The sequence below is a fragment of the Miniopterus natalensis genome, chromosome 4 (genome assembly GCF_054644295.1).
Source record: "Miniopterus natalensis isolate mMinNat1 chromosome 4, mMinNat1.hap1, whole genome shotgun sequence".
Lineage (NCBI taxonomy): Eukaryota > Metazoa > Chordata > Mammalia > Chiroptera > Miniopteridae > Miniopterus > Miniopterus natalensis.
Window position 1 is genome coordinate 21,309,654 of NC_142084.1, and position 62,609 is coordinate 21,372,262.

A 62,609-nucleotide genomic window follows, 5' to 3' on the forward strand; every position below is an offset into this window, starting at 1 on the left:
ATGTTCCCTCTAACATCTTAGGGAACAAATGCTCCAGTGACGGGAAAGTTCGTTTCTTTCCATCAGACAGGAGAGCAGTATGGCCCCATCTTTCTATCTTTGCAAACAAATTTCAAAGCACTGTTCAGATGCTTCTGTGCTTGTAAATTCACCTGCTTCAGGGGACCTGATTTCTAAATCTTGCCTGGAATCAAGCTACAGCATTGGCGAACTGGATAATCTGGAAAGCAAAGAATAAAATGTAAACAGGTTTTTCCCTCTGGCTCCCTGCAAAATGCCCCCCTCCTCCACAGTGTTTCTGGGAGTTTTTACGGTTCACCAATAAGTCTTCCATTCACACCCCTCAGCTCGGACAAGTGCCTGGTGTCTGTTCTGTTCCACCAGATCCTGGGGGTTTCCTGCCTGCCTTCTAGGCACTTCCAATCCCGAGAGTCCTGGAGGCAGGAAAGAAGACTCTTCAAAGCGTGTGGGGCTTGAACTGCTCTTGAATGACAAGCAGGGTTCACGTAGCTACATGGGACTGTCTCCAGAGCAGGGACAGCCTGAGCAAAGAGGTGAAAGAAGAAATGAAATGGGTGAGTACCAATTGGCCTGGAAGAGTAAGGGGCTGATTGAACTGAGGGGAAGAGCTTTTAGTGAGAGGGACGGCAGGGAAAAAGGTCATATTGAAATGCTTTGTGAGGAACCACGTGAGAAGGCCACAGGAGAGGTGAGACTTCTTTCTGCAAGAAAGTGGGAGCCCTTGAGTAACATTCCAGGAAATAGTGGAATATTTAACAGAACTGTTGCTACATGTTCTTTGGGCCTGTAATTGCCCTAAGAGGTATCTTGTCAAGTTTACTCAGATATTAGAAAGATTTTCTTTGCACAATTATAAAAGCAGTATGTCTTCATTACAGATGAATCAAGTAACTAAAAAGAAAATAGAAAACGCCACTCACCAGAAGCAACTGATGTTAGTATCTCACTGTGTATCTTTCTAAAGTCTCCTATAAACATGTATTTATAATACATATTTAATAAAATTAGGGTTATATCACACATGCTGTTTTATAAGGGACTTTTTCACTTAATAGTATAATGTTCTATGTCAGTAAACATACTCCTATGATAAGAATTTTTAATAGGTACAAAGTTGGTGACAGAATTCTTAATGTTTACTCAATCTTCTGGAGTGAACTTTGCCTTCCATTCCAGAGACTTTTTTTTTTTTCTGTAGCACAGAAAAATATTTCCTCTGTAACTGAGAATGGTATCTGGACATCAGGGACATTACCAGGGAACATGGTCATTTCTCTTTTTTTAAAAATCTTTCTTTAGCCAAACTGTAGTAGCTGGGGGAAAGGGCTGTATTATTTCTATGGCAAAGTTCCTGGCCACAAAATTTTGGCCACATTTATAAAATTCTAATTCCAGGTGAAGGGGCAATAAAGTTTAATTTTTCTGAAAACCACAAAGGAGAGGAACAAAGATACATAACAATTAGTTGCAAGCATCATTACAGGTCCCGGGTCCAGAAATCTTTTTGCTGTTGGGCAGTTCTAATTGGCCAGATCACAGCAGATTTCTCATGGGCAGAGCCACTAAGATGTTGACTGCTCAGGTCTTTATTTTGAGGCTTCTGGGGCATAAAAGTCCTTGGTACAAAGAACATGTTATCAGATATTGCACCCTTTTCACATATAAGATTCTGAGCCAACAGGAGCATAAAACTGACCAGCTGTGTTAATTCTTGGATTTAATCCTAAGTGACTTTCTCTCTACACAACAAGCCTTCTGAATGTTTGCTTGATAGCAAGAGAGGGGTGTTCTTTTTGTTCCATCTCTACCTCTTTGCTTGGATTTCCTCCCTCATCCCCACTTCATCCAATGGCCTTGTGTCTATATGATGTTCCTGATACCATCATTTGGTTTCCAAAGACCACTATATATTTCATGGCAGGCACTGAGCGACTCCGACTGGCATTAGAGGATATTTAGAATCAGAGACCACTTAGAAATAATATCTAATACTTACTGGACACTTATTATATACTGTTTGGTGTTTTAAATTTATAATTTCACTTAATTCTCGGAAAAACCCTGTTATTTGGCTATTACAAGTATCCTCAATTTATAGGAGAGAAAACTGAGACTCAGAAAAGTTAGGTATCTTGCCAAACTTCACAAACCTAGGCAGCTGCAGAACCAGAATTCAAACAAGATCTGATTCCAAAGCCACTTCTTACCTACAAAGCTCTACTTTTTGTCTCAGTAACTTTAGAAGTCAGGGAACTGGATGGAACAACAAAATAAACCTAACTTAGGCCAAGAGAATGGCTGACAAGATACATCTCATTCCTTCCCTATGCTTAATGTCAATTTTTATACCTTGGCTAAGAGTGCCTATTATGAAGCTATTTACTCAAGGTTATCTTCCTCCTGCCCCACCCCCATCATCAGATGATTTTTATTTATAGCTATGTTTAAACATCATCTGCACACTGGGACTCACAGCACGCTGAATTTGTTGTCCGAGCAAAGATTCTTTCTCAGAGCATACTTGCTTTATTCACTCTGTTTTTTGCCAAGAAATTAAAAAAATTTTTTTTGGTTTGCTTTTAAATTTATTCAAAGTATTCCTCAGCTCTAGAATTGAGAAGCTCAGGCCTATTAGTCAAGGCCAGATTAATCACGCTGAATTTTAAGATCCATTGGCTACTTTGAGTTCTACAGAGTAAGAAAACATTCCAGATTTCTTCTAAACATATTCTGATTTAGTTCTACATTGTTTATTACCATGTATGCTTTACTTCACTGCTTGAATGCTAGTAAGAGCTTCCTAGAATTCATTGCTTAAGAAGTTAAGTCATGGCATCTAATTACTTGGTAGGATGGTTTAAGTACATATAATTATATCTTCCCTCCATTTTGTGGTGGTAGTGAGCCAAGTGATCTGCATCAAGAGAAAATAAGTAATACCTTACATTAATTGCTAGCTAGCAACAAGGAGCTCACAGCGCCTTCGAAAAACCCACTCATTATAATCTTAGCACATAGAGGGTGCCCAATACTTTTTCATCTTCCAAACTAACATCACCCCTACCTTTCCGGATAAGAACTCAGCCAAAGGAAAATTATTATTGACCCTGTTTCCTACTTCAGTCCTTGGAGGTCAGTTGTGTGAGTGAAAATAAGACCTTGCACTTGGGAGTATGAAATTCTAAACCCGGATCACTGCCTTGGGCAAGTCCCTTCTCTTTTCTGAGTACCTGTCTGCTTCTTGCCCTGTGAGACAGGTAGGAGGCAGCGGGAAGAGTAAGACAGCAGCACACTGGACGTGTCTTTAAAGCCATGGGCACAAAGTCATGAGTTTTTTCCTTCATTCATTCTAAATGGTCTTCACTCTTACTCCTCTATTGTTTTGGGGATGCTAATTGCAAAACATGGCCGGTCAGACTTGGGCTACAAGAACTTGTTTCCCAGACTAGTAAATTATGAAGAAGCCTTTGGGGGAGTAGATCTAAGGTACTTTCTTCTGGGCACACTACTGGAAGGTAAGAAGGGAAAGTAGAGTTGCAATTTCCAGTCCTGCAAGGGCAAGCCGGTTGGCCTGGCCAAGCAGGTTGTCTGGGATGAAGAATTTTCAGTTCCCCCAATAGCTGATCTGGGCCTCCAGGGCCTTCCTCAGCTTGTTGGCGGGGATGACGCCGTCAGCTGCCCTGAGCGCACCCCTCTGGGGGAGCCGAGAAGACGGGGGACCAGGCTCAGCTCTCGCCTTGTGCTTTAAGGTTAAATGCCCTTTGGAAAGCTTCTCTCAGATCCTGTGAACATCACACTCTCTCTTCTGCTTATCTATCCCCAGACCATTTTAAGGGTACTGTTGGAAGAACACAAGCTCCACAAGGGCAGGGTACTTTGTGTACCTGGATGACCCCTCTCTCCCCCCAGGCATGGGATCTAGCACTGAGTTGGAGTCAAATATTTTTTTGTGAATGCAGGGACGGTGGAATGTGAAAACGTATCCCAAACTCCAAAGAGATTCACAGCCAGGCTGAGGTTTGATCCTAAGGTATCCCAGCTTTCTTGAGGCGCGGATCGTAGCTGTCCCCCTCCCCCCTCCCCTTTACAAAGGAGCCCGGGGCGCGCGGGCGGCGCTGGGGAGGGGGCGAGGTCTCCCGCTCCCAGGAGGAGCTGGAGTCCGAGGAGAGCGCACACTGGCGGCGGGAGGCGAACACGGGCGCGGCTGCGGTGCGGGTGTGGAAGCCAGGCGAGGACGGAGGCCCCGAGACGAGCCCAAGCCTCGGCCCAGCCACGGCGCGCGACGAGACACCGGGCGCGGGGAAAGGTGCGCGCCAGGGGGGCGGGAAGCACTGCGCGCTCTCCCCCGGCAGGTTCGCCCTCCTCCGCCTACGAACGACCTAATTACAAGGTGCCAACCGGCGGCGGAGGTGCCTCCACCCAGGCTACGACTCAGCGCCGGCTCCTCCCCACAAACACGCAGGAATCCCTAGCAATTCCTGCGCTGCTGCACGGTGGAGGAGCGCGGTGCGGCGGAGTCGCAATTCTCGTTTCGGATCGGGCTGCAGTCGCCCGGGGAAGAGCCGAAGCGTAGGCCCGCTTAGAAAATGTCTCTGGGAACTAAGAGGCCCCTCCCGCCGGGCCTGCGCCTGCGCCAGGTCCCCGCGCCCGCCCCGTAGGATTTACGGCTCCGGGATTAGCCCCGTTCCCCGCTGCGATCTGCTGGGTTGCAGGACTGAGCCCGCCCTTCCCCCTGGACCCCACCCTTTTGGAGGACCACGCCCGAAATCCAAGGTGCCTGTTACAGCCGGCTAGGTTGCGCCTGCGCCTTGGCCCCGGTTCCCGCCCCCACTCCGGTCTGGCGGCCGACCTGGGTTGGCTCCGCAGTTGCGCAGGTCGTGCCGCGGCCCTACTACCCCGCCTCGCTCCACCGCCTCCTGACGCCGGGCGTGACGTCACCACGCCGGCGGCCGCCATTACAGAGAGCCAAGCTCCGGAGCTTTAGCGGGCTGAGGACAGCGGCCAGTGGCCGAGCACTGCGGGGAGAGCCAGCGGGCCAGAGCTAGCGCCGAGCAGCCGCCAGTAACCACACAAATACCTCGGGAACCGGCGGCGGCGTGTGCGTGTGGCCCGTGTGCGGGCGGCGGCGCGGGAGTAGCGCGGAGCGGCAGCCGGTTCGGGCGGGTGGCATCATGGACGAGAAGGTGTTCACCAAGGAACTGGACCAGTGGATCGAGCAGCTGAATGAGTGCAAGCAGCTCTCAGAGCCCCAGGTCAAGAGCCTCTGCGAGAAGGTGAGCTACATTCCGGCTGCGGGAGCCGCCGTGGGCTGAGCCCGCCGAGAAAGAGACGGCCGTGGGGAGGGTGCAACATGGCGGAGGCCGCCGGCCCGGGCCCCCGGAGCCTCCCAGACCGGTGTCCGGCGCGGGGCGGCGCGGCCCGGCGGTGATTCCCGGGCGACCCGGCGCCCCCTGTCTCTCGCGCAGAGATTGGTTGTCGCTGCCGCCGCCGCCTAAAATGGCGCCGTTCACCCAACTCTGAGGCTTCGGAGCCTCCCGGCCTTGCCGTCGGACGGGGTGCTTTGGGAGCGGAGACCCTGGGTTGGGGACGGTTTTGAGATCCAGGCTAGAGGACTTGGGTTCTACGGCCTGGAAAGAGAGCCTGGAACTCTACTGTGAGGTGGGTAAGGGGCTTTTTACTTGGACTCGAGACTAATTCTTAGCTCCAAAGCTGTCCAGAGGATCCCCCCCAAAGGCAAGCTTGTGTGCCAGATCCCAGGACCTATTGAAAGGTCACACAGCTTTTGTACTGTCCTGGGTGGTTTGTGCTAAATTCACTGAGCAATCTTTTCCAGAGACTTTTTGAAAGCGTGTGTTTTAAGAATTCAAAAGTAAGTAACCTAATTTCTACGAAGGTCGTGGTGGTAGATATAGGGAGGGATATAACTTAATTTTCATAGTTGGAAGAAATGGAGAATTTGGTGAGTCATACTATATAAGGAGTTTTGGGATTGGAAATCAAGTGTCAGTTGAATTTATGGTTTATATGCTGACTCAAGTTGGGTAGTGTGAAACCTTTCTCTACGCCTAATGTCCAATAAATAGCATTTTGCCGTTTATTTTTTAAATGAGCAACATACCCACTGTTAAAAGCAGCAGATTTTGATCCTGTCTTTTTGTTGGAAAAGTTACTCTTTTGTATTTTTGTGGCTTTAGTAGTAGTAATAATTATAGCTGTCGATTGAGCCTTTACTGTGTTCCAGACATTGTGCTTAGTGTTTATCTCACAGACGCACAGAATAGAATCTTGTAGTCTGTTTAATTAGCCCATCTTAATGTGAACTTTGCAGCATTTTATTTTAGTACAGAATTGTAGAATGTTACGTTAGTATTTTGCATTAGTGAAGAGAGTTATTAGAGACAAGTTATGCTGACTCGTTTGTGGTTTGATGTGAAAATTAGGTTCATGAGTTTAGTCTGAATGCTCCTAAAACAGGCTTTGAAAGAAACTGTGCTGTAAATTTTTGCAGTTTAAGTGAGTCAAATTCAGATTTATCCCACCTCACCTAGTTGATGAGGTGGCACATCATGTATTGGAGCTGCATTTTAATGGTAGTTTCTTGACCCTTAATTCCCTTGCTTCAAATGAGGATGGTGTTTCTTTTAAAGGTTTAGAAATAGGCTTTTAAAGATTATTTAATGTATATTATCAGGTCTTAATTTCTGGGCACCATAAGTGATGATTTTAATGACCTTTGGAGTTTAGTACTTTACTTAAAGACTTTGAGTCAGCAGTTGGCTAAATGACTAGTCATTTGTGTAGAAAATATTGGAAGAGAAGTAATGATGTAATTGGAAGATCATGGGACTGCAAGTGAGATGTGGACAGTAGTGAATAATTGTGACTGACCTTGGGGCAACCACTTCACTTGGACCATTTTTATTTTTGAAACATTGATTTGTTGTTCCACTTATTTATGCATTCACTGGTTGATTCTTGTGTGTGCCCTGAGCGGGGATTGAACCCACAACCTTGGCATATTGGGATGACACTCTAACCAACTGAGCTACCCAGCCAGGGCCCATTTTCTTGCCTCTAAACTAGAGTTAAAACAGATGTTCTGGGGATTCTTCTAATTTGAGATTATATAATTCCATTTTAAATGAGTACTTTGTGTTTAAATATTGAAAACCCACTGAATATCCAAGATTGCTTACTCTTATGAGGGGAATGGAAAGCAATGCAGAATAATCATGTTTATTCTCAAGGAGTCTGAATCTAGTTGGAAATCAGTAGTAAATGACCATGGAAGTAGAGGGTTTGTGTTGGAGACTACAGAAGAAATATTGGATGATGCTAAGGTGGGGTTTCTGAAGCTTGGTGCATCTAGTAAATCTTTGTTGTTTTCCACTTCTTTGTAAAACTGACATCTAGTGAGATTAATCAATTTATGCTTAGATCTCCGTGCTCATAAAATGTTTCCAGATTTTAGTTCTTAGAGCCAAAAAAGATGGAAATAATATTTGGAGTTAGGTTTCCAAGAAATGGATCCTTTTGGGGGGATATCATCACACGCAGCCTTCCTACTGTTTTTAGCTCGTAAGTATTTCAACTTTTGGTATTATATTAACCTTCCAAACTAAATTAATTTGAAGTGGCTTTTTAGGTATGTGGGATGAGTTAGGATAAATGACTTGAAATGGTCTTTTGTACAAGTCTTCCTAGTAAAACAAAAGTTTAATTTTCACTGTTGATATTTGTATGACCAATAACACATCTGGTGAAAGCTACATATTTTAAAAATATTGAGGGAATTTTTTTCCCCATTAGTATAATAGTTTTTTTATTAAGAAAAGATAGTTGTTGGAAATAACTGTTTGGTAATAGTTGATCATTTCTTTGATTATAAGAAGGCATGATAATTTTAAAGCCTTCTGTATACCTGAAAATGTCTGACCTGAATGAAATACATAAAATTAAATAATAAAGATTATCATAAGAGATTATTGTAATTTTTAAAATGCAGAGGTCCTTATTATGGTATTTCATCAACAATGAACAGTGGTAGGTGTTCCAATGCAGAGAATCCAAGTGTGTATTTATAGACAAGGGTGAACATGGTTTTTATGTTATTAACTAGTCAAGCTCCCCCCCATGTGATTAAGGGTTCTATCAAAGCCAAGGTGGTTGTGTGTGTGCAGTATACCTTGTCTTTTGGGGATCATAATTTGTTGATTAAAAATTTGTGGTGAGTGCAGTTTTGTCTCAGGCACAGCTCTATAGTCAATAACATTACTACATCTGTATAGCTGGACTGGTATGTTCCCATCTACAGATGGGAAGAAAATAATTAGTGTTAACTTGGCTTTTGAATTAACTACAGTAAACAGTCTTTTATTATATGACTTTAGCAGTGGTTTAATTTAGGTATTATTTTTGGCTTTGTGCTTTGAGTTCTTACTACTAAACTTGCAGAGAATGTTGTTTGATAGCCAGATTTTTTTTTTTCCAAAGCAGTTCTTTAGCTAGGTATGCTATTTTCCATTGCACTACAAGCATTATAAATAAAATGCAGTAATTAAGGCTTCACTGACTTTTAACATTTCTTCCATGAGTATAAAGAAAGCAAACCCCTTCCTTGTAATTGGATGAGCTACAAAATATTTCACCAAGGATAAATTCCTTTATGAAGTAATATGTTTTTGCTAGTCTGTATATGTGTTTGGTTTACAACATTGTTTGATTCCATTTACGTAAAAGTAATTTGAATATTGAGAACACACAGTTGGCAGGGAAGCATAATACAGAATATTATGTTCATAGTTTCTCATGCATAGTTCTCTTAAGTTTATGAGACAGTTATTGTCCTCAGTTATAAATAGAAACCAGAGGCTCAGGAAGGTAAAGTTATTGACTGCAGGGGCTAAATTGAGATTGCCTAGGCTTATGGATTCTAAGACCAATTTCTAACCTTCACAGCCCCCCCTTTTCATTTCTTAGGTAGTGTTAATAATGAAAGATACAGGTGAATTGGGGCCAAACTGAATTGTAGACTCAACAGCTCTGTAAAATAAAGCATTAATTTTATTTCAGTTGCTTGAAAGCTCCCTATTCCTGTCACATACTGTTGTTTTACTTTGTCCTGGAGAAGTAAACAATAATTATTTTTCAGTTTTGGATGTGGCTAACTGCATTTGCCCCTCATATAAGATTAATGAGGTGAAAACCCCAGGTTTTTTTCCTATGTGTTCTCAGCATAAATTGTGATCCATAGACTGAGCTCTGAAATATTCTAATAAATCATAATTGACATTTATATTGTTCATTACAGCTTGTAAAATGCCTTTCTTTTTATCCTCATAGCTTCCACAGTCAAAGCTGTTTGTGCCTCTGTGTTTCGTGGTCTCCCAGGCATGAAGCAGTAATACAGTTAGTTTTGAATTAACTTAATGAGGAAACACTGAAAACGTGAACAGTCCTCCTATTCAGATACACAGGTTCCCCAACTCTCGCTTTGTTTTCTCAGAGTCAAGAGTTCTGTGTCTGCAAATATTGGCAGTAGGGCTAAGGTGAAACTCATGCTGTAGAAAGAATGATGAGCACTGCAAGAGTGTATGGGATAATATCTGCATTACCAGTCTGGTGTTCCCCCTTTTTATGACAGCACATATTTCTCTATCTCGGTGTAAGTCATGTAGAATATTTTAGTTTAGAGGAGATAAGCTAGGAAAACCAGGAGACATTGGGTTTGGGTTGAAGAAATGGTGGGCAGGGGCCTTTTTTGAGGGTGCTTAGGAGAGAGAGGAAAAGTTTTGTGTAGCAGGAACCTCCCCTCCCCATTTTTTTTTTACTCTTCTACTTTGATCCAGTTCTCTTATTTTCACTTTTTTATTCATTTCTCATTACCATCCTTGTCTGAAAAACCTTCAACCTGTACTCTCTTACGCAAGTGAGATCTGAATTGTACTAGAACTAGGAAGAGGAAAGATTTTCTTCTGTTGTTTTAAACAGCTTTTCTCTGCATTTGGAGCAGTAGTAGTAGAAGAGGCTGAGTAGAGACTTATGGCTTGCCAGTAAATGGCTAGGGTCTAAAAGAATTATAAAGTGGCCGGCTGGGTGTGGCTCAGCGGTTGAGCATCGACCCTAGGACCCAGGAGATCGCTGTTCGATTCCCGATCAGGGCAAATGCCTGGGTTGCAAGCTTAATCCCCAGTCAGGGATGTGCAGGAGGCAGCCAGTTAATGACACTCTCATCATTGATGTTTCTCTCTCTCTCCCTCTCTTCCTTTCTCTGAAATCAATAAAGATATATTTCAAAAATAAAGTAACAATCTGGGGTTAAGGGCTTAATTTCACAATACAAAGTTACTATTGCCTAGTTATATATTGGTATTGTGGTTTGGAATGTATGAACAAGTGTGTCTGAACTGTTCATTACTAGCTCGCCAGTCGCTTTGGCACTCCCTGTCCCCACCTCTGCCTTACTCATTTAGTTACTACTACAGATTGGAATTTTTACACTTCTGTTGTTGGATCTGAAAGAAGGTTGAGAACCTTTGTTCTATAGTGCCCCTGGGAAACTGTTTACCTAGCTAGAGTCATATACAGAGTGTAGTTGACAAAGGTTATGGAGTGTCATTAATGCTATTAACAATGTGACACTGTACGTTTGTTTTTGGAATTTATTCAACCAAAATTTATTAAGCCCCCCATTACATGCATTACTAGTTTTCAGTATTTAGCTTTGTCTAAATAGCATCATAGGGATTTGTTAGTTTATTTTTTCTTAATAGCAGGGTTTCCAATTAGACAGGAGGTTGAACTTTTGTAAACTATATATAGGAAAGGTTTTAGAACATTTGTGCTAGTGGTGATTGAGGGAATTTTATTTCTCTGACACCCATCATTTGTAAACTAATAGTAATACCCACCATCTATTTTGTTGTGTGGCTCTTTTATAGAAAAGGCTTAAGAAGTACTTTAGGATAGAGTAGAATTTTAGTATTGGAAGGAACTTTAAATACTTTCTAGGCCAAGTAATTTTTTACAGATGAGGGAGGAAACAGACGTAGAGTGGTTGAATCTGGTTCATGATGGATTGCTGTGAGAATTTTTAAACAACTATGTGTGTAGCAACATTTCTCAGTAGGTTAAGGAATGACTGGGAATATTTAATTCATGCACATGTGTAGGTTGGTTAGTAAAGACTGAGGCCAGGCATATGGTTTTAAAGAAAACGATCATTTATTTTGGTCAGAAATGAAGATGATTATTTGAAGCATAATCATACAGATTTTAATCAAAGAAGACAGAATTGTTTCATAAAATATTAGAGCCATCTGTTTGGTATAATGAATGAAAGACAAGTAGTATGAAGAAAGGTTTGATAATTGAAGATAATTAACTCAAATTAATTTGCTTCCAGGACTAGTAATATGCTCTACTTTATGTGTCATGCCAAAATAAAAATCTAGCCATATATATTCTTATCATAAACCATAATTTTTTGCAGTAATGAAAACAAAGTGAAATTCTCTTAACATTGAAAAATGTATTCTTGCTTGCAAATTTAAATTGCTCTAAATTAAAAACTTCAAATTAAAAGTTTTAAAGTGTCTTCAATTCTGTTTAAACTGAAAGTAAAATTCAAAGGTTGCATTTTTTTCAGCTTTTCATGTCTTTATGGCTATATTGGTGAAGATTTACTCAACTATTATTAGAGTGTGACATGTTAAATTTACCTGAGCTAGAGTTCCAGTGAATATTAAAATTAATCAGATTTTTAATAGAAAAATACATAAGAACATCATCCAATTCTCTGTGACTATTCAAAGAGTACGTGTGGGCAATTTGTATAAGAGGAGAAATAACGTAGTAAATGGACATGGAATAAATAGTTTGAACTTTGAAAGGAAAAGTGCCAGTTAAATCAGGAGATAGCATTTTATCTCTGAAATACCTGAGAATGTTGAATGACAAGATGGGCATAATCTGGTTTGTGTGTGTGTGTGCTCGAGCTAGAACCATTTAAATACAGTTATACATATCTGCTAAATACAGGAAGAAAAGATTTATGCATATATAGATAACTTTTCCAGTTAACATCTGCAAACATAAACAACAGTGATCTCAGTTTATAAATTTATCAGGGCCAGAGCAATTGACCAATGTCTTTTTACTGTTAGACTTACCAGCCATAAATTGCAGATGAATTAGTGTTTTTTGTTTCTCTTCTCTTCTTGTCCAGAGACATTTTTCCCCCATTACTTTTTTGAGGGGGGGGGGGGGAGAGACACATGGATTGATTGCCTCCTGCATGCTCCCCAACCCGGGCTGGGAATAGAGCTTGCAACTGAGTTACGTGTCCTTGACTGGAGTCGAACCCAGGACCTTTCAGTTCGAAGGCTGATGCTCTAACCACTGAGCCAAACCGGCTTGGATGTCCAGAGACATTTTGATGTAAAGTTGCAGTGCAGTACCAAAGGTACTCTTTTGTCCAGCCAAAGGTAATCTTTTTAGATAAGTACTCGGTTGGTCTGAATTTTACTTCTAATTATAACCTATTTAATCACAGAAGAACCCCTGCACTGGTGGAGTTCAAGGTTGCATACGATAACAAGAGATTTATTTGTCCATTTCTGTTTGCTGATTGGTGGGCGCCTCTAAGGACTTTCATTTTTCCTTCTCTGCCTCCCATAACGTTGATCAGAAGATGAGTCTGAGCATCATCCCATCTTTCTCTCTTTTTTTTTTTTTTTTTAGTTGAATTTATTGGGGTGACATTGATTCGCAAAACCATACTAAAACTGGGATGTCCAGCCCAGTATATTTAAAAATCACCCATATAAAAAAGCTTCTACAGGTCTTCACAAAACCTGGAATTTCCACAAAGAAGTCTGATCTTTATAATCCAAGCAGTCAGCATTGAAGTTAAGCTTTCGGGAGGTAGTTTGGTCTTTATAATCTAAGCATTCAGTGGTTGAGTTAAAACCAGGCTTGAAGCTACATGTTTCTGGGTGGAAAGAGAAGCTGGGTACTGATTGAGATGGCTGGTGACTGTATTGGTACCAGTTGCCAGTGTGTGACTTCTGGTCCAGGAAATTGGTGATGCAGAGGAGTCAAGTAAGATCCACAGTCCATGCCCCTGAAGTAGGAAGTTGAGCCAGTATATTCTTGACTATAACCTGAAACCTGAGTATAGGTTATGGGGTATAGGTCATGCATGCAGTAAGAGGAGGTGGACAAGGGATCTGACAGTGGGGAGATGGAAGCTGGACTCCAGATAGACACAGGAGCACTGCTGCTGGAAATGGCTGGAGCTGGAGTGCTAGAGGGGTGAATGAATTGGCTATTTGCCGCACTCTCTGAAACTCACTTCCCAGGCTGGAGATGTCTTTTTGGCAGGTCTCACTTTTTCTGACCGCCATTCTGTTGCTCCTCCTGCTGCTGTTGGTGGCACTTAGCTCTTTGATTCCTAAACTGTACTCTGGTAGCCCACCAAGGGGGTGCGGCAAGTCCATGTCAGAAGTGGTCAGACTCAGCTCATTGACTGCATAAGGTGGTTGCTTAAGATAAGACATCATGCTAAGGTTGTTTAGGACACTCAGAGTCAGCCCAAATGGGGTGTGGGTTGCCCAGGGTGGACAGATTCAGAGTCCTTGCTGGGTGAGTTTGGAGTGGTGGATCAAAGTGAAAAGCAAATAAACAGGTGGTGGTTTACTGCTTTAGAGGCGGCAGCAGCTCTTCCACATTCCACCACTAACAAAAAGCATAATTCTGTTGTATAGTACATATAAAACTAAAAAATACTATTTTGCTCTGTGATCCCACATTGAAAATTTTCTGAAAGGAAATAATTCAAATAATAAGAACCCATGCCTAGATCTGCTCAGGAGGATATTATACAGCTAGTTTAAAATGATCACTATAATGCTGTAGGAAATTGGTTTTTAGTGAATGTTAAACAACACAAAATGAGATGTTGACCAATTGTAGACATGAGGTCTGTGTGTAGGTAAAAATTGGAATAAATAAGAGTAGTTTTGTTGGTGGTGTAGGATTAAGACAGCCATATTGTTCTTAAAGTTTTACCACTGAAATTCAGTCTCTTAACATTTTTATGTTTTTTGGTCTTTTTATACAAAGAATTTTTCCTTAGTTGTAATCATATTGTATTTTTGAATGTTTGCTTGATTACAAGTGGCTGGTGAATCTGTTGGTTCATTTTTTTTCTCTTCTTTCCTTCACAAATCTTGGCTTGGATGAACTGTGAGGTCTAATTTAAGCCTGCTTTGTTTGTAATTTCATGTTACGGTGGTTAGGGATGACCTGTATTTAAGAATGTCAAACAAACCTATAATAGGTCATTCACCTTATACCTGATTGTTTTATAGTAGGTTGAAAAATAAAGTGTGATTTCTGAATCTGAACTCAGAATGCTGAGAGGATGTTGAAAATAAATATCCCTAAAGGTTATTTTCCTTCAAGTAACTTTCCAAATTGTTTGGGTATTAGGATGGTATGAAATTTTAACTTCACACAGTTACTTGTGATAATCTCTTATTAATGAAATAGCTTATTCCCATTTTAACCGTGTTCTAGGAAGTTTTATATCAAATCGTTTTCCCTTGAAATTGATTTTCATTCATTTTAGCTTTTACCATTTGACTGAATTTCGGTAGGGTTCCAATAAATAAGAAATCAATATGGTGCTGATTACACTATTTTTAAAAAACTTGATCTTCATCCCCCCCCCCCCCCCCCCAGTTAATTAGCTGAGACATTTGTATGCATGGGAAAAATATTTTAGGGGAAGCAAAAAAAAAGTTTGGGAGTGTGTGTGTTTTGCTTTTGTTTCTGTGCATAATTCAGTTGACATGAGGCTTTCAATTATAGCAGTCAGAATACCAGAGAGTGAAAAGGTAGTTATAAAAATAAAAATCTTGAAACTTGTTACTTTGAAAGTCTGATTCTACCATTTATTTTGAGTATTAAACTAGAGAGTTGAAGTTGTATGGCTACCTTTGAAACAGATGGTTGATGAAGGAAGACCTGGAGGCTCTAAAGATGACTCATTAGAGGTTTCATCAGGTGACCTGTTGTGCAGGGTTCCATTAGGTGGTTCTGGGACTTAGAAGGCCTGACTTTTTGTGATAGCACAGCTTCTCTTGGATCTCTCTTTTTCTAGGATAAGTTTTCCTGACTGTAAAATAACATTTAGTAAGGACATCTGCAGCCTTTATTCTCGTGTTCTGTGATAATGTATTTTGTTATAGTAATCATCTGACACCTGTTAAGTTGAGACCAAAACACCCCCAAAAAAGTATACTTAAAAGTGGTTATTCTTAAGCATGAACTTTTGTTGTTAAAATATACTTTTTTGCATCTGATAACATACTACTGTTTTCTCCAGGATTTAATTATAATTGTTCTGGCCTGAAATTTGGTAGAAAGGGAAGAAAGCTTTGACTTTCCCAGGTTTAGAAGTTAAAATATTCACTTTATAGATACAGTGTCCTTTCCCTTTTGGGGGACAATTTGGTAGTGTCAGCATAAAAAAGTGCAAACTACTAGATACACTAATAGGTCCACTTCATAGTATCTTTCAGGAAATGTGCCTGCGTATGTATACAAGGGGGCAAATACTAGGATATACGTTGCAGCCCCCCCCCCCCAAAAGTATTAATCCTCAGGTAATACTCTACATCCACTATGAGCAATTAACCAGGTCTGTGTGCATTTTGAACTGCGAGATATATTAAGAAGAAAAGCAGACTGCTGCACAATATTGTTTCTAGTTTAAATATGCAATTATGTTTCTTTAGGCATATAATATATATTAAAATGTGTAAATAAGGTGAAAGGATATACATGAGAATGCTATTTGGTGGTTACTCTGCGGGGGGGGGGGATTGTGGAGAGTGGTCAGTAACTTTTGCATATTTCTTTGAAGTAGGACCTATCATGTCGTTCACAGCTATTTTCATTAGTATATAATAGGTGCTAAAAACACTAGATGTGTATTAATGCCAAACAGAGTTGGTAATAGAATATGTGTAGTGAACTTCTGCTTTTTAGTAATAATAAATCAGGGAAGATTGTTTACACTTGAGATATGGATTATATGTATTTCTTAAGAAATATCTCTTTTGAGACTGTGGATATTCTATATTTAAATGTGTTAGGTCAAATTAACAATTAATTTTGGGTGTCAGTAGTTGGTGAGTGTACTGAAATAGGTCCCCAAAATGTTTGGAGACTTGAAAATAGTGGTTTTTAAATTTGGTTGCACATGACAGCACCAGTATGGGGTGGGAAGGGGATACTTGAGAAAATTATTGATGCTTAGATCTACCTCCAGGTACTCTGACTTAATTGAGAGAGGAGTAGCCTGGGCTTCTTTATTTCTTCTTTCCTTCCTTTAAAAAAGAGCAAGTGATTTTGAATGTGTCACTAAGGTTGCATACTACTGTCTTAAAACCAGTCCTTGCCATGCTTGTCACTCAAAATGTAATGAGCAGAGACTCATTAGCAACAATTCTCTGTGGTAATTTCACCCGCGTGCTGCAGTGTTCTGCCTTTCCCTGACCAGCCTCCCACCGTATATTCTGGAACACCATTTCGTAATGCTGGTCACACATAGAAAGGGTATCCAATAATATTGATTGAATATATGAAGTAAACACCTTTAATCCAGTCTCAGAACAGATTTCTTTTGCCTTAATGGCTTAACTGAAATCTGGCTCTCTCTCTCTCTCTCCAAGGAAGTCATGTATTGTCTCTGGTAGCTCTTCCTGATGGATGAATGCCTCCTCCTTCTACTCAAGGATAAAATTCCCTGTTTTTCAGGCCTCTGTCCTCTACCTAGATACCTGGCCACCTTTCCTTACTGCTATTACTTGTTTCTTCATTCTCCAAAGAACTTGGTACCAGTTTCCAGGCCTGTACTTCTGCTGATGTCCTGGGAGATAACCATGGCTTTCCCTGAAGATGACCTTGGTTAAAGTTCTTGATTCACTTAACAAAGAAATGTATATGAAGTGCCTTCTACATTTTAGGCGTTGTTCTAACAAGGTGCTGTGTATGCAGTTGTGAATAAAATGAATCTCGTTAACATCTTAAAAATTGTCAGTTTGTTGCATTTAACATAGATTAGAGGCAGGAAAATGGAACAGGGAGTTCAGTGTGGGCGGCCAGCACAGTAATCCAGGTGAGAAAAGGGTGGTTTGGGCCAGGGTAGTAGCAAAAAAGATAGAAGCAGATGGATTTGAGATATTTTTCGGAAGGATACTGGGTAATACCTGTCTGTAGATTGTTCCCTGATTGGCCTTTAAGCTCTACTCCATTTCAGGTATCCACTTCCAGAACCCTACCCCCAAAATACTAAATTCACTTATCAAATTTGCTGTCAGTGGATCTTTATTCTAATACCAGTTTGATTAGACTTGTTCTTCAGTCTGTGTCCATGCTTCATTCTACCCCTACATTTCCTACTTGGGGTGACCAACTATCATGGTTTGCCTGGGGGCCCAGCTGAGGCATTTCCAGGATGCAGGACTTTCAGTGTTAAAACCAGGGTAGTTGGTTACCCTACCTCCACCCCAGTCCATTTTCTTCTGTACTCTTGCATGCTGTGCTTCAGCCATGTTAATTTTTCTCCTCTTAACTCCTGGGACATTCTACACATGATTGCATCTGCCTGTATTGGACCTCCTCCCATTTTCTACTTTCATCCCCTTTCTGTAACTCACTCATTCTTTGGACCTACGGTAGTTTTCTTAGCTGTCCCAAGAATTGTGATCTTGAAACGCCACTGTTTACTCTAGCATGTCTTAGCACTTGGCCCTTTCTTTTGTAGTGGTCATTTTTATTGTCTGCTTCTCCTGCTCTACTGTGTGCTTTTTGGGCTATCTTATTTGTTGTGATATCTTATTTAAAGTAGCCTCCACCAGTAACTCTCCCTTTCTTTCATGGCATTTAACACAATCTCTACTCTGTTACTTAGTTATTTGTTTGTGGGCCCCCATCCCTTACCCCACCATGGGGATGACCTACCTTGTTCATATACCTCCAGTGGCTAGCACAGGGCCTGGCACATAGTACCACTCAGATAATTCAGCAAATGAATGATATCTCCCAGTGCTATTTACAGTTTCTGGCATATAATAATGATCAATAAGTGTGTGTTGTATGAATGAAATGGTACTGAGAGGTATATTGTTACCCTTAAGAGTAATGTTTGAATTTGTGGTTATGTGGAAGAATACTGTCGAACAATTTTTTAAAAGCAGCATAAAACCATGTATTTTGAATAGGCACAATTGTAAAACAAGAAGCTTGTATTTTGGTATAAAGTATAAAAAATATATTAACATACAGATAAAATTTTAATGCCTTTCGAAAATTAAAGTCAAGCAGGAGTAAGAAACCTTTCCTCTTATGCCTGGATTCCTAGAATATGCCAGCATTATAGTTAGAACTCTAAAGCTAAGAAACTAGGTACCTGAATGTCTTGCTCCTATATAGCTACTAATAAAATAATCTCTTTAGTGTTTGCTTAGATGGCAACTAATAGGCCTAAAAACTCTGATACTGATGAGAGGAATGGGGCTATGCATCTTGATACACATTTTCTTTTTCTAGGAGTTGGGAGAGATAACCAGTGGAATACAGTCTTGCCCTCTTATTTTAATGGGATCATAATTGCCTGCAATTTCATTTTATACTGAGTTTGCCCCTTAAGCTACATTGTATGAATAAACAAATCTTTGTTAATGTTGTTTAATGTCAGATGTATTGTTTTTTCCCCCTCCATCTGTAGGCTAAAGAAATCCTGACAAAAGAATCCAACGTGCAAGAGGTTCGATGTCCAGTCACTGTCTGTGGAGATGTTCATGGGCAATTTCATGATCTCATGGAACTGTTTAGAATTGGTGGCAAGTCACCAGATACAAATTACTTGTTTATGGGAGATTATGTTGACAGAGGATACTATTCAGTTGAAACAGTTACTCTGCTTGTAGCTCTTAAGGTAATTTTAATTTTATGTTTGGGCATTTTAAATTGATAAAACAGTCGTTTTGGGTGTTCTTTTTACCAGGGATTTCTGATTTTCTCCATCTGAATGTTAAGCAGTAGAGGAAAACTTCAAATTTAGGCATGCAAGTATTCAAGTTTGGGACTTATAAATCATAAGTCTGTCTTTCTGAGTAGGGGGATGGTACAGAATAAAAGCAAAAAGGTATTTTTTGGTTAATCCTCACCCGAGGATATTTTTCCATTGATTTTTAAGATGGGAGGGAGAGAAATACCAATGTGAGAGAGAGACATTGCATGGTTGCCTTCCCTTACACACCTTGACCAGGGCCAGGGATCAAACCTGCACCCAGCTACATGCCCTTGACCGGAAATCGAACTCACAATCCCCTGGTGTGCGGGACAACGCTCCGACCATAAGCCACACCAGCCAGGGCAAAAAAAACAACAACAACGGTTATTCTTTAAGGAAGAGAATACCTTTGAGTATTTGAAAAAATATTAGAGGGCTGGTCATATGGATTTTAGATCAATAAATTGGGATGTGGAGAGAATATAATTATCTTTCTAGGTACTTTTGAAATATTTTAAAGGAACAAAACAATTGTTGGAATGTTTATATCCTTTGACATAGTAATCCTATAATTAAAATTTTATTGAGGTAGAAATTCAAGAGGAAAAGAGCTGTATTTTTTTGAAAATATAAATTGGAGCGTTGTTTTTAGTATCAGAAAGAACTGATCTAAATATCCAACAGTAAGTGAATATCTAAATTATGATTTATCTCAGTGGACTAATTTTCAGTCATTAAACATGACGTGATCATCTAGAACAACAGAAATGGTAGTTGAAGAAGAAGCAAGTCGCTTTATAGCAGATACAGCTTTGGAAAATGTACAGAGCCTAGCTGGGCATGGCTCAGCGGTTGAGCATTGATCTAGGATCCAGGAAATCGCGGCTCAATTCCCAGTCAGGGCACATGCCCGGGTTGCTGGCTTGATCCCCAGTCTGGGACGTGCAGGAGGCAGCTGATTAATGACTCTCTTATCATTGATGTTTCTATTCCCCCTGACCCCCGAAATCAATAAAGATATATTTTTAAAAAGAAAAAAGAAAAATGTGCAAAGATCTGAAGGTGAGACACAAAATGGTAAATAGCATTTAGTATGGTAGGCTTCTCCCTTTCCCTTAAAAAAATAGTTTCACTTTACCTTTTGGGAAGAAGATTTTATTAAATATGCAGAATGGTAAAATGGCTTCCAAAGACTTCTAATATTGGAGAAGCAGTGAGATGTGGTTTTGGCAAGAGCTAAATTTTAGGCAATTAAAATTGCCTAAAATTTTAAAAAGTTGCCTAAAAGTAGTGCTACTACTTCCCCAAAATTTCGTATGTTGAAGACCTAATCTCCAGTACCTCAGAATGGGACTGTATTTGGAGATGGGGCCTTTAAAGAGATAATAAAGGTAAAAGGAGGTCATATGGGGGAGCCCTAACCCAGTATGACTGGTGTCCTTATGAGAAGAAATTAGGACACAGATAAAAAGGGAAAGATGAGAACACTGTTGGAGAAGATGGATATTAGTAGACAAGGAGAGAGGCCTTCAGATGAAACCAATCCTGCCAACATCCTCTAGAACTGAGGAAATAAACTTGTTATTTAAGCCACCCAGTCTATGGTGCTTTGTTATAACAGCCCTAGCTGTCATAATACAGTGGGGAGGAAACTTTAGCAAATAGTGATGGAACAGCTTGGCTTATACCATACAAATGGATCAAAATTGATCATAGATCTAAATATGAGAGCTAAAGCTATGAAATTTCTAAAATAAAACATAGGAGAAAATCTTTGTAACCTTGGGTTAGGCATAGATTTCATAGCTATGATACCAAAAGCATGATCCATTAAAAAAATTAATAAATTGGACTTCATCAGAATTAAGATTATATTCTTCAGAAGACATCACAAAGAAAAATGTATTTCTATTCACATATTTTTAAAAACTTTTATAACTAAGATGATAAATAATTTAAATGGACAAAGTATTTGGATATTTCACCCAAGAAGATATATGAATGGTCAGTAGGCACATGAAAAGATTCTCAAAATCATTATCAGAAAAATGTGAATTAAAGTCAGTCACAGCCAATCGAATTGCTGTCATTACTAAAGCTGATAATACCAAGTGTTAATGAATTTGTGGAGTGATTAGAACCTTCATGCATTGCTGGTGGGAATGTAAAATGGTCCAGCCACTTTGAAAAACAGTTTCGGCAGTTTCTCAAAAAGTTAAACATATCCCTACCATATGATCCATCACTTATACTTGATTGGGAATCTACCCAAGAGAAATGAAAACATTCATATAAATACTTACATGCATTAACTTGGGGTGGTAAACACACGGTATAGTATACAGATGATGTATTGTAGAATTGTATACCTGAAACATGTATAATTTTATTAACCACTGTCACCCCAATAAATTCAATAAAAAAACTTACATGCAAATGAGTATAGTAACATTCATAATAACCCCAAACTTCAAGCAATACAAGTGTTCATTCAATGTGGTATAGCCATACAGTGGAATACTGTGCAGCAATAAAAAGAGACAAACTCCTGATCCATATACAGTGGAGCTTCAAAAATATTCTAAGTGAAAGAAACCAGGCACAAATGAAGCCATACAAAACTACAGGTTGTATGATTACATTTATATGAAATTTCTAGAAAAAGCAAATCTTAGTAGAAAGTAAATCAGTGGTTGATGGGAATGGGAATTGGGAGTGACTGCAAATAGGCCTGAGGGATCTTTTGGGGATAATGGATTGTTTCTAAAGCTGAATTGTGATGGTTGTTGCATAACTATAAATTTACCAAAAATCGCTGAACTGGAAAAGAATTCATGAACAGAGCTTTATAGCTGATAATTATTCTTGGTGTAAAATTGGTGGTAGCAGGAGTTTGATTTTAGTTGAGATAGTGTTGGCAGATACCCCATTGACAAATGTCTGTAGATGTGTGGTTTCAGTTCAGTGTGATGTAAGGGTTTGAAATGTTTTGTTGGGGTTTTCCCTCCCAGCAAAATTGGAACTCTGGATTTCCCTGTGGAAAGTTTGCTGAATTGTTGTTTGGTTTTTGAAGGAGCCAACATTTCATGTTGTTTTCTATTGTTTCAGGTTCGTTACCGTGAACGCATCACTATTCTTCGAGGAAATCATGAGAGCAGACAGATCACACAAGTATATGGTTTCTATGATGAGTGTTTAAGGAAATATGGAAATGCAAATGTTTGGAAATACTTTACAGATCTTTTTGACTATCTTCCTCTCACTGCTTTGGTGGATGGGCAGGTATGTAGGTCCTCTTAAAACTTATATTGCTGATTATTTGCAGTATGCTGCTTTCTTAATGTTTAAGTGTCAGTAACTTATTTTTCCACCCTCACATCTCTTTGGGGCCTCTTTGAAGTGCCTTTGTATCAGGCCCTGAACTATATATTGGGACCACAGGGATGAAAGATGTAATCCATCCATTCTCTCAAACTGTTTCTGGACACATCTGAGAGATGTAATTAAGGAGATTGTAAGAAAATTCTGTGAGAAGGAAGATAATAGTCTGTGGTGAGGCTGAGGTCAGAGAAACATTTTCTTGGAGCAGCTGATTGAAAGTGGAGTCTGCATGAAGTAGCGATGGTTTATCAGAAAGAAAGGGAGTGTATTCTATAGTTTAGAGTTGGCTAGAAGAAAGGTGGTTTAGAGTAGGGTGCAGAGATAGCCTGGTTGTGGCAGAACACAGAAATACCAGTAGGGCCAAGTAATGTGGGCTACTGCATGCACCTTCATCCAGAATGTTTTAACTTGCTTTTAGGTGAGGTTAACATTATAAACAACTCTTTTCAGATCTTCTGTCTACATGGTGGCCTCTCGCCATCCATAGATACACTGGATCACATCAGAGCACTTGATCGCCTACAAGAAGTTCCCCATGAGGTATTGACTTTTATTTGGTAATAAAGTCTTTTTAGCAAACTTCTTAGAGGAAAAACTTAATTGTAACTTAGTTCATGATATGTTTTCTCTTATTTAATTCTCAAAAATGACCCCATGTAGTGTGAGTACTCTTGTCCACCCATTCTTCAGAGGAAGCTAACATTAAGGAACCTGCCAAGATCACAACAGTTGTGGGACTGGGCTTAGGACATAGGGTGTAGTTTTCTTCAGAGTCTCTGCCTTAATTACCAGACTATACTGCCTAACATTGACATCTGCATACTGTAGGCAAATTATTAGTTAGGGTTTATTGCTATTGGGGCTCATTGATATAGGCTGTTTCTCTTAAAGATATCTAGAAATAGGTTTATTTGACACAGGTATTTCACTTTAACTGTAAAACCTTTTATTGTTTTCAGCAAACACCACTTAAAAAGTATGACTTAGTAGGCTGCTGCTTCTGATGAATTACTCATATCATGTATTAACCATTTTTGCAAGAGTCTGTTTAACTTAACTTGCTTTTTTAGGGTCCAATGTGTGACTTGCTGTGGTCGGATCCAGATGACCGTGGTGGTTGGGGTATATCTCCTCGAGGAGCTGGCTACACGTTTGGGCAAGATATTTCCGAGACATTTAATCATGCCAATGGCCTCACGTTGGTGTCTAGAGCTCACCAGCTGGTGATGGAGGTACGTTCTGTTCTTTGAAACCTGACTTGCTCTCTGTGTTAACTTAATGAAGTAAGATGTTAGGGAGTTTTAAATGAATGATATTAATGAGAACATATTCCTTCTGTCGTTTGCCATTGTAGCCTGAGCCTTTTCAGTAGGTGCATGCTAGAATTAAAATCAAAAGCTTTTGGTCACCATGCAATTCATAGTTAACATGTTTTCAGAGATGATTTTTTTATTAGGGTGACATTGGTTGTAAAGTGTACAGTTCTGTAGTACATCATCTGTAGGTGGCATTGTGTGCTCACCACCCAAAGTCTAGTCTCGCCCTGTCACTATAAATTTTACAGAGATTCTTAATGACTGGATAGTGCTTGGAATTTAAAGAGTGGGAAAGTAAGATTCAGGTGGCAGGAGAAAGGGGAATGTAATATTTTATCTCAATTTTGTTTTTTCAAATATTTAACATGTATGCGTGAAGGAAAGTTTGGGAAGAAATCAAAATATTTTAGGTAGTCTTTTGGGTGGTAGGATTACAGTGATTTGAAAGGAAAAAAAAGGGGAAGTGGGTTCAGTTCTTAGCATAGAACACTGATGATTTTTAGCATACTTATAAAATTAGGGTCCTATTTAGGTTAATTCTAATACAATTCTGTGATTATCAATAAAGTCTGATTTTGCTAAAGATGGGGGGAAAGAAATTTGTGAACAGTATTTTAAAAGTATCTCATGCATTCAGATAGACTGAGGAAATAAAGCTGGAAATGGTAGAAGCATCTATCCTTTTTACCTGACAGTGACCAACCTGGGGACCTTCACTTATGACTGAGGAGAAAATTAATAAGGTTGTGGTCTTCGAGGAGTATTTATCTGCCTTTACAAGGAATGGCCATATATTCATTCTTGGATCATGTTTAGAGCCACTTTAATAAAAGAGACTGATAAGATACTGCAATTTACATATTTAAGAAGCAGTTCATTTGGTTAGTGGTACTATTTTAAAAAGTTGTGCAGAGCACAGAAAATTATTAAATTATCCAGAAACAGCATTGATATTTTTCAAGCCTTTTGGAGAGAAGAGATTTTTTTCCTTGAGTGGAGTCACATTTAGTTATGTAAATAAGGAAGTAAAATGTGTTTTTATGTTCTTTCTTTTTCTTGTAGGGGTATAACTGGTGCCATGACCGGAATGTAGTAACAATTTTCAGTGCTCCAAACTATTGTTATCGTTGTGGTAACCAAGCTGCAATCATGGAACTTGATGATACTCTAAAATACTCTTTGTAAGTGCCTACACCTGAGTAATTAATTGCCATTATTTGAATATATAGCTTTAATGGAAGGTTTAAGAGTTGAAAAGCTCATGCTAAATTCATTCCAATTTGATTTTTAAGTTTCCTTTTGAAATAGACCTATGACGTTTTGACATATATCAACAGAAACTTGTGATTCATAGATCCTAATATGAATTATAACTTTTAAACCTACATTTTACTTATTTAGTAGAGCCCATCTTTCAAATGATCTTATAAGGAAGCCCAGTATTTAAAATCATGTTTTCTCTGGCTAAAGAGAAAATGCCCTCTTTGAGGGGACATTCCGCTAAATGCATGATTAGACTACAATTAGGTTTCTGTTACATTAAGGCAAGCTGAAATTGGGTAGAGAAAAAATGGTGTAAGGTTTGAAAGAATAATGTTCTTGATTTTGATTGTCAGTACATTGATGTCTTAGAGTGTAAACAACAAATATGTCTTGTTTTTCAGCTTGCAGTTTGACCCAGCACCTCGCAGGGGCGAGCCACATGTTACTCGTCGTACCCCAGACTACTTCCTGTAATGAAATTTTAAACTTGTACAGTATTGCCATGAACCATATATTGACCTAATGGAAATTGGAAGAGCAACAGTAACTCCAAAGTGTCAGAGAATAGTTAACATTCAAAAAACTTGTTTTCACATGGACCAAAAGATGTGCCATATAAAAATACAAAGCCTCTTGTCATCAACAGCCGTGACCACTTTAGAATGAACCAGTTCATTGCATGCTGAAGCGACATTGTTGGTCAAGAAACCAGTTTCTGGCATAACGTTATTTGTAGTTACTTTTGCTTTCTCTGAGAGACTGCAGATAATAAGATGTAAACATTAACACCTCGTGAATACAATTTAACTTCCATTTAGCTATAGCTTTACTCAGCATGACTGTAGATAAGGATAGCAACAAACAATCATTGGAGCTTAATGAACATTTTTAAAAATAAGTACCAAGGCCTCCCCTCTACTTGTGAGTTTTGAAATCGTTCTGTTTATTTTCAGGGATACCGTTTAATTTAATTGTATGATTTGTCTGCACTCAGTTTATCTCCCTTCTCAAATCTCAGCCTCATGTTGTTCTTTGTTATTGTCAGAACCTGGTGAGTTGTTTTGAACAGAACTGTTATTCCCCCCTCCTGTAAGACAATGTTAACTGCACAAGAGCACTGCAGTGTTTTTCATAATAAACTTGTGAACTAAGAACGGAGAAAGTCAAATTTTAATTGTATCAACGGGCAAGACTGGTGCTGTTTATTTAAAAGATACATCTATTGATAAATTTTAGAATTTGTAGAATTCTAGGGAAAGAAAAATAAAAATCAAGGCCATTACATAACCTCTCTGGTAACTCCTTGGCATTCTTCAGATGAATTTCATGACTTGCTTGTAGTTCAGCTAGTACAAATTATCAGATTGCCAGTGTGTGCTTTGTGGATTCTTCCTGCATATTAACTTGTCTACAAGAAAGGAAATTTGTGTGCTACTTCAGTGAGCCTGCACTGTAAAACCATGTAACTTGAGATTTAAGTTTTTTGGGTTTTGTTTTAATAAAACAGCATGTTTTCAGGTAGAGCTACAAACTAAATAATGTGTCTACTTATTCAGTGCAGTTTCTGGCTATAAATATTGTTATGTATGTTATATGCACTCTTTAAAAATGACAGATTGGTAAGTTCTTAAAACATTTGTACATTACTTGTCATGTGATCTAAAGTTAAATTTGTCTCAGATAAGAAACTGGTTAAAGCATTATCCTGTATTAAGCTCTTTAAGTGAGACCAGTTAAACCAAATAGAAAACTATTGCTGGATCAAGGTTTAGTGTTAATATACGTTCACCCAAGGACAAAAATGGCATTTCAAATGAAGGGCAATGCTAACCACTTAATGAGTAGTCTTTCCCCCTTTTATCCTTTGAGTAGGATTTGGAAGTTAAAACAGTTCTGTGGAAACTAATACTTGATCATGTCAAGCTATGTGGGTAAACTTCAGGGCACTTTATCATTATTTGTGTTAGTGTAGTAATAAAAGGGGTGTTTTGCTTTGTACTGTGTTGGGAACTGACAAGGAAGTTTTTCCGTTCCTCTTTTCTAAGTGGCTTTTGGAAAATACACATACATAAATTCTATGTATTTTCTTAAATGGTCCACTTTCTTTGTATCTCTTCTGAGATGGCTTGTGGAATTAATTGTACAAAGCAAAAAGCCCTTAGTTTTTCTGCATGTTTTCATTTCACTTTATTGTTTTATGTTTTCACAAGAAATACATCTATCTTTTTTGCTTTCTCACTTTATGCCCTTTCTGACTAAACAAATAGTTTATCATTGCTGTAGTTTTAATCCAGTGGACATGTGATCTAGATACTGAACAGCTGTTTTTCAGGTTCTGTGATAACAGAATTGACTCTAAAAGAAATGCAGGTCTTGTGATTGTCATCCAGGTACATATTCTCTATAAAAGTAAATCTTCGTGGTGTCAGAAGGAGGATTGTGGCCAGAATGGCTTAGATTTAGAGTGATTACCAGAGTTTAAACTAATTGTCTAATTGTAGAGATTGTCTGGGCTTCCGTCATCTAAATTAGAAAGTGTTGGTAACCTACCTGATTATGAAATCAGAAAATTCGTTGGTGAGTATAGTAATTTCCTTTAAAAATATATAATTGCTGCTGTTAATTTCTCAGTAACAGATTAAAATAAAATTTTCACAATAAACATTTTAAAAGCTTCTTGCTCAAAAAAAGATCAAAGACTTGTCAACTAAAAATGAGTATTTTGAATATACTGAGGACTTATAGAAGTATGCTTTGGAATGAATGGGTAAAACGAATTGGTAAAATAATGGGATCATTTCTTAGGTTGAATATTCTAACATAGATGACCTTTTTCTTGGTTGCAGTAGGTGTGTTTTAAAAGGGAGTGTAGCATGTCAGTATTAGCATGTCATAAACACTTAGCTTTAGCTGAGACATAACAAAGGTTATTTCTGTGATTTTTAACCTTGATGCTCACAGAAGTTCTGATTTAAACTTTTTGGAGGAGGAGGGCTCAGGTATAAGTATTTTTAAGTTTCCCAAGTGATTTTAATTTACATGTAGATTTAAGAACTGCTCAATTTTCCAACTACACATTTAAGAAAATTGGGTTTTGTGGTGGTTGATGATGGTTGTGGGTTTTGGTAAATAATTAAGATATACAATGTAACTCTCTGTTTCAGTATCAATAGTGACTTTTACCTTTCCTGTGTAATAAGCAGCCCCTTAATTTCTACTGTAATGTGTTCCTAGAAATGGTCTTTAAAGTTTAGTAATAGTATTGTTTTGAGGTAGAATTTCCCATGAGCTAAAATTTTTTTTCCTTAAAGCCTTAATCTTTTCAAATCTTAGGGTTTTTTTCCCCTTCACAGTTAATGTATTTATTCTATTGAATAACCTTATGAAGGTTGTAGATGTATTATTTTGGGCATGCCTGATGATCTCCATATTTGTTACAATTATAGTTTTTAAGCCTTATGTCTTAGGATTAAGTACATTTTATTTCGGTTTTTTATTATATATATTTGATTAATTGCACAGGTACTGCCATGTAGACAAGAATGGGGTGTAGCTGAATTGGCACTATTGGCTTGCAGTCCTAGTGCTATCCTGTAAATAGGTTACAGTGTTTATTATCAGTTGGTGTATAAATTTGAGGGAAGGAAATAGTGGGTTTATGGATCTTTATAATGTACAAATTTTTTACAAGTTGAACATCCAACTTGTAAGTAGACTGGGTGGCAAACTCCCAAGTTTATGTTTTCTGTGATACTTGGACCAGAGGTCAGGGTGAGAGAGCTAAGGTCTTAGAGGTGGCATCGAAGGTGGCCTTGGTGAAGTTGCCCCTGGTACTGGCCATCCACAGCAGCTTCGGCATGGGCTGAGGTGATGCCAGTGCCCCTGGGGCCTGGGATAAGGCGCACCAGCACAGATCCGCAGTGGCAGTCACCCTGCAAGAGATGTGTGGGGCTTGCCGATGTTCCCCCAGTAGCCTCCGCACAGGGACAGTAGAGAGCTTGGCTGGGATGATGGCCCCGTGGATGGCAGTGGCTACTTACTCTGAGCACTTAACACCCAGATCTACAGGTCCATTGTAGTTCCCAATAATGACAGACGCCTTGAACCGGGTCTTCTGGCCTGCACGTGTGTGCTTTTGCATGGACATAATCTTCAAAACCTCGTCCTTGAGGGATGCCCCCAAGAAATGTCAGTGATCTCAGATTCCCTGATGGGCAGGGAGAAGAGAGATCTCCAGGGACCTAATCTTCATGTCCTTGATTAGGTGCCCAACTTGGTGGCAGGGATCTGCTCCTTGGCCTTGCCTCTGTGACCTCTCAGCCCTGACCCTGACCCCGACCCCAACCCCAGGTGCGACCTCAGACCCTCATCTTTCACCAAAGCCACCACAACGTCCTATTCCAGGAGCTCCCTCTCCCCTCCCGGTCCTCTGGGCCCTCCCACAGCACCAGTGTCATTCGTCATTTCGTGTTTCCTCAGAAAAGACTCATGGCTTAGCATGCTTTCTGAGCTGTAGGGAAGCTCAGTCGTCTAATTTGGTTTAGTATTTTGCAGTAGATTCAGAACCAGTTCAGCATGGCAGTGGTACTTAGGGGGCAGGGTTAAGGGCTAGTGGTTAGGTTTTGTAAGCCTGGTCAAAGGTAGACCTGACTACAAGGTCAGATGTGTCCAAATGTGTCTAAGGAAAAAAGCCAGGTTAAGGTTAGTCCCCTGCCAACAGGAGTGAGGGTCTTCTGGGGGGTGTGTGAAATACAGCAGGCAGAGGAGTGGGAAGGGAAACTATATAAAGTATTTGGTCTCGAGCATTCTTTATTTCCCAGAACCACAAGCAAAAGAAGTGTGATTAATCTCTACCTTGGTTCAAATAAAACTACCTTATTTATTTTAATCCTCAATGATCTGACTAAAAGTACACCACACAGACAAATCTAAGCCCCAGCTCACCACTCCTTCCCCATGGCCACACTGGAGCTGGTTGTAAAGGGCTGGGGAGACAGACATTGAAATAAAAATCAAGACCTTTGAGGTGGTATTGCAATAGCTCAGTGATTTTCAACTAGAGTGCAAGAATTTTTAAAACATGCAATACTGACCAGTCAGGGGCACTGACCTCTTTTCTGGTAGATTGTCAAAAAATGACAGCCAACACAACAATAGCCATCCAGTGTGACTGAATCAAAATCATACCTGTTGTCAGATGGGCAAATAATATACATATCTTTGGTGTGCTGCAGAATTTTAGTAATTAGCTTATGTGTGCCATGAGATGAAAAGGTTGAAAATAGCTGCAATAGCTCATAACCTCCGAAAAGGTCACAGTGATGAGAGATCTGGTTATGATACTCTGGTGTCAGTACATCATATTTTGTCTTTGGCACTGGAGTTCTTTAAAACAAAATCTTAATGGCTGTGTTGTAGGCCGTGGGGTTTTTCCAACTTCACTTCAGATCTAGGAAAAACCTCACTCTAGAGCCTAGAAAATTGGAAGCCGAGATTTTATTTTGTTAATCCTCACCCAAGTGTACTTTTTCCTTTTTTTCCTTTTTTTTTTTTTTGAGAGGGAGAAAGGGAGGGAGGGGGAGAGTGAGAAACATCAATGTGAGAGAAACTCTGATCGGTTGCCTCCCTCATGCACCCCAACTGGGGCCGGGGATCGAACCTGCAACCCAGGTACGATGTACCCTTGACGAAGTCAAACCTGCGACCCTTCCGTGAGCAGGTTGGTGCTCTAACTACTAAGCCACACTGGCCAGGGCAGAAGCCAAGTTTTTAAAATAAGGCTGAGACTGTGGATAGATGACTTGGATTTTCTTAATGAGAGTATTTGCTTAAGCCACCTACCTCTTGGAAACACTTGGACATTTCTGCCGTCAACCTGGGTGGCAGATGTCCTACATCATCAGGTGTCTTAGAACTGAGTGCAGAATAAGTGACTTGTGGCTTCTGAAATATACAATTTTGATGTTGCAATTCTAAAAGAGAGAGCTGACATTCTGAGCTGGGATAGAGTTCTGGTGCACTCAGCATTTGTGAATGAGAGTAGAGTGCTGAAATGACCATTATGGTAAAGGGTTTAGTTGAACTCAGAGTACCCAGGAGAGCAATAGATATTGGGTTTTCAGTCCTTGAAATGGCAGAAATAGTTGAGTAATGTTCATCACAGCATTTCCCATGTGCCAAGCATTTTACATGAATTGTTAAGCTGTTTCAACAGTTTGGAAATGGAGGGAAGGTAAAGTGGTCAGTCAGTCTGATGCCAGATTCCCTGACTCAGCATTAGAGTTCTCATTTTTTTGCTGAAATACGTATTTAGTGGCCTTCAAAGGGTGGGCAAGAGCCTACACAACTTTTAGGTCTAGAGTGACGTGTGTGTTGTGTGCCTGACCCCTGCTTCAGGAAATCAAGTGTGTGGCGAGCCCTTTGGGAATTATGGTGAGGGAGGTTTGTTTGCACACTGGCCCTCTTGAGTGTTGGACCAAGTCAAGTATCCTGGTCGCTATTCCCAGAGCTCATGGAATGACTTGACTGTATGTCTCAAGGACATTTATATGAGCCAGATTTGAAAGAGCTACAGCTGATAAAGGAAATGATTTTCAACTCAGCACCTGCCACCACAGCCTAACTATTGTTCCTTAGAATAAAGGAACTTTGATTGGACTTGATTGACAGATATATTAGAAATGAAGAAGGGAAACATGTTTTCTTTTAAGGAGGTGTATATGGAGTGGGACACCCCATCCCCCAATTTAAGAGCAGTGTTGGGTTCACAGCAAAATTGAGAAGATACAGAGATTGCCCATATGCCTCCTGGCCCCGCGTATGCATAACCTCCCCAACTATTAACATCCCCTACCAGAATGGCACATTTATTACAGTTGATGAGCCTATATTAACAATCACCCAGAGTCCATACTTTACATTAGGATTCATTCTTGGTGAATAGTCTGTGGATTTAAGTTGGTTGCACATTCTATGGGTTTAGACATGTGTATTTACATGTTTCCACCATTATACAGAGTACTTTCACTGCTCAAAAAAACTGCTATTTACCACCCACTCACCCCATCTGTTATATCTAAGCGAAATAATTCCTCCTTTCTCCCTGAAAGCCTAATTGATTTTGGAGTATTCTTGGATTTAAAAAATGACCTTGGGTTTTTAGACTAGTAAACTTACAGTATTCTGTATAAGACTGAAACTGCCTGGCCGTCCTGCCTCCGTGGCTGAGCACCGACCCATGAACCAAGAGGTCATGGTTCAATTCCTGGTCAAGGCACATGCCCAGGTTTCAGGCTTGTCTCCCAGTAGGGAGCGTGCAAGAGTCAGCTGATCAATGACTCATCATTGATGTTTCTATCTTTCCCTCTTTCTGAAATCAATAAAAACATTTTTAAAAAAACCTTAGAAACTAGTCAGCTGTTTAGGCTTTAACAAGTGTAGTAGATGGAATCTCATGCTAGCTCTTCATCACCTGACCATCTTGAAAACCCTTACCTATATGGGGTTCTGTGCCTATACCTTGTAAGCACAGAAAGCCTTTCCCACCCTCACCAACTTGACAGAATCCAGGCTTTGCTTTGGCTCTTATCTGGGCTTCTGGTGAGGGCATGAGGGAAGTGGTAGGTGGATGAATTGACAGATGTGAATTGTGAGTCCTAAGTCCATCTGTCGCCTGGTGTCTTGAGTCAGCAGGAACCTGCCTTTGATTTAAAGCCTATGACCTGGGCCCTAGCCAGTTTGCTTAGTGGTTAGAGCATCAGCCCTCAGATTTAAGGGTCCCTGGTTCGATTCAGGTCAAGGGCACGAACCTCGGTTGCAGGCTCCATTCCCTGCAGGAGGCAACCAGTCGATGTGTCTCGCTCACATTGATGATTGTCTTTTAAAAAGCAATGGAAAAACTATCCTTGGGTGAGGATTTAAAAAATAATAAAATATTTCCTATTTAAAAAAATAAAGCCTATGACTCAAGATGTGCTGACACCCAACATTCCAAGCCTTGTGCGTATTCATGCTCTTGTTTATGATGAGAATGTTAAGGCTTTCCAAGTATTGAGGCAAAGGACAGAGATACCAGCCTAAAGGGGAGATCAGAGGTAAGAATAAATTGGCAAAAATAATAGGAAGAAGGGGAAAGCAGGGTTATGTGTGTTGGAGGCGGTGGGGTATGTAATCTAGGAAGAGGGCTTAGTTTTCTCAGCCAGCGTATAGTTAGAGGCGCTGTCGTCTGGGGGAACATAGCAAATGAATTGAGCAGGAATAGATGTTGCCATGGTATTTGAGTAATGCCCATGGGAGTAAGCCACTGCCAGGCACCAGCTGAGCTGCGTGGTTTGGTAGGGTGCTGCTAGAGGCTGGTTCAGGCAGTGTGTCACAGGTACGTTGAGGCAGGCAGGTGATTGGATGCCCTGGGTGGACTTGGGAGCTATTTTTACTACTGGGTCCTGTCCTCATAAGACAGAACTGTCATATGTGCAAAGGAAATGGAAGGGTAGTGAGGCTCCCTATCCCAGGTGTGTCGTCCTGGCTAAGTGCAGCTCTGAAGTTTCTTCATTAGCTACTTCTCTGTGTTAGCCAGGAGCCTTTTAACACATTGTTTGAGGGTAGTTTTTATCGCGCGCTCTACTACCAGTCAACGTAAAACACATAAATACGTTTTCCGCATACAATGTGTTAAAATATAACAGCCTTTAAAGGGCAAACAAAAGGAAACTCAACAGCTGTTTACCGAGCACCTGTTGTGTCAGGTGTTATTAGGCACTGGGAATAAAGTGATGTACAACACCAAGTGTCTGCCCTCGGAGAGCTTACACTTCTGAGAGATAAGTGTAAAAGGAATATAAGGTACTGTGAAGAGAAATAAAGCAGGGTAGGAGGCAAGAGGCTAAAAAGGAGTCTTTCAGCCAGAGCTGGTGGTCTACTGCACAATTCAACTAGTTTGTGAATTAAATTTAGATAAATCTGAATTGAATTTAACTGCACTGAGTGGGTGAGTAACGAGGCTGGCGGTTTCTGAGGCAGTAACACTGAACTGAGACCTGAAGGCTGAAAAGGCGCCACCCTTTTCCACCGTGTCTGCATTTAGACACGAGCACACTAGACATTTTACAAGAAAAAATCTGAAGTATAGTTTGCAGAGTAACCGTGACTGTGACCTGACGACATCCCCCAGGGAGTTCTGTCTTCAGCTGCTGTGGGCAGGAGGGAAGCTGCTGTTTGGGAACCTGTCGCAGTCCAGGCTGGGATTTTCTGAGCAGACCCTGATGCCTACACCTGAGCAACAGGGCCTGGCTAGAGATACTGACACAACTATAATGGTAGGGACTCATTTATACAAATGTCAAAGCGACCATAGTTACTGCCAGACAATCTCCTCCACTTCCTGAGATGTTTTTCTCAGGCTTCAAAGGACTGATTCACATGGCCTCTTCTCCAATTGCCAGCACCTCCCCTCCAGAACTCTCAAACTCTGATGACCTTGCCTGTTAACACTTCAGGGTACAGCCAGACGAGATAAGGTTCTCTTTCTTCTTCCTGCCACCACCTCCATCAGCTTCTCTGCGCTGTACCTATAAAGTTGACCACCTCAATTGGATTATTTCCAGTACAGACGAATGTGGTTCTAGTATCTTGAATCCTAAAATCAAACTTCTTTGACCTTGCAAACCCCGTGCCTGCCCCTTTTCTATGCTCCTCTTGTTAGCAAAACTTGAAAGAATTGTTGCCTAGTCTCTCTCCCTCTTCTCCTATTACATTTTCACTGGACCACTCCACTAAATAATTGGCTTTATTAAGGTTATTTTCCCATTGCCAAGTATAGTAGGTATTTTTCTGACTATTGAATTCTAGTTTTTAGCATTTGAAGTGATTGACCAACATGATTGCCTGGAAAGAATTTCTCTATCATTACACTCAGCTTGCTTGTGTTCCTCCTCTTTGCTGCTTCCCAACTTCCTTTGCTAATTTTTCACTTCCTCTAAATGTTAGGGTGACCCATTGCTTAGATTTCTGTCTCTCCTCTACCTAGGTGATCTCTCTAGTCCCATTTATATGCTGAAGAGTCCCAAATTTATATCCTTAGCCTAACTTCTCTGTGCTTCAGAATTATACACTCAGCTGCCTCCATGACATGACCCAAGTGTCCAACGTGCATCTCCAGCTGAACTCCCGATCTGCCACTCAAGCTCCTGGTCCTCCCCGTCTCTGAGCAGCACCGCCATGCATGCAGTTACTGTCCACAGGTAGTCCACTAGCTACACCTCCAAATACGTCTTTCGCCTCATCTCCACAGCCCCTGCCCTAGTGCAAGCCTCCTAGACCAGATTATATCATGCCACTTGCTACTTACCCTCCGCCATGCCCTGAGGTTGCTAAATGCAAGCAGAATAAAATCCAACTTTTTATGGTGTCCTCCCTACAAAGCTCTTCATGATTTGGTCCTTACCTGCTTCTCTGCCTTCGTCTCTTTTCACTCTCCCCTATTCATTAAGCTCTAATTAGATGCTGGCCTTGCTGTTTCTAGGACACACCAAGCTCATTCTTACCTTACAGCCTTAGCGAGTGCTCCACTTGAACTCTCCTCCCACCTCTCCCCAGGCTGGTGCCTTCCTCAGTAGGTTTCTGCTTAAATGTATTTTGCCCCCACCTTCCCTCCTTTACTTTCTACATCAACTCTTTATTTTCTTCACAGTACTTACCTAACATTCTCTAATTTGTGCTTGTCGTTTCTAACCCACTAGAAGACAAACTCCCTGAAGGCAGAAGTCCTTTTTCTGTTTTGTTTACCACTGCATAGAACATGGGTGGAAAGGATACTAGGTAAATATTGACTGACTGACTGGCCCAGTCCACACTGGCAGCTTTCTGAGCCAGTTAGTGGGCCACTCGCTGGTCCTGGACTCAGAGATTCTCCTTGGGAAATCCTTGCCAGTGGCCCCTTGGCAGACAGGCCTTCCTGGCTGGGCATTCAGCGTTCACAAACTGGCGCTTGGTTTGTAGGACATACTCAAGTCACACTCGCCTTCACCTCACTGATGTCTCCTGGGGTCTGGCTCCAGGAATGCTCAGCATCTCAGGGCCTGGCCTAGAGCTCCATGGGCAGCCAGCTGGAAGTCCAGGCTACAGTCCCTTCAGACAGATTGCCCTCTCTGGTGGCCTTGCCCCAGTGTACTGGTTCCAGATGCCACATTGGTGCTGGGGTCCTCTTGGGACCCCATAGAATCAGATGGGAGGACATGTCAGGAGATGGTAAGTCATGCCTGTCATGGTTTTGTCATCTGTAAAACCCCCTTGCTGCACAGCACTGCCCTACTCCTGACTGAGCCTACCCAGTCCCTGCTGCCAGGATTTGCTGTGTGTGAACTTGATTTCACAGAGCGACACTAGCCCACAGGGCTGGAGGCTGTTTCTAGGGTCATACTGTGGGTATATGATCAAGCCGAGCTGGCACTTAGTCTCTGACAGCCATACCGGGGATCTGGACTGGAGTCTGGGACCTGGAGAGAAGAGAGAGCAGCTTCTGGAGGCATCTCAGTGAAGGGGCAGGGCAAAAGGGAAAACCTGGGAGGGGCAGGTTAGGCGACGACGCGCTCTTTGGATAGCCATCTGACCCTCTGGCACCATCTGCTGGCTGGAGCCCATCAGCGCTGGCAGTTCTTGGGGTCTGGCCAGGGACAGACTGCAGGCAACCCCACCCCGTCCCTGTTTTGGCTGGACCCAGTGTGGCCACTCTGAGACCACAGTGGGCACCCATGTATCCCCACAGACTCCTTCTGGGGGAGAGGGTGGAACAGAGGGTAGCCCAGGCTCTTCTGGGAAGCTTTGACTCATCTATGGTGAGTCAGACCTAGGTTCAAATTCCACCTCCCCAGTTCCCTACTGTGTGGCCTGGGCAGGTTAGTAATCCATCTCAGCCTCATGGGCAGGCCAACTCTGACAACGCTCCAGTCCAGCTGGGCCCCACAGTTCTCTGATGGTGATGGGTACAGATAGATATGGGTCAAAAAGTTTTCTCCTTTACCATTTAGGTGTGGATGCCACCTCTGCCTAGAGCTTCCTTCCATACCAGCTTTCCAATGGTGGCCCATAGCCCACCAAGGGAGGCACTGCACCGGATGGCTGCGGTAGAAGCAAGGAAGCTGATGAGTGTTCCTTTCTGCAGCTTTGTCCAAGGCCTCAGTGGGACTCCTGGGCAATGAACAGATAAGTTTTCCCTGGGCACAGGGGCCTTGCAACAATCCACACTTCCCCTCCCAACATCTTCCATTACTCCTCTAGCCCTGGCTGTGAAGGGCTGGGCAGCCATGTGAAGGGGAGGCTACAGGGGCTCAACGTTCCTTTAGGAACTGACACTGGCCTCATGCTAAGCATGCAACATAGACTATCACATTTTTCATACACCCCTCCTTTAAAAATTGAGTTATGATTTACATGCAGTACACAAATGTGATTATAGCTCAGTGAATTTTTATATGTGCATACACCCATGAAACTACCACCTGGATCAAGATAGAGAATTTCTCCCTAGCTGGTTTGGCTCAGTGGTTACAGCGTCGGTCCACGGACTAAAGGGTCCCAGGTTCGATTCCAGCCAAGGGCACGTACCTCGGTTGCATTGCAGGCTTGATCCCCGGCCCTGGTTGGGGCTCGTGTGGGAGGCGACCAATCAATGTGTGTCTCACATCGATGTTTCTTTCTCTCTCTCTCCTTCCCCCTTCCACTCTCTCTGAAAAGGCAATGGAAAAAATATCCTCGGGTGAGGATTTTTTTAAAAAAAAGAAAAAGAATTTCTAGCATCCCAGAAGCTTCTTTCATCAATACCTGCCTCTCTACCAAAGGTAACTATTATTCCATCGTCTCTAACCTAGATTAGTTTGGGGCTGTTTTTTGGTTTTCATTTCAGCGGACTCATACAATAAGGACACTTGTGTCTAGCTTCTTCTGCTCAACTTTATTTCTGTGAAATTCATCCCTGGTGGTGTTTGTTTCAGTAGTTCATTTTTCACTGCTGTTTGGTATTCCATTGTATGAATATACTGCAGTTTATTTTTTCATCCTCAGTTGATGGATTTGTTGTTTCTAGTGAATAAAGTTGCAGTGAACATTCTTAAACATATATTTGAACATTCTTAAACATATATTTTGGTGGACATAGGACTTATTCCTGTTGGGTATTTGTCCGGAATTGGAATTACTGAACCATTGGGTGTATGTATATTTAACTATGGTAGATACTGTCAGATTTTTTTTTAATCCTCACCTGAGGATATTTTATTCCATTGCTTTTTTCAGAGAGAGAAACATTGATGTGAGAGATCTACGTCGATTGGTTGCCGCATGCACCTCGACAGGGGCCAGAGATGGAGCCTGCAACCTATGTACCTGCCCTTTGCTGGAATCGAACCTGGGACTCTTCAGTCCACGGGCGGATGCTCTAACCACTGAGCCAAACTGGCCAGGACAATACTGTCAAAGTTTTTTTCATATGTTTTTATTGATTTCAGAGAGAGGAATGGAGAGAGAGAGCGCGAGAGAAACATCAATGATGAGAGTCATTGATTGGCTGCCTCCTGCATGCCCCCCACTGGGGATTGAGCCCAAAACCCAGGCATGTGCCCTGATCAGGAATCAATCCTCAATCTCCTGGATCATAGGTTGATGCTCAACCACTGAGCTACACCAGCCAGGCTGTACTGTCAATTTTTTGAAGTGTATCAATATGCACTCCACCAGCAACGTGTGAGGCTCCAATGGCTCCACATCCTTATCAACACTTGGTATTGTCACTCTCTTAAATTTAGCCATTCTAATGACTAAAATAATTTTCACAAAAATACTGTGGGTAGGTACTGATATATGCCCCATTCTACAAATAAACAAACTGAGGCTATGGAGGAAAAGTCACATATGCTACCTAGATCACATAATATGGGAGCAGCAAATAGACATCAGCAGGTCTACATGATTCTTGTCCATCTGTGGCTGTATAAAATTTTAAAGTCAGAAAACTCAGGTGTGGTCCTGGCTGGGTAGCTCAGTTGGTTAGAGCGTTGTCCCAATACGCCAAGGTTGGGGGTTTGATCCCCAGACAGGGCACATACAGAATCAACCAATGAATGCATAAATAAGTGGAACAACAAATTGTTCCACTTATGTTTCCCTTCTTCTCTCCTCTCCTCTCCTCTCCCCTCCCCTCCCCTCCTCTCCCCTCCCCTCTCCTCCCCTCTCCTCCCCTCCTCATCTCCTCCCCTCCCCTCCTCTTCTCCTCCCTTCTCCCTTCCCCTCTCCCTTCTCTTCTCTCTCTCCCCCTCCTCCCTCTCTCTTCCCCCCTCCTGTTCTCTAAAATCAATCAAAAAAATTTTTAAAGAAAACTCAGGTGTGCCAAAATAATAGCTGTCTTATTTTCTTAATTACTGTCTATTTCCATTTCCATTACCTATTTCCATTTGGTAGCAGAAATATAATCTGGTCACTTCCTGGCAAATTCAGTCAGGTGAGTGTGTGATCACTCAGTCATGTCAGGGGCACACTCAGTCAAGTCGAAGGTTCTGTCCCACTTCTGCTTTCCAGGATCATAGGTACATTCTGCAGAGCTAATGTGGTCATGGTATGGGGTGGGGGGTGAGGAGGCTGGAGGTTGTCTGGCCCTCGGTCATCATCCATCTTCCTCTACTGCTCAGGGAGCCTGGCAGACCTCACCCCTACCAGGTTGTGAGCTGTCCTCCTTGGCCTCTCCTGTGCCCACAGATGTCTGCATCTGTACCATGGTCTCTGGCCTGGCCTGTCTAGGTTCATCTGCTTTCGTGCTCCCTTTATTACATCCCCAGAAGCCCCTTCCTGGTCGCCTACCCCCTTTTTGAGCAACTTCCATGCTGTATTTTAATGCTTCTTGGGATCCTCACACATTAGGCATGAGTCTGAGATGCTCTCAGGTCCACCTGCCTAGGTCCACCCGCTGCCATTTCTACTTGGCCACTATTATACCTTCTCATGATGAAAGATTTTAGACTTGCACCTAACAGACCAAGTCACACATTCAACTCTCAGAGCCCCCAAACTTTTCTGGGGGTCCTGATCTCTCCATATCCCTGGTTTGAAAGGCTCAAGGAGGAAGTGGCAGAGTCTCTTCCCAGAGACCCACCCTAGTAGCTTAGCTCACTGCAGTGCTCTCTTCTCTGCCTCATTTCCCCCCAACCCCCAGCCTTTTGGAAATCTGGCTCTGGCAGCATCATACCTTCTTCCCAGCTCTGCTGTTGCTGGTATAAAATTTAAGATTTGAGCCCCAGCCAATTTGGCTCAGTGGTTAGAGTGTCAGCCTGCAGATTGAAGGGTCCCGGGGTTCGATACCTCAGTTGCAGGCTCCATCAGGAGGCAACCAGTCAATGTGTCTCTCTCACATCCCCCCCCCCTTCCCTCCCTCCCTCCCTTTCCCTCTCTCTGAAAAGCAATGGAAAAAATATATCCTTGGGTGAAGATTAAAAAATAATAATAAAAATTTAAGATTCGAGTCCTTTAGCCTCTTGGGCTTTCAGTGCTCCAAAAAAACTTTCTTGCTCTAAAAAGCTTTGCGTTTCGAGAGTCCATTTTGCAAATCAGGATCCAAGAACTGGACTGTTTTTTTCTTTGCATTCAGCACTCTTTCCTCTGGAATAAGATGGTCTGATTTTAGGTAGAAGGCTTAGAGTTTGGCAAAAAGGAGGAAGGAGGGGCCCACAAGGGGAAAGTGAGGCTCAGAGAGGAGAAATAACTTACCCAAGATCACATAACAGAGTTGCTGTGCTTACCATTCTATCAGGAGAGCAAGACTAAGAAAGTTGACACAGTAGCAGAGTGCAGCCAGGGGATCTCTGCATGCTGTCCTATGGGCTGGAACACACATGCAGAGTCTAGAACCCAAAGTCTGTCCCTTGGGTGGTAGGTACCTGAGAAAGGGAGTGTGAACTGAATTCTGTCCATTTTAGATGCACTGAGATGGCTGGTCCTTGTAGGAATCCTCCTGCAAACCCTTTATAGCTAATGAAGCTATTTACAAAGGGAAACCATCCCTGGAAATGATTTCACCCTAAAAGCCAGGTTTTCCCAAATCTGGATTGCTTGAATCCAAGGCCTTTAGCTTCCCTCGAGGTAGTATGCTGGAAAGAGTTGTAAATCAGAAAATATTCGTGGCATTTGAGGGATGGATCTACAATTCAATATATGGGCTGTGATAAGCGGCAGCATAGCTGAGGCCTGAGCCTCAGCCCTTCTCTGCAGTGGCTCTGTGACATGGGAAAAGTCCCTTCTCTTTGGTTTTATTTCCTTCCTCTGTAGAACAAGGAGTTTTCATTATGTGGTGTATGGAGTGACTGAAGTAAGAACACCTCAGCCTTCTCAGAGCTGAACCCCTCCATCTACACACACCCCAAAGAGACTGTGAATAGGCCAGTACTTTCAGACAGAGACTGGTGATTATAGTTGGGAATGAGTCACTCATCCCCAACTGTACCCCACAGTCCAGCAACTGCCTTGTCTCTCCTGAGTGGATGGTTTGAAGGAGAGTAGGGTTGATTCAGAAAGTAGGGAGCTAAATGAGTCACCTTTGACAGACATTGCTGGTCTCTTCTTAGCAATGTTTCATTGCCGAGTCCCTACTGCAGAGGTTTGGAAACTTGCCCTGGGCTTAACAATCACTTGGAGACTTGTTTAAAAGGTAGAAAAACCTGCCTCCAGGGGAGGTGATTCATTAGATCAAGAGTTGACCCAGAAATCTGCATTTTCTTGACCCAATGCCAATTTATTTTTTGAAGGAAAATTTTTTTGACATATGTAATACATTCATATGGTTTTAAATCCAAAAGGTAGAAAAGGGTATAAAGTGACAATCACCCCAACTCCTGCCTCCCAGTCACCTAGTTCCCCTCCTCTGAGGCAAACAACTTATTGTGTATCTTTCCTGAAATAATCTATGCATATAGCAGTATGTAAGAGTGAGATCTGCATGTTAAAAACAAGCATCTTTTTTTTGCTTTGAAAAAGTTCCGTTATAAAAATAAAGCAGTTAATAATAGCATGCAATACACCTATTTGCTATGATGATCTCACATCACTATATATTATTTATTTCACTTATTTCAGTGGAATTTATGGGAATTACTTTTAAGTTAATTTAAATTAATATTTACATACTTCTGTGAGAGAAAGAAAACACTATGTAAATGGTAATTGCTGAAATTCAGTGTCCTCAGTATTTATAACACTACATTCAGGCAAAATTTTAAAACAAATAATTTTTTAAGTACCTAAAAACAAGCATCTCTTGGTGATTCTAATATTGGGGGGTCCTCATATTTGCAAAAATATACCAGTCTTTGATGCCAGGCCCTGTACTGGGTACTTGGGCTAGATGTATGACCTGGCACTGCCCAGTGCTGCTTAGGATGCTCAACAAGAGTTTACAAGGCAGACAGGGCAAAGGGGCTCCAGTGGGCCTTGCCTAGGAGACCTGAAGCTCAGCTGTTGAGGGCAGGGCTGTGTTATGGAAAAAAAAAGTATGAGAGCTGTAGGTCCTTTCATCTTCCTTCATCAGCTGTGGCACCTGGCAGATACTGGATACCACTGCTTGTAGACAAAGACCTGGTAACTCAAGAAGCTGCTTGGCCTCCCTGCCCATTCCCATCCCATTAGAAACTGTAGGCCTCTGATTTCTTTAGAGGGCCCTGTGTGGAAGTGTCTTTTGTCTCCCTGGCGTCAGGAATACATCATGTGCCTGCTGGTTAGGTGAGCCTGGCGCCTCAGTCTCCTAGGGAGGGGGTGGCAAGGTTCCCTAAGCACAGCAGGGTACACAGCCAGGTAAAGTCCGTGGGTGGGGGCGGGGGTGGGGGTGTTCAGACCAACTCTTTCCCTTTAGGGCTGGTTTCATCCTGTGGACCCTGTCGCAGCCTTCAGGGAGAACCCCCTACGAGAGTTCTGTGCAGGCTGGACCCTGGCTGGCTGGCTGGCTGGCTGGCTGCAAATCCCCAGCCCTGTGCCCAGGCATACACCCAGGCATACACTGGCACAGGGAAGCCTCTTCTCTAGACTTGGGGTTTCCTTACAACAGTGGTTATTTTGGGCCGTCTTCAGAAATTGATGGGTTAAGAGCACCAAACTGTGGAGTAAGGATCACATACTGGCTCTGCCACTGAACCGTTCGGAATCTGTTCCCTCCCATGTAAAGGAAAAAAAGGGTAATGATATTTCCCCTCACGGGTTATTGTGCACAGTGAGCTAACTTGTGTTAGGTTCGGTGGAGCGCACTGAGACCCTGGGCAGAATCTCAGCGTTGCTGCAAAACCCATCTGCCTTCTTTTTCGGAGTCCGGGTTCTCCCGAGCCGCAACCAGAGCCGCAGCCGCTCCGAGGCACCACCCCCTGCGCCCCCCTCCCGCCCACGAGCAGTTTCTAGGCTTTTCGCAGCTGAGGTCTTCAATTCGGCTGAGGGCAGCCCCCGCCTGAAAGACCCTTGCAGGTCGCAGAGTACACCGTCCAGTTCCCTGTTCCCTCTGAGGATTGGGAGCCCCGCTTTCGAGGATGGGGATAAGAATCAAGCCCCGCCTCGCCACGCCCGCGCTCCCGCAGCCTCTTCGCCCTGCCCCACCCCTCTGGCGTCACGGGGCCGCCCGGCCGATCTCCACTTGCCGTCAGGCGAAGTCGGCGGCCAGCCCCGCCGGCTCTGTGACGCCACTGGCCCGGGGTCCTCGACGCCAGCGCCGCTGATATATAAAGGCGGACGCCCAGCCGCGCTGTTGCTATAAGTGGCCTTGTTGTCCCCTTTTCTTTCTTGATCCTGCTGACGCTTCTCCGCTCTCGTCAGCCTCCGTCCCGCTCTCTCCTTGAGACCGAGCACCGTGAGTAGCCGGCAGCAGAGCTGGAAGGGGCGGTGGCGCCCCGGATTGCGAGCTGGTGGCTGCACCGCTGCGGCTTTGGCCTGCCTGAGGCGGGAGGCACCTGGGCCTCGTCTGCCCTCAGGCCCGGTGCAGCTCGTTTCAGACTCCGTTCTCCGGGAGGTGCCGGCGGGTTCCGTTCTCCCACTCGGCCCTTCCATTCGGCGAGGCCTCTTTTGGTCGTGCGTCGTCACGACGCCCCCTGGGCTCCGGGGCGGGCGGGAGGAGGTGCGAGGCGAGCCCGGGATTAGGCCTTTTCTGCTCCGGGCCAGCGTCAGCCGGCGAGGAGCTCGGCTACAATGCCCAGGCTGCGGCCTGGCACCTCCCTCAGTGTTGAGTCTGCCGGCCTCGGGGACCCAGGGCGGGAATGGCGGCGCGGCTTTTAATGGAGTTCCCTTGGCTGTTGTGAGCGTGGGCGTGTGTCCGTGTTGTTTTGGTGTCAGGGAGCGTGGCGGTGAGAGTGCTTGATTCTGGCTCTCATCCTTTCCCGTCTCTGGCGCCACTAATCGGTTCTCTCTCCAGCTGAGGTGGGGTCGAATCTTTGCAGATATCCGCCTGCTCCTTTTGAATATTTCTATTATTATTTTAAAAAATATATCTTAAAAGGAAAAAGTTGGTGAAACAACGGTTGTAATAGCAGGTACCATAGTCAACAGGGTGTGACTTTTAGGAACCCTACCTTTATAAAACTTCAGGTGTCTGGAAGGGATAGGACGTCCACATGCTTTGTTCACTTTTTAATGGAGACTTAAGGTTTGGGTTTTTGGGTCATGAATTTTTTTTGTGTGTCAGAGCGTCCCAATAGAATGTATCTGTCGTAGAGCAATGTAGACTTCTCCACTCTGCCCTCTGAAAAGAGGTGTCAGAATTTCGGGTCACTTAAAACAGGTTTTTTTTTCCCCTTTATGATGTTGATAGAACCCACATCATGCTAGCTACGGAGAGTGATTTAATTTCCAACTACAGGAGCCTAAAGAATTGAAGGAAGTCTTGGAAGCATGTCAAATAAAAATTTCATCCATTACTTAAAAATTCTGCACCAAATTCCAGTTGTATAACACTAAAAAAAAAAGTTCTCTTTAAATGTTAAGTTTAGGATTGCAAAGTGCATCAAATTACAGATTAGACGATTGACTCCCTGCTATTTAATAAGACCTCAACTCCCTTAAGAGTAACCTAATACACGAATTTGACTATGACTAAGCAGATCTTGCTATTTATTGAGAGTTATTTGAAAGAAATGTGAAATGGTCACCTGCTTAAAAATAATTTTATCAACTGCATTGCCAGACTTGTGATTCTGTAATGTGTATTCCAGTATTACAGGACATAAAAAGGACATAGACTGTTTTGTAATTAAAAACTGGGCTCACGTTAAAATATTTCTTTTGGAGATAACTTTTATTATTGCCTTGTCACAGCCAAGGTCCTCTGCCCTCGGCCCTCTGCATTATTGGCAACGCTAAGCAACAAGGAGAAGCAGACATATTTGTGAACTGAAAAGTGAAATTCGATTCTTTACAATCATGGATCAGTGAGAGCAGAATATTTCAGTGCTTGGTTTTAAAACATATCTTTACCTTTTTGCTTCCTTTCCCTAACAGCTTGTCTGTTTGGGGGATAGAGAGAATTGTCTGGGAAAATCTGAATGAATATTTTAACTTACTTAATGGGTCTTAAATTTTTAAGTCTAAAATAAGGTGCAATGAATGTTTTAAATGCCAAATTCTCCACTATCAAGTTAATAGTGACATTACAAGATTATAACTATCTCAGAAGCATGGGCCTTTAAAATCTATACTTGAAATTTGAAGAGGTCTTGAATCAATATAGTCAAGTATTGCTGTCCTCCCCCCCCCCACACACACCCTCTTCCCCCAAGAATGTGAAGATGGTAAAAAATTGCTAACTTAGAATTTTTAATTTTAAAGCACTTTTTTGGCCAGAATTCAAGTCCTTTGAAGTTAATTGCTTAATTAACTTTTAAGTAAGAGGTGTCTTTTTCCTAATAACTCATAATTAATCTGAGTTAATAAATACATTTTTGAAGCAAGTAGTAGGTTATTACTATGAGGATTTTGGCAGAAGATCTCAAACTTGGACACCTGGACAGTCAGTAATGAAAGATAAAAAGGACTCTGTGCAATTTAAGTTCCTTATTTGGCTTAGGGAATTAGATTGATATTTGCTTATCCTTAGATCTTTTATTCTGTTATACGATCTTGCATTGATCCAAACATAAATATATCCTGATCGAATCTTTGGATTTGAACTTATTTTTCACTGTTAAGTCTCACTAGGGGAAAATTACTGTCTTATTTGGTAGCTTTGTGTATTTCGGACTGACCTCCCTTGGGTTTGCAGGTGGTTAATTGTGGCAGTTAACTATTCAAATGGAGTAGTCAGTATTTAGTAAAGGCAGAAATACAGACAAAAAGAGTAAGTCCATTTTAGATATATTTTGCATCAAAAGTATGGAATATAACTTTTTAAATTTATACCAGCAATGAGTTCAGTAGGGCAGACCTTAAAAGCTTCTGTTCCTAGGAATTATATTTTGAAAAAGTTTTATAGAAACACTTGTATGTTAGCCTGTGAATAATCACTTACAGTGTTTTACAGGGCTATATACTACAGGTTCTTAGGATTTTATCGCTAATAATTAGGAGGGCTTCTAACAGACTGTAGTTGATGAAATGTCTTATAGAACTAATATCTCTTAGATTTCAAATTCAATATAATGCATTTTTTTTTAGATGCCTTCAATTAAGTTGCAGAGTTCTGATGGAGAGATATTTGAAGTTGATGTTGAAATTGCCAAACAATCTGTGACTATCAAGACCATGTTAGAAGGTAAGTTTATTTGAAAACCTGGGTCAGGGGAAAGGGCAAAAAATAAGTAGTTTGAGATAACCTGTGAACATGGAATTTATACAAGTAACAATCTGTCAAAGTGCTCAAGAGTATGAAGGGGTGAAATTTACCTCTTTCAGAATTAAACTATTAACTGCATTTTTCTGATACAGGTCATCCCTTATGCATTGTCTGAATTAATGAGATTTTTTTCCCCCTTTTTAAATAGATAAGACCAATTTTCTGTTTCAAGTAAATTTAGATTCACAGTTTCTAATGACAAAAATTAAAGCCTTTGAAAAAGAGATCCCTTCTGTAAGGTAGCTAAATAGAGTACCTTGTTTCAACAGAGGGAGTAAACTGAGTAGATTGTAAACCGAGTAGATGTGTTTTTGTTTTTTTTAACCAAGTTTTCCCTTTTGTCTAGTTTGTCATTCCTCTGAAACTGCTGCAACGTATATGTGCAGCACAACAAAGAAGTAGGACAGAAAACAGAATCTGAAACATTTTGAAATGTTTACTAGTTAATATGGATCTCTCAGTATTACCATTGGGCTGGTGGACATTAATATAATATGGAGACACACAAGTCAGTTTCTAGAATTGGGGGGGAAAACTTAGTAGTAATAAGAGTGTTCTTCACTACTTAAGTGTCAAATGTTTTTATGTAGGGAAGATCTGTAGCTTATAGATACTTAAGTGAAGGGAAGTTATGTGCCAAGCACTACCTACGGTGAAAAGAAGGTAAGTGAGAAATAGTCCTTGCCCTTGAAGGATTTTTAAACCAGGAAGGGAGACAGACACTAAACAAGTGAAACTGTCATGTGTTATAACTAGTGCATTAATAAAGTTGTATGCCAAGTGGTGCTCTGGGAATATCTTGGCTGATGCTATTCTTCAGGCTTGTGGAGAGACTGCAGTGTGTAGTCCAAATGAGGTAATATTTCAAATCTAGTACAATTAGGATGTTTTGGGAGATCGTTCTGCAGTAGAGAGAGGATGTGTTGGAGAAAAGTAAAGTCAAGGTTTTTAGTTGGGGTTTTTGAGGTAGGGTGAGATTGTGATACCGTAGTTGGTAGAGCTGAATGGGTTTGAGAGGAATGGAAAGAAAATGGCTTCGAGCTTGAACATGTTATATGTTTTTGAGATTCCTTCAATAGATCTTTGTAACAGTTTATAGGCAGTTGAGGATGTGGATCTTGGTCCCTGGGTTTTAGACTCTTGGAGATAGACTTACTTTGTATGGTGGATTACGAAAGTATGTATCTGTGGCAGTAAATGAAGTTGGCAGGTGGCCATATTAGGGCAGGAGTCTAGAAGTCAGAAGTAAAGTAGTATTTGTGGAAGCCAAGTAAAGAGGGAGGCATTTTGAGGTGGACAGAGTGATTATTGGATTCATATACTTCTGATTGATATTTAGGATTTCACAGTAAGATAGAAAACTTCTCACAGCAGAAATAGGTGTGGTAGAGGCAGAAGCTGACTGTAGAGGGTTTTCTCAGTGTGTGACTTCTGTTTGCTAATAAAAGCTGAATATGTAATTCTTTTTGGTCGTTGATACCAATCATGTGGCACTTACATTCCTGTGTCCTGGTAACTTACATACATAGATCATTTCTATTAAGTTGTAAACCCCTTGGTACATCCCACAGTCACTGTCCATCAAGTACCTGTTGAATGAAGAACTATGGTATGGTCACTAATAAAAGAGTGTGAAAACAATCCAAGTGTCCCTAAGGGAAGGTGAGTAAGGCTTTGTCTAGAAGATGTAGAAACTGATACCACAATTGCTGCCTGAATACTTGCTTTGGCAATGAAAGTGTTCTTTATTTCATCTTAGTTGGTGCCTGGCACACTAATCTGTCTCGTGCTGCTTCAAAGAAGCATTTGCTAATGTAAGAACATAGGGCTCCTTAAGGGTTTTCCACACCAGCTTTAATCACTGAATCAAGTGGAATGATAGTAGTAGTTAAACGATTCCATAGCATTTGGCTTTGTCATAATTACCAATGGTTTACATAGAAGTCTAGCCTCTTGAGGACTAGAGTCTATTGAATTCAGCAACTTACTGCCTTCCTTGTTATGCATCTGATGTATCTCTATTATGGGTCTTTTTGTGACTCAGAAAACATAAATACAAACTTCTGATCACAGGACAATCAAAAGTGAAAATCTTGGCTTTGTACATGTGGATTGACTGACTTGTTCAGGTACAGGGGTGTGGTATCAGGATACAGGTGTCTTTCAGAAGTCTTTGAAACTAAATAGCTTAAAGGAATTACTACTTGTGCATTCAGTTTAAAAGCAAAAAAACATGGTAAATCCTTAGTTTAAAGGTTAGAGAAATAATCCTTTACAACCATAAGGCCTTTATTTTTTTATTGATTTTAGAGAGAGGAAGCGGGGGAGAGAGAGAAGCAAACATCAGTGTGAGAGAGAAGCAACATCGATTGGTTGCCTCCTGTATGCCACTGACTGGGGATCAAACCCGCAACCTGGGTTTGTGCCCTGATTGGGAATTGAACCTGAGACCCTTTGGTGCATTGGACAACTCTTCAACGAACTGAGCCACACCAGCCAGGGCTAAGGCCCATATTTTTAATGTGACTTAAGCCTTCTTCCAAATAACATTTGGATCTAAACAAGATGGGTCTTTTGTATTTTTTCTCGAAATCTTAATTCCTCAAACACAAGTATTTTACAGAGTAAAACTTTTTTCTCTCCCTTCTGATTAAAAATATTTTTACTACTTCAGGAAAAGGGTAAGTGGCTTGATCTAAATTGGGACATTATTATTGATTTATTTAAAATATGTTTTTACTGATTTTAGAGAGAAAGGGAGAGAGAGAAACATCAGTGATAGAAACATCGATCAGCTGCCTTGTGCACCCTACCCCCCCATACTGGGGATCAGGCCCCCAACCTGGGCATGTGCCCTGACCCAGAATCAACCGGCAACCTCTTGGTGCATGGGACAGTGCTCAACCATCTGAGCCACATTGGTCAGGACAGAATATTATCATATAGTTTTACTCTGGGCAAGATGGGATCAGGGAAAGACATTGGTGGGAAAGAGGAGAGAGGAGATGAGTAACCCTAACAAATACAGGAAAATAAGATACGGAGAGGGGAGATGAGTAACCCTAACACATACAGGGAAATAAGATACTTTTTGAATCTACACTTCATGTTGTCAGGTGCATCATCTGTTTCATTTCTCATCTCTACCTTTTGACAGCATCTGACAAGTTATTCTCTTCTACATTTGGCTTCCAGGATACTTTACTTCTAGTACTGTCCCTCACTGACAGCCTTCTGTCTCCTTGTCTTTAAAACCTGAAGTTCCCTAGGGCTTACTTAATCATTGCACCTCTTTACTGTATCTGTACTGATTCATTCCCTTGGTCATCTCATCTAGCCTCATGGTGTTATAAACTACACCAATTCCCAAACTTACCTACAGTTCTCATCTCTTGATTTTTTAGACTTGTGTATTTAGCCACTTGGTTTACTCTTAGTATCTAATTGATATCTCAAACATATGAAAGTAGAGTTCTTGATTTTCTTCCTTCCAAAATCACAGTTCTCTGACAGACTTCCCCATATCAGTCAGTGGCAACTCCACCTAGTTCATCATGTCTTAAACCTTAGTCTTCTGACTCCTTTCACATTCTACTTCCCATCTTTTGGCAAATTCTATTGCCTCTACCTTCAAAACGCATACAGAATTATACCATTTCTTAATTTTTCCATAGCTATAAATCTTGAGCCACTATGTTGTACCTGGATTATTGCTAGCCCCGTAATTGGTTTCCCTCTGCTCTTATCATCTCTTACAGTAGCCAAAATGTAGGCCCTATTACTAGCAGGCCCCCCGTTCTTGACCTCATGTGTTCCTTTCACCCTTGCCAATCCTGCGATAGCAACAATAGACTCCTTAGTGTTTTTAGAACATGCCAGACACTCCCATCAGAAGGCCTTTGCACTTATTTGCCATTCCCTCTGCTTAGGTGTTCTCTCTTCCTTTGAAATTATACTGAAATATCTTGTCAGCGAGACAGCCTGATCTGTTCTAAAATTGCACCGATTCCTTCCATCCTGTATTCATTTCTGACTCAACTGCCTAGGACAGCACCTGGATATATCAGGGACTACACTGTTTGATTCAGCACTTGCCATGTCAGCATAACTGATACTGTGCTACATGAAAATAGTACTGTAGTAACTTTTGGCCTCTAATCTTGGTACGTGCTAACTATTAAGTCACTTTCTTTGGCAGCTTTTTTTTTAGTCTTGTAGAAACCAAAGGACAGACCCATTTGGTTTGAAAAATATTATATAGAGTCTTTAATGACAAATCTTTAAGTAACATGGATTTTTATGTAAAGTTTTGTCTTTGGAGTTTTCCAGCCACTTTAGAATCTGAAAGTTAGGTCTTTTTACCAGAGAAACAGATTCAAAATTACAGGTAATCGTGTACATGATCAATAACACTAAAGGTTATACCCTGAAACTGAATCACTCAACCCACATTCTCATTAACTTCCCTAGACATATTTTTAACAGTTCCTTATGCATTCTTATGGAGATATTTTAAATATATATATTCCCCTTTTTTATTCAGGTATTTTTTTAGACCGGTTTTTTAAAAACTTTAATCTTGAAATTATACCAGTATGTATGGAGCTGCCTGCCTTGTTTTTGTCAGTGGCTGCATGATCTGTTGTGTGTGTTGTGTGAGATTCTGTTACATGTGATACTTATCATTGTTTTATTTTTTTTAAATGCAGTCCATCTAGAGAGTTTAGTATAAAGAGTAAAGATAAGGGTTTGGTTTTTTTTCTCCTAAATGGCTGCCATCTCAATCACACTTATTAAATCATTTTCCTCCTATTTAAGAACTCTTTTGATAAAATATTCCTGTATTTGTCCACTCACAACTTTATATAGTTTCGGGTGATTTAGTAAAGTACTTTTTAGTCTTTCAGACATGTCATGCTAGTTACTTACTTGAAAAATAGCCTGGTTTTGTATAAATGCTGTAATGGAGTTAGGAAATAATGGCAACTCTCTTGTTTTGTTAGATTTGGGAATGGATGATGAAGGTGATGATGACCCAGTTCCTCTACCAAATGTTAATGCAGCAATATTAAAAAAGGTAAACTAGCGAACTATATACCTGTATATGTATTTTTCTTTTTCATTTAACAATATCCTGGTGATCTTTTTATGTTGATACAGAGATAGCTTCCTTTTTTAAAATAAGAAACAAAACTCTGTGTAGTATGATTGACTCTTAAATATTTGTTGTAGTTTATTTAACCAGGCCCTGTGAATGTTTGAGTTGTTTAGTTTTTCCATTGACACATTTAAATTACTTAAATATAGCTGTATGTAATTAGCAAAAAGGAAAATTTTTGTGTTGTTTGTCCACTGAATGGGTATGCCTCAAAGGGAGCCTGAGAATAAGAGATGTTCTTTAGTTATCTCAGTTGATCACCTTACCTGGTGTCTAAGCATAAATGGCTCTCCACCTTGAATAGGGTTTTAGTGTTTCAGGTCACATGGCTCCTTAACAGAGCCAGCTATTTGAATTGAATTCTTATCTGAAAAAAACAGCAACCAGTTTCCACATTGGGGGAAAAGTAGCTGGGCTTAGAGAAGGAAATAGTTTACTCTAGTTGGCCCCTTTTTAAGGGATTTTTCAAAGGTCATCAATCATGTGCACTTTCATCTTATGCTTCCTCTTGACCCTGGTATGAGATGTAACTGCATTATATATATTTCCATACTCTTAGTTCAATTGGCTATTACCAGTCTTTTTAATTCCCCTGGACTAGGTAAAAAGTGATTCTTCTCTAAGCCTGAACATTTTTTACATGTTACTGGCCATTTATATTTTCTGTATTTCTGTTTTCCTTTGCCTATCTTTCTAATGGGCTTCTAAAAAAATTGTGGTAAGAAACATAACATAAAGTTTACCATTTTTTTAAGTGAACAGTTTAGTGGCATTTACATTGTTGTACAATCATCACCATTAACCATCTCCAGAACTGAACATATCCTGGAGATCTTTTCATCATCCCAAACTGAAACTCTGGACCCATAAACAATAATTCCCTGTTAGCCCCCTCCAATCCCTTGTACCCACTATTCTTTTTTATTTTATTTTAAATTTATTTTTATTGATTGATTTGGGAGGAGGGGGAGATTTGTTCTTCCACTTATTTATGCATTCATTGGTTAATTCTGTTTGTGCCCTGACCTGGGATCAAACACACAGCTTTGGCGTATTGAGATGTCGCTCTAATCAGTTGAGCTACCCAGTCAGGGCTTATAACCGCTATTCTATTTTCTGTCTCTGTGAATTTGACTATTCTGGGTACCTCATATAAATGGGATTATTGCAGTATTCTTTTGTGTGTGGCTTATATCACATAGCATAATGTTTTCAAGGTTCATCCATTTTGTAGTCTAGTGGGCTTTTTATAGGAGTTCTTTATATAGAGTTTCTACCATTTTGCTTGTCTTATGTCAACTCATAGTATTTTATGGCTTAGAAGTTTTAGATTTTATTTAGTTGTAGATTTCCTTTCTGGTTTCTAGGTATTGTCTTGCAATTAATATTCTACTTTACATTAATGTAAAATGCTTCTAAAAGTTTCGCTTGCATTCATTCAAATTCCAGTTGTTGGGGGAAACGTACAACATAAGATATGTCAGATGGAAAAGCTATGGATTATAAGTGGGTTGGTAGGTGGAGAGTTAGTTATTTTAAAAATAAAGGTGATTAGGAAATGCCTTACTGAGAAGATGGTCTTTCAACAAAGTCAGACCTGTGGGGGAAAGAGAATTCTGGACAGTGGGAACAAGTGCATTGACTCTTAAGACAAGAGCATGCCACCCTACCTTTTGAGGTGGCTAGAGCATAATGAACAAGCAAGGACGTAGTGTAGTAGAGAAGGTCAGAGCTGATGGGCTGGGTGATATAGGGCCACTTCTGAGAATGAACTTTTTTTAACCTATTTGCATTATTAAGATTATTTAAACCTTAAGTATATTGAATAACCACATAATCCAAAAACTAAAATCTCTTGTCTCTCATCTGACCAGAAATATCTATAAATAATAATAATAAACATAAATTTTTTGCATATCCTTTTAAGAATTTTTAATGCCCCTGTAAACAAATACTAATTGCTCTTTTCTTTATATATATTTTTATTAATTTTAGAGAGGAAGGGAGAGGGAGATAGAAATGTCATCACTTGGCTGCCTCCTGCAAGCCCTGTGCTGGGGATCAAACCTGCAACCTGGGCATGTGCCCTGACCAGGAATTGAACCAATGACTTCCTGTGCATGGGTCAGTGCTCAACCACTGACCCACACCAATAGGGCTCTTTTTTCCCTTTTTTTAAAATCCTCACCTGAGGATAGTTTTTTCATTGCTTTTCAGAGAGAGGACAGGGGGGTGCAGGGGAGAGAAACGTCGGTGTGAGAGAGAGACACATCATTTGGTTGCCTCCCACATGAGCCCCAGCCAGGGCTGGGGATCAAGCCTGCAACCAAGGTACCGTACCCTTGGCCAGAATTGAACCTAGGACCCTGTAGTCTGTTGTCCAGTGCTCTAACCACTGATACAAACCGGCTAGGGCCCAGGCTCTTTTTCTTACACAACTGGAATACTTCATAAAAAGCTGCTGTTTATTTCATTAAAGTCCTTTATGCTTGGCTTTCCCTTCTAGAAATAGTTCTTTTCGTTTTTTGCATCCTGGCAGTATAATTTCTTGGCTCTGCCATTTTTCCTCAGCATTTTTCCCCCCAATATTAAATACTGTGAAAAAATGTTAATCATACAGAAAACACCCATTTGCCCACCACTTAGATTCTACAACTTAATACTTTTATTGCTGATTTTGGTCTTTATAATGGTATGCATAGTCTAGGTGATCAGCTTCCTGAAAATTTAATTATAATGTGTTCATTCGCCTAGTAAGGGAACATTTGGGCTCTTTTTGCTTTGTTACTACATTGAATAGTCTTGTGTATTTGGGTATTTAGAATTGCTTGGTGGTAATGTATGCATATACTCAGTCTCACTAGGTAGTGCTAGATTACTTTTCAGAGGGGTTATTCCAATTTATACTTTCCTGTAGAAGAGTTTGTTATCCTCATACTATTGTAAATAATCAGTATCAAAATCTTGGTGTTTTTTTTTTTTGGCAATCTAAACTAGTTGCATATGACCAAAGTGTTAATTTGCATCTGGTGAGGCTGAGCATTTCCTCTTGTTTCACTATTCAGATTTCTTTTGTGAATTGCCTATTCATTTTTAGTATTTCTTTATAGTGATTTTTAAGATTTTAGATTCTGTAGGGTAATCCATTGCTGGTTGTACATGTTGTAGGTACTTCCCAGTCCTTGTCTTGTGTGACTTTATATATATTTTTTGCACAAGAGGTTTTTAATGTGGTCAAGTACAGTAATCTGTCTGCAGGATTTACTGTTATCTAAGGTCTTCCACTCTCTAGAGTTGTGAAGATTCCTCAAACTTCATTTTTGCTTTTCAAGCTTGGCTGCTAACTTTATTATTCTAGTCAGCTTCTAGCTAATTCTTAGCTCAGTATAGGAATAACTTTGCCCCAGCAGTGGAATGACTACCGTGTGACAAAATACCACAGAGGAATGAACTTTTGTTTTTGTTGTAGGTCATTCAGTGGTGCACCCACCACAAGGATGACCCTCCTCCTCCTGAGGATGATGAGAACAAAGAAAAGCGAACAGATGATATCCCTGTTTGGGACCAAGAATTCCTCAAAGTTGACCAAGGAACACTTTTTGAACTTATTCTGGTATGTTTTTGTGTTTCTGTGTGTGTGTTTTATATATATAAGGGAAAGTTTATTTAGAAAGTTACAGAGGTAGTAGAACTGCCCTTGGAGCTTAGGAGAAAGAGGGGAGAGAGGTATGAGCCATGAGGGATGAAAGAGGGAGGAGAGGCACAGGCATGCCCTGGAAAAAGAGCACACTGGAGAAAGAAAGGGATGGGGAAATGTGCAGGCATGCTCCATAGAGAGAGCTGCTGTTCTGGTGTATGTATATATGTTTTTAAATATGTCTTTTTTGATGCCAAGGGGGGGAGGGGAGAGAGAAACAGAAACATCAGTGAGAGTCATTGATCAGCTGCCTCCTGCACACCCCTCACTGGGGATCGAGCCTGCAACCTGGGCATGTGCCCTGACCGGGAATCGAACCTTAATCTCCTGGATCACAGGTCAGTGCTCAACCGCCGAGCCACACCAGCTGGGTTCTGGTATGTTTTTAATGAATGCTATAAGATACTCTACTTCAGATCCTTTAGCACTTCTTATAGAGTTTAATTTGTTAAATTAATTGATAACTGAATTTTAACACTTTGAACTCAAATCCACATATCACATTAAATGTAAATGGTCTAAAAACCACAATGAAAGGGTAGAGATTGTAACATTGGATTAAAAAGAAGCAAGACTCAGCTATGCTGTCTACAAAAAACTCACTTTAAATATAAAGATAGCCCTAGCCAGTTTGACTTAGCGGTTAGAGTGTTGGCTCAAGAACTGAAGGGTCCCAGGTTCAGTTCCTGTCAAGGGCATGTACCTCAGTTGTAGGCTTGATCCCCAGCCCTGGTCGGGGCTCATTTGGGAGACAACCAATTGATATGTCTCTCTCACATCGATGTTTCTCTCCCTCACACCTCCCCCCCATCCACTCTCTCTAAAAAGCAATGGAAAAAATAGAGCCTTGGGTGAGGATTTAAAACAATAAAAAATAAATATAAAGACACATTAGGTTTGGGGTGGGGGCGGAATATATGATATTAACATTAACCAAAAGAAAACTGGAGTGACTATATTAAAGTAGATTTCAGGGCAAAGAATATTACCAGGATTAAAGAGGGTCATTGCATAATGATAATGAAATCAGTTCATTATTAAGAGGACATAACAGTTCTAAACACTGATCTGCCTAAATGCAGAACTTCCAGAAAGTTAAACAAAAACCAGCAGAACTCAAAGGGTAATAGACAAATCTACAATCATAGTTAGATTTCCACGCCTGCCTATAAATAATTGATAAAAACAAGTAAACAGAAATCAGTAAGGTTAAAGAAGACTTAAGTAACAGTGTTGATCAACTTGTCCTAATTTACATTTACAGAACATTACATCTAATGACAGCAGAATATATGTTCTGTGTATATTAAAGTAAATACTGTCAAGGTTAGGCATATACTGGGCCATAAAATAAGTCTTAAGTTTGAAAGAATTCAAGTCACACAGAGTGTGTGTTTTCTGATCACAATGGAATTAAATTAGAAATTAGTAACAAAGCAATCTGGAAAATCTGTAAATATTTGAAAACGAAATAACATAGTTCTCAGTAACCCATGAGTCAAAGAAGAAATCAAAAGAAATATTAGAAAGCATTTTGAACTGAATGGAAATAAAGCAGAACACATGAAAATCTGTGAGATGCAGCTTATAGTAGTATTAGAGAGGAATTGATAGCAAACACCTATATTGGAAAAGAAGAAAAGTCGCAAATCAGTGATCTAAGCTTTTAGCAAAAGAAACCAGTGATAGATGAAATTAACCCTGAGAAAAACAGAATGTTAAAGAGCAGAAATCAATAGAAAATGGGAAAACAGTAGAGAAAATCAAAGAAACAAAAAGCTGATTATTTCAGAAGATCAATAAAATGTAATGCAGTAGCTGCTTATGTTTGAATTCTTTAAATATTTTGTCAAGATTTGATGTGCTTGTGCATGCGCACATACATACATTATTAGTGGCCGTTTTTAACATTTGAGGTGTAGTATATATAGTTAAGGCAGCATGAGGTGTAGTGTATGTGGTTTACTTAAGGCAGCACGAGGACTCAGTATTAAAGAGGTATGCAGTGAAGGGGATGAACAAATATCTTTCACAAAATGTGTCTGATTTACTCTTCTTCACTTTCTTAAAATTAATTAGCATTTTAAGCTTAATTAGATATGGATTATCAGCCACTAACTTGCGAGTTAGTTTAAAACATCAAATATACTTTAATGAAAACAATCACTTTACAGGCTGCAAACTATTTAGACATCAAAGGTTTGCTTGATGTTACATGCAAGACTGTTGCCAATATGATCAAGGGGAAAACTCCTGAAGAGATTCGCAAGACCTTCAATATCAAAAATGACTTTACTGAAGAAGAGGAAGCCCAGGTAGGTAGCCCACAGCTTGTTCTTGATCACATGCTTTTTAAAAGAATAAAATCCATAACAGGCCAGGAAAAGAAGTGCCTGTATCAAGGAGCCTTGACTTTGAGGTGTAATAGGTATCTTCCATGTCCTAAAATATAATAGGTACCTTCTGTGTCCTAAAATGAGTCTAAACACTTGAATGATACTGCTTTTTTATAAATGTGGGAACAATATATTTTTCAGCCAAAGGTGTTCTTTGATACTTCTTAGCAGTTACTAGTTTTGGCACCTGGGACCTTACATATAAGCCATTAGTGACTTTAGAAAAGCAGACCCTAGGGATGGTTGGATGCTGGGATACTTTAGAGCAGCTTAGTGAATGGGGAAGAAATGATGAATAGATTAGAGTGATTTTGTTGACACAGCTACAAAGTGAAATAATGTGAACTATTTGAATTTGCTCCATTAGCTCTGGTGACTAAAGCTGTAATTGCCCACTGCCTTTGCTTTTTTGATAATTTCAGCAGGGCAGAATAAAAACCGGGGGGGGCGGGGGGTAACCAGGATTTTTACTGTTAACCTGATGTTTTTCCAGTTTTCCATCTGTTTTCTTTCTGACCCACCTCACAGACTAATAATAAATTATTAGGTGGTAGTCTTAGGAAAGACTACTTAAGGTACTTCCTTATATCCATCTCTTCCTCTAGGTACGCAAAGAGAACCAGTGGTGTGAAGAGAAGTGAAAAGTTGTGCCTGACACTGTAACACTGTAAGGATTGTTCCAAATACTAGTTGCACTGCTCTGTTTATAATTGTTAATATTAGACAAACAGTAGACAAATGCAGCAGCAAATCAATTGTATTAGCAGAATATTGTCCTCATTGCATGTGTAGTTGGGGTACAGATTCCAAACCTATGGCTGAGTTTCTTCCAGTATGATCAAAAGTATCTTTTTTCTTTGCTCTGAATAAAACTGAATTGTGGGTTCTCTATAGAAAAGTGGCATTTTGGGCTTTCCCTCTTTTTGTAAAGCAACTTCTGGCTAGTTGTCTAGTTAACTTTAGTTTAGTGACCTTTTAAAAGTTGGCATTGTAAATAAAACAACTTGCAAAAGTTTTCTGGAATAGAATTAACAACGTATTATCTTTATTCATGAGTTAGAAGCTGATTACTTGAGGTAAATGTTCTGAGTGGAGTTACTAGGATGTCTTCCGGCTTCCTGGAGTCAAGGAGTACCACTGGTGTTGATTAGCCCATATGTAGCAGGGCTTTCTTAACTGGATCTGAACGCTTGTTTTGGGGTTTTTAATCCTCTATGTTGGCTAGACACTCAGTTACTACTCAGTTTGTGGTTTTGGGGGAAATAAAACTAGACAGTTGTTAGCGTTTCAGTTAGAAAAGACAACCTTTGTGGTATGTCATCCTTTTATAATCAGTGATCCCATATGGGGAAAACTATTTACACTACTTGCATGTAAAATATATTTTAACCTTTAACATTAAAGTGTGTGGCAAAACCCAGAAAGCATCCAGCATGAATGCACGATACTTTCAATAAAGAGTCAGTTACATAGTAGGTAGTAAACGGATTTGCTTTGTGTACTTAAATGTGTCTTTTCACTTAATATTAAATGAATTAAATTTATGTATGGTTTTTTAGCTGGAAGACTTTAAGCAGTCCTAACTGCCGGGGCTGCTGACATAACAATAGGGTTCTGATAGATTTTTTTTCTCTTAATATCATTGAAAGGTTGGCTGGAGCCAGTGATTTCCTCCTTAAGTGTTGTACCTCAGGCACACAAAACTGCATTGTCATTGTTTCCAGCCTCCCCCCTATGGTAGAATGAAATTTTTTTGATGCCTTGAGATGGTTCACAAATTTTTAATTTTTTTTTTTTTTCTCCTGTGTTTCCTTTTTTCTTCCTTTCCCATTTAGCATCATCTGTAGTCACATGTAGCCTTACTATATTCTCTTCATGTTTACTTTGAGCTCTTCTGGCTCAGATTGCAGCAGTTTGCCTCTATTTCACCCCTTATTTGCTCCAAATCTACCTTATTTCATAAAGTCCCATATGCTTTATCACACGAATCCCCATTTGTTGACTATACCAGAGATAGCATACTACAGCCTGTGTGTGGATGAAATTCAGCTCACAGCCCGTTTTTGCAGTCTGTGAGTTAAAAATGATTTTTATATCTTTTTTTTGTTATTTAAAATTTTTTTTATCTTCACCCAAGGATATGTTTTTTTCCTCATTGATTTTAGAGAGAGGACGGTGGAGGAAAGATGGAGACATCGACGTGAGAGAGAAACATGGATCGGTTGCCTCCCCTGTGCACCCTGACCTGGGACCAAACCTACAACCTAGATATGTGCCCTGACCGGGAACTGAACCTGCAACCTTTTGATATATGAGATGAGACTCCAATAAACCCAGCTAGGGCTGATTTTTAGAGGATTGTGAATTATACACACATAGCACTGGCCAGTGTGGTTCAGTTGGAGTATCGTCCTATACACCGAAAGTTGGTGGGTTTGATCTCCAGTCAGGGCACGTACCGAAGGTAACAGACTGACGTTTCTCTCTCCTTTCTTACATCGATGTTTCTCTGTCTCTCTCTCTCTCCCTTTCTTTTTAAAATCAAGTAAAAAAAATACGTATATGTACACACAGACTGTACTTGACCAAAAGCCTAAAATGTTTACTCTAAAAGTTTGCCAATCTTTGTGACTGCTTCTGGATCCCTGATTCCCTTTACTCTCAGGGAGTAAGCTTGTTTTCTGTTTATCCTGGTTTTAGTGGGGAAGGTAGCAGAGTTCCATCCTGGCTGGAATATCTCATCTGCTAATTCCTGCTGTAATTGTCAACTTTTACAAAAACCTTAACCCACCCCAAGTATGTCCCTAGCAATATTGTGACAAACACAAATCTTTACTGAAAGTCCAAGATTATTATTAGTATATGCTGTGTTTAATTTGGAAATGAAGTGTTAGCTTCTAGGAAACAAGAGTCTATTAGCTCTTGATTGTATAATCCCCTTAAACTGTTAGAATTACAGGATTAAATAACCTTATTACCCACATGTAAAGTATACTGGGACATTTCTGAATAGCTAAGACTGAGTGGACAGACAATATAATAGTACAAATTTTTGTTCCCTTCCTGACATTCTGTAGACTGTGGCCCTAGTATTTAAACAAACAAACAAAAAGGTCCTGATAATCTTATAGAGCTGCTCATCCAAGAGTAAATATGCTACTGTGAATGTTGTGTACCCAAGTAAATCATAGGTATGGTATTAAGAGGCCCTTCAAGCTGGCTGCAGCACTCTTTTCCCATCCTTTGCCCTCTTTTTTCCTATATTCTATTCTTTAATATGTCTACCAAGAGTTTTTCACACACTCATCTCATCCAGGGAAAGTGAGTGGCCCTTTCCCATAGTAGCCAAACCTATCTTCAAAGATACTCCCACTCCTGCCTATCCTCTCACTTCCCAACTTTTCTAAACTGATACTGTGGCATGATGTCAGACTGTGAGGCTGAAATCCTCCTTCTGCTTCTTAGTGCCTGCGTGGCCTGGGTAAGTTAGAAACAGTAGTTACCTGCAGTGTGTTGCTGTTGGTGATGATGACTCCTGTGAGAGTTCTTTGGCTTTTCGGCTTTTCAACGACTATGTCACTTGTGATCAAAAAGTAAAACCAAACTCCTTATTCCTTTCTCCCTCACATTGTCATGGACTAATGATGTGGCCCCTCAAATAGATGCTAATACTTTTAAATTGTGAAAGCAAGTTACCTCTTTTGAAGTGGTTTTACAGGCACATCTTGTTTTCTTGCATTTCACCCTGTGGCACTTAGCAGGTGTTTTACAAATTGAATGCAGGATACTCTACAGAAAGATTACAGCTTGCATTTTTGCAATACTGACTTTATTGTGGTGCTCTGAAACCAAACCCACAGCATCCCAAGCTAGCCCATATTTTGTTAGTTTGCCTTCACAAATCTACCTTTAACACACAAGTTAAGTATTGCTTTACACTTTTTATATTTTTCCAAAGATTCACAAAGGCATCCCTTTAAGTTATAGATGCCTGAGTGACATTATAGTTGTGATTTGTTTATTGTACAACTGTTCGAACACACCAGCTGCTGGAACTAAGCAAGACCTATATTATAACTTGGCGGACTGCTAGGACTGTAGCCCTGTGACATGATGTTGTGGCAGTGCTGAGCTTACCTTGGAACTAGCTGGAGAAGGTGAGTAGCAGTGAGTCACTATGGGCATGTGACTCAGGTCAGGCAGATAGATACTCCAAACCATACGATCTCTTAATTAAAAATTGGCCAGTCCTGTAATTTGTTTTCTGATCCAAGGGTAAATTAAGAAATTGTAGGTAGGTTGTCTAGGCTCTTAATAGAGCAGTTTGAACAGGGATAGGAAGGGGCTTTCACCAGGAAAGAGAACTAAGAGAGGCAGACCTGCTCTGAGTGCCCTTCACCATATCAGTAGCCTTCAGAATCTCATCTTTCAAAGCGTAACTTTTGTTTGTCACCACTTCCA

The 62,609-nt window shown here is 40.7% G+C and overlaps 2 protein-coding genes and 1 pseudogene across 2 annotated transcripts; 2 read left to right on the forward strand and 1 right to left on the reverse strand.

The window, feature by feature from the left end:
- Positions 1-5,177: 5,177 nt before the first annotated feature.
- Positions 5,178-26,222, forward strand: PPP2CA (protein phosphatase 2 catalytic subunit alpha). The gene is made up of 7 exons (XM_016197553.2): positions 5,178-5,294; positions 18,821-19,030; positions 22,217-22,390; positions 22,940-23,029; positions 23,560-23,721; positions 24,868-24,986; positions 25,470-26,222. Exons 1-7 carry the CDS (start codon positions 5,193-5,195, stop codon positions 25,540-25,542), a joined length of 930 nt encoding a protein of 309 aa, XP_016053039.1. The 5' UTR covers positions 5,178-5,192; the 3' UTR covers positions 25,543-26,222.
- LOC107525407 (homeobox protein OTX2 pseudogene) lies at positions 12,867-13,583 on the reverse strand (annotated as a pseudogene).
- A 17,598-nt stretch (positions 26,223-43,820) lies between the features above and the next one.
- SKP1 (S-phase kinase associated protein 1) lies at positions 43,821-59,623 on the forward strand. The gene is made up of 6 exons (XM_016197554.2): positions 43,821-43,927; positions 46,720-46,816; positions 51,901-51,974; positions 55,525-55,668; positions 57,927-58,067; positions 58,754-59,623. Exons 2-6 carry the CDS (start codon positions 46,720-46,722, stop codon positions 58,787-58,789), a joined length of 492 nt encoding a protein of 163 aa, XP_016053040.1. The 5' UTR covers positions 43,821-43,927; the 3' UTR covers positions 58,790-59,623.
- The last annotated feature ends 2,986 nt before the right edge of the window (positions 59,624-62,609 follow it).

Bases quoted from the DNA above. Each gene is read 5' to 3' on its own strand.
- PPP2CA (XM_016197553.2), top strand. From the start codon at position 5,193: ATGGACGAGAAGGTGTTCACCAAGGAACTGGACCAGTGGATCGAGCAG. The intron at 19,031-22,216 runs GTAATTTTAATT...CTATTGTTTCAG, and splicing joins CTCTGCTTGTAGCTCTTAAG to GTTCGTTACCGTGAACGCAT. The intron at 23,030-23,559 runs GTATTGACTTTT...TTGCTTTTTTAG, and splicing joins TACAAGAAGTTCCCCATGAG to GGTCCAATGTGTGACTTGCT.
- SKP1 (XM_016197554.2), top strand. From the start codon at position 46,720: ATGCCTTCAATTAAGTTGCAGAGTTCTGATGGAGAGATATTTGAAGTT. The intron at 46,817-51,900 runs GTAAGTTTATTT...TTGTTTTGTTAG, and splicing joins TATCAAGACCATGTTAGAAG to ATTTGGGAATGGATGATGAA. The intron at 58,068-58,753 runs GTAGGTAGCCCA...CTCTTCCTCTAG, and splicing joins CTGAAGAAGAGGAAGCCCAG to GTACGCAAAGAGAACCAGTG.